Source organism: Trichosurus vulpecula, chromosome 5 (assembly GCF_011100635.1).
Source record: "Trichosurus vulpecula isolate mTriVul1 chromosome 5, mTriVul1.pri, whole genome shotgun sequence".
NCBI lineage: Eukaryota > Metazoa > Chordata > Mammalia > Diprotodontia > Phalangeridae > Trichosurus > Trichosurus vulpecula.
In genome coordinates this window covers 309761619-309830948 of record NC_050577.1, presented here as the reverse complement: position 1 = coordinate 309830948, position 69330 = coordinate 309761619, and the positions used below count along the sequence as shown (strand labels likewise).

The 69330-nt window shown below is 50.6% G+C and overlaps 3 protein-coding genes across 7 annotated transcripts; 1 reads left to right on the top strand and 2 right to left on the bottom strand.

Annotated features, from left to right (window-relative positions):
* Positions 1 to 9351: 9351 nt before the first annotated feature.
* NME6 (NME/NM23 nucleoside diphosphate kinase 6) lies at positions 9352 to 25620 on the bottom strand. Of its 2 annotated transcripts, XM_036759180.1 has the most exons (6): positions 25366 to 25497; positions 24450 to 24552; positions 24318 to 24357; positions 24033 to 24193; positions 23672 to 23794; positions 9352 to 9588 (listed from the first exon to the last, which is right to left on the bottom strand). In XM_036759180.1, the coding sequence occupies exons 1-6, from the start codon at positions 25456 to 25458 to the stop codon at positions 9410 to 9412; spliced, it is 699 nt and encodes a 232-aa protein (XP_036615075.1). In that variant the 5' UTR covers positions 25459 to 25497; the 3' UTR covers positions 9352 to 9409. The 2 variants fall into 2 exon arrangements, with proteins under 2 accessions (XP_036615075.1, XP_036615076.1); XM_036759181.1 differs by lacking the exon at positions 9352 to 9588 and having other exon boundaries at positions 19321 to 23794; positions 25366 to 25620.
* Positions 25621 to 25969: 349 nt separating this feature from the next.
* LOC118850007 (rab-like protein 2A) lies at positions 25970 to 32253 on the top strand. Of its 4 annotated transcripts, none has more exons than XM_036759179.1 (8): positions 25970 to 26158; positions 27230 to 27259; positions 27991 to 28070; positions 28778 to 28857; positions 31118 to 31229; positions 31333 to 31430; positions 31531 to 31614; positions 31742 to 32253. In XM_036759179.1, exons 1-8 carry the CDS (start codon positions 25995 to 25997, stop codon positions 31820 to 31822), a joined length of 729 nt encoding a protein of 242 aa, XP_036615074.1. In that variant the 5' UTR covers positions 25970 to 25994; the 3' UTR covers positions 31823 to 32253. The 4 variants fall into 4 exon arrangements, with proteins under 4 accessions (XP_036615074.1, XP_036615072.1, XP_036615071.1 ...); XM_036759177.1 differs by having other exon boundaries at positions 31730 to 32253; XM_036759176.1 differs by having other exon boundaries at positions 25989 to 26158; positions 27988 to 28070; positions 31730 to 32253.
* Positions 32254 to 34189: 1936 nt separating this feature from the next.
* LOC118851405 (acrosin-like) lies at positions 34190 to 45361 on the bottom strand. Its single transcript, XM_036760843.1, has 5 exons — positions 45294 to 45361; positions 44883 to 45089; positions 44117 to 44403; positions 34989 to 35131; positions 34190 to 34816 (listed from the first exon to the last, which is right to left on the bottom strand). Exons 1-5 carry the CDS (start codon positions 45359 to 45361, stop codon positions 34190 to 34192), a joined length of 1332 nt encoding a protein of 443 aa, XP_036616738.1.
* Between the last annotated feature and the right edge of the window lie 23969 nt (positions 45362 to 69330).

Genomic DNA, 69330 nt, shown 5'->3' with positions numbered 1-69330 from the left:
TGCTGCAGTCTATAAGCCCCTTTCCTTAGGACAATCCCATCTTACACATTGTATCAGAGAAGTGATCCTTACTCTGCATATAGGAAATGGAGGCTGAGCTCACTTGTGACTCATACATCCTCAGACATTGAGAGTGGGTTGCTGAGCTAGCACTGAAAGCAAGCCTTCTTTCCCCAGGTTGGTTTTCTTTCCAACACAACATATATTATCCTCCTCTTCCCCTACCCCTCATATATACCAAAAAATGATTCTTAAGAGAAAGAATGGCTTTCTTTGCATGCCCATTATATTGTCAGTCCTTAAGCATCAGAGAAACAAGAGTTCGTCCTCATCATGGGTTTCTCCTATACATGAGCCCCTCTATACATATATCCTAGCCATGTGTGTTGCTTGTGTATGTGCTTGACATAACTGTTCATGTGTTTCTTATATGTTTTCTTTTTCCAACCATAGTGACATTGATAAGTACAGTGCATGGACTGGCTATGGAAACACATGTGGCATACATGTTATGGAATCTGCCAGAGATTGAGGGGCAGGCAGGATCCAAGTCTGAATGGCTGCATGGGGACAACTAACTTAGGGTAGCATCCAGCATGTGAGCTGGATTGAATACTGAGGGATCAGAATTCAAGGTGAGGTGACTAGAGTATTTGTACCTTCACTGCAGGAGGCTTCCTATCCGTTGCATGTAGTTCTGCCCCCAGGGCCCAGCTGAAACCTCATCATGTAAGTGAAAATCACTTAGAAAGGACTTTTCATGAAAGACACTTGAGGTTTATTGTGTTTGTTGCTCTTGTGAAAGTCACTGGAGAGCTTCAAAAACCAGATCAGGTTCCACTCAAAACTTATGGCAATTTATAGTGAATCTTATTTACTTGTGTATCTGTCATAAACCCTAATCTAGGTTTTAAGACCTGCTGGGAAGGGGCTCTTCGAAGAGCCAGAACCTTGTGATTGGTGCTATTTGAATAAGCAGTCAATGAGTCCTAGTTTGGCTGTTTCCTGAAATAGCCTTTCACATGTCTTTCCATCCTTCTTTATGTACCTCATTTTTTTCATCTTAGTTTCATTGTGGTTTTCAAAGAAATGGACAGATCACAGGTTTGTGGGTTTTTTAAAGTATTCTTATTAGAAACCTTGAATACTAATCACTCAAATACATTTTATGTTGAAATCAGAGGAATAGCAAAGAAATAAAGAGCAGATTTTTCAGTCAAATGGGAATTGGTAAAGAAATATCGAGGTCCAAGAAGATACAGATAAAATGAAAAAGAAGATGAGAAATTCCGGGTCATTGTGAATTTTTATTACAAATTGTTGAATTGTGTCATTAAGGCAATCCAAAAAAACGAAGCCATAATCAGAATCCCATAGTTGGTCACACAGGAGGTTCCAAACTGAGCTTTAAATTTCTTTCTGCATCTTCAAAAATCCTCTTCATGCAGACGATAACAATGTGGCTAGTCTTCAGAGCTCTGCCTGATTTGAGGAAAGAAACAGAAAACCAAAGGATATAATATGCTGCATGGCAACAAACTTATGATGTAGGTAGTCACAGTATTATGGCTATTAGAACTGGGCAGTGGTTTTGAATAATAGGGTTGTGTTGAGTGGTTATTATAAGGTTACTGTGAAGTTGCAAGGAATTGTGGAAAATGACCATTGACAGGCTTTTGACTGCACACCACAGCAAATCCTTGGCTATTGGGTTCACCAAATAATAATCCTGTCTGTAGCCTAAAATCTTTCTGTCTAACCCACTTTCTTGTTGCTTGGTGATTGAGAGAGATAGAACGTGTAAAAAAAACTTACCAAAGGTATCTATTTATAGTGATGAATTGTGTCCTTACAAAATTTTTCATGTTGCTTCTGCTGTTTTGCAAACCATTTGGAGATCTGTACAGAATTAAAAAGAAGCCATTTGAATTCATTTACAAGGCATGTGATTTTATTTGAATGTAAGATGGAATGAAAGATGTGACAGGACATCTGTTGCTAAAGAAATGGCCATCACTTACCTGTTTGTCGACCATTGAGAACTCAAATGAAAGTCTATGGCAATCCCTGCGTCTGAGATGCCTCTGGGTTTTGAACTGTGCCCAGAGAGTCTCCATCAGAGGTTTGCTGACTCGCCTCTTCATCTGCTGTCCTTCCTCTTCCTCAGAATATTCCCACTTCCTCTTTCTCACCCTATGCCTGGTCTCTCTCTCAGTTGCTTGACTTTCATTGCAAGGGTCTGCCTGTCTTTTCATGGAGAGATCTGTTGGGGGAAAACCAAACAAGTGAAGACTTTTCATTTCAGGATTGTGATTTCCAAAGAGACCATGCTTCACATGGAGTCATGAGAAGAGAAGATTGGGGAAAGTGCCCAAGACTTGACCCAGCAGGAGAAAGGTTTGCTGTAAGGTGACCAACCCTGCTCTGTGCCTTAGTACTGTGGTCCCACTTATCCCCCTGGTGATTGCCTCCCAATACTTTTAAGTCAAAATTAAGTTCTTTCAAATGCTGGGTATACTCCACTTCCACTGAAACTTTTATTTGCTCCTGTTATCAGTTGTGCTTTTTCAAAACCTTTGCCTCTCTGAGTATAGGCCAGTGGGTCTGAGGTTAAAAGCTGGATAGGACCTTTGAAGGCAAGGACTACAACCATTTCTTTTTGGTGATGAGGAAAGTGAGATCCATAGAGAAAAAGTATCACACAGGTGGAAGATAGTAGATGGAGTATCTGAAGGCCAGGCACCTTCTGACTTTCAAAGCAATGTTCCTTCCACTAGAATTCGTGGCTGTTTTTTCATAGTCACAGAAATTGAGTATTTAGTGTATGGAAAAGACCTCAGTAGTCATCTAATCCAGTCTCTACTGGAAAGGAGTCCCTTTTCTGACACACATCTAACAAGTCAAGCTCTAACTTCTTCTGGAGGACCTCCAAGAGAAGCTACCCCCTCTTGAGGCATCCTATTCCATTCAGAGACAACTCCAACCATTAGGAACTTTATCTTGATGCCAGGTGTAGATATGCCTTTGCAACCAGTTGCTCCTGGTTGTGCCATCTAGGCTAATGTAGAACAAGTCTAATCCATCCTTATAAACCAGGTCTTCACACACTTGAAGCCATCTGCCATGCTCCCCCCAGGTCTCTTCTTCTCCAGACTAATCAGACCCAGTTCCTTCAACTCATCCTCACATGTCACTGTGACATCCTTGCCGGCCTCCTCTAAACACTCTTCAGCTTGCCAAAGTCCTGACACTGTGGCTTGCAGAACTTAGCACAATATTTCAGGTCAGGTCTTATGAGGGAACAGCAGTCGGGTACTGTTCCTTGAAGTTGTCCCCAGAATTGGTAGAATCCTGATTGCTTGAAAATAGGAAAAATACTTAGGAAAGGAAAATAGAATAGAAAGCATTGGCATTCCCCCAGGTTTTAGACAGGACTGGACAGCTGGCTGAATAGTGTATAGACTCAAGAAGCCTTGAGTTCAAATTTGACTTTAGGTACTTTCTAGTTGTTTTACTCAAGTCACTTAAACTGTATCAGCTTCAGTTATTTCAGTGGTAAAGCAGTGCAATAACACAAATTGCTTCTCTGAATCATCCTGAAGATGATAAAAGTTACTATTTTGTAATGCACTTTGCAAACCCAAAAGCCCCATAGAAATGTCGGCCATTGTCATTAGTATCGCTTTATCATAATATCCTCACCTAAGGGTTGTATGTGATCATCTTCAACATAAATGATGCTCATAGGATGTAACCATGAAGATAGACCTTGTCTGAAACCTTCCATGTCCTGGACATCCTTTACTGGGAACTGGGGAATCAAGCTGAGAGTTGCCTCAGCACTGGCTTTGGAGAAACCATCCTCAATAAGATGACTGGGGCTGCCTCTAGGCACAATCATGAAATTTGGCAAACAAGATGCACCTGAAATGGGTGAAAGAGGGAAGAGAAACGAATAATTAATTCTTTAATCCATCTATCTGCTTTTAGTTTTCTAAATTTAATGTTGCTTTTTCAATGAAAAATCATTTTCTCCCCACTAGCTCTCGACTACCCCCGTATTTGAAAAATGAAAATAAATCAGTTGTAACAATTATCAATAGTCAAGCAAAGGAAATTCACACATTGGTCATGCTTTAAGCTATGTCTCATTTCCCACCTTGAGTCTAGTGTTGTCCAGTCCTTCCTTCTCCAAGAGGATCCACGACACCAGGAGGGCGATGTCTTGACCTTCTTTGAATTGGATTTAAGTGAGGTGGAGCTGGGCAAAGTCATCAGGCTCACTCTTTTCTCCAGAGTCATTGGAGTCCAGTGGCAAGACCAAAACCAAGAAGCCTGGTGATGGCCCCAAAGGATACTTTGGAGATGATCTAATCCAAGCCCCTCATTTTACACAGGAGGAAAGAGAGATTCAGATATTGGCAATGCCTTACCCAAGGTTTCCAGGTCATAATGACATTGTGAACAGCCAGAATCCCCAACCCAGCATTCTGTTAGCTAAGATACAATCAGAAGGTGGTTGCTGATTTTACTGGAAAAATGGAGAGGGAGTGGGTTCCTCAGGTACTGCTTCTAATAGAGAGCTTCCAAAATCTCTTCCAATAGCCAGATTCTCTGATTTTGTCACTCCACGTGTGTAGTTATATCATTCCTACATGTCATTCTCTAGTATTGATTTCATTGTACAGCTCAAGAAATAAAATGATGAGAGCAAAGGTAGGATAACAAAGCAGTACATTTGCAAGTCTCTGAGAATTGTAGGATAGAATTTTACCTATAGACTGAGCATCATCTTCTGTAACTTCTCCCCAGAGGCTCCCAGGAACCACTGAAGGATGAAGTGTTTGGATTTTTTCCTTATCCTGTTCGCCTTTTGCCACGCAACACAGAACAGAATTCTCCATCAGGTTGAATGTCTTCTGCACATTTAAATCCCTCATTTAATCCTAAATTTTTTCCATGTTGTTAAGCTTGGAGTACCTAGGGTGGGGACAGAAAGAATAAGGAATTGGCAATTCATGCCTTGGTTTGAATACATAAGTCCCTGAGTGTAAGGCATGGAGGAAGACAACTGTTCCTGACCCAACTCTTAACACTTCCCAGGTTTCTCTCTTTCTTAGACTGTACATAACAAGGTATAACTCTCTCTTGCTCTTTTCATCTTGTCTCATTGATTGCTATTACTTTGCTTCATGTAACATTCGTGCCTGATTTTCCAATTCTTGACAGTAGGCTCCTTGATTTTTTGTCTTTTTCTACTTTCTTTTGCACTTGCTACAATGCTCTGGAGTGAAACACTGGATAATGTATATCTGAGGGTTTCGTTCTTGAAGTGGAACTGAAAGATAAGGGTTGGCCCTTTGGAGATTTAAAAAGAGTGGGGAAGTTCTGAACACGTAATCAATTTCATTCTTTGACACCAGAGTTCTAATTGAAGATAGAACCAAAACATTTGTCGACATGTTCTCTTTAGCTTGATCTCCCTTTTCCTGGGCCCCGGATGCATTTATGGGAGAATGTACTCCCAGCTGGGAAAGGTGATTCTTTAGACTAAATGTTCTTCCTATATCAACTGAGTAAACACCTGCTTCTAAAGTCTAATAGTCCTTTTGGTTAACTAATAATCAATAGAGAAACACCAACTTTCAGACTCATAAGCTAGCGTTCCAGAAAATCACCAACACACCTAGGAGTAACTAGAATCATAAGGGTAAAGAGCCATTACACACGGGAGCCCCAATCTTGAAGTCTGAATGGGATCTGGGGGAGTGGTCACAATGACTGTATGTTATACTGGAATGCTACCCCAACTCCTGCATTGTTTTGTTCTCCGGTCATCCTGATCTATATCCTGCCACTGGACCCAGATGGTGCCAAAGGAGAAAGTGAGGTTGGTGACTTTGCATAGCCCTCTCTCACTTAAATACAGTTCACTTACAAGTCATGGCATCAGTTTCCTGAGGTCATGGTCCTCTTCAATATACAAAGGACAGAAGACAACAACAACAACAAATCAAATGAAATATTTCTGAAAACAATCAGATGTCTGGATAATTGTTAACTGGTGGGGGGAGGGAATGGTGACATGGGCCAACAAATTGATAACCATTTTGATTTTCCAAGATCTCTATCTGTGTTCCACCTCGGCCACCCAGAATGATTGACCCCATCATTTCATACTCCCCCTACATCCATGCTGCCATTCATTTCTCTAGGCGTAGTCCCCCACCCTTCCATCTCTCCCTGCATATTATTCCTGCTAAACCCAGTGTTTCTCTTCCTCACTTTCACTAACCCTATGCCATCCTCCCTGTCAACCACTCCCTTATTGCCATTGTGGCCCCTCTTCATAATCTGCACCCCAGTGTAACCCAATTCACCTGTACCTTATTCTGCGCCCTCATTTGCCTTGCCCTTGTCCTTCTACAATTCACACCTTGGATCTCGGGAATACATCCCCCTCAATCACCCTTCAGGCTCAGAACATTTCGACATGAACACACCTCCTCCCCAGCTGCATAGACCAGGGATCAACGACTTGTCATCTACACCAGGCCCTCACTGTTGTATTATTCTCCCTTGATTGAACTTCTTGTCTGCTCCTTTCCATGGCCTAGAGGAACGTTTTTGAAACCACCTGTGTCCCATCTTCTGTTTTTCCATTAAAAAATAAATGTCATCAATGCAGAACTCTGTCCTCTCCCTCTGTCCAGACAGCTGATCTCATCAGAAATTTCACTAATTTGTATCTGCTTTCTTCCAGAGTCTGAAGGGCACATGCTCTATCTCTCACCCAGGAAAATCCTTCTACTTGTGTCTGTGTGTGCTCTCCTTTTCTCCTCTTGTAGTACAATTACTACTAACTTAGTCTATGTCCTCCATCTTAAATTCTGTCTGGGTGTGTCACAGAGAAGCAAACTTGAATACAATCTGTAGACCCCAGGCATGACACTGCCATTCACCCAGAAGAAATCTGGGTTCTCCTCAAAGAGCTGAGCTGAAATTAGAAACAGGGAGACATTTTTTGGTATGTTGGTCATTTCTGTTTTCACAGCTCAATCCCTCTGTCAATACAGCAGATTAACACACACAAACACACACAAACACAGACACACACCCACACTTTTTCTCAGCCAGGGCATCTGTTCTTCCCTTCTCAATGTTAACAGCGGTGCTGAGAGTATGTACAGGAAGAGGAGGAACTGAACCTTCTGTTGACCTTTAGCATTTACAAAATGTTTGACCTGCATCATCCCACTTCAGTCTCAAAATAATCTTAGGTAACAGAAAACATTGTATCACCACCAGTTTACAGTGGAGAAAAATATGACCCTAAGAGGGGAAGTGGGGTCTCCATGGGGAGAAAGCTAATATGAGGCAGGTTCAGTTTTCTTTCCAGCAAGAATAGTTTGGATGGTACTTAGTGTGTTCTCTTGGCTCCCCAAATGACCAGTGATTTCTCCCTGCCAAGCGGATCCATGTCTATCCAACACAAATTATTCTGGCTTCAACAAATAAGTGAAACACTTACCTTAGAAGGAACAGAAGCTTTTTTCTGAAGAGCTTCCAAAGGTATTCCTGGAATATTCTTGTACAGAGAGAAAAAGTTGTTCCCTTGATGTAAATGCCTAGAGTTGAATCTAAGTGGGAACCAAGTTTGAGTTCCATTTATAGGAAGACCAAGTTGTAGGTCTGTGGAGTTCACACCTTGGGAACCGTACTTACTCTGGGGAAGATTAGAATGTATGAACTTCTGGGATTTATTATGGAACTCCATTAGGGATTTAAGAAGTGGGCCTGTCCCTTCCCCCAATGCAAATTAAATTACTTTATGTTACTTTAATATGTGCATCATTCTTGGTACACCTCAAGGGAGGCAAAACCCTGAAGCATTTATGAATGCCTTTTGCATTTACCAGACCATTTATGAGAGGTTGTGGTTCCCTTTACACTGAGAGATCTGTGGGGGGAAATGAAACAGCAAATGATGACTCTCCATTTCAGGATGTGTGTGATTTCCAATGAGATCATGCTTCACATGGAGTCTTGAGGGGGAGATTGGGGAAAATGCCCAAGACTTGACCCAGCAGGAAAATAAGGTTTGCTGCAAGGTATCCGACCCTGCCCTCTTCTTGGAATCTTATTCCACTTGCCCCCTGGTGATTGCCTCCCAACGCTTTTAAGACAAAATTGAGTTCCATCAAATGCTGGGTGTACTCCCACTGAAACTTTTTTCTTCCCATTTTGAGTTCTGCGTTTTCAAAAGAATTGCCTCTTTTATTACAGGTCAGGGAGTCTGAGGGGGAAAGCTGGACAGGACCTTTGAAGTTAAGGACCCATTCTTTCTGGAGATGAGCTAAGTGAGATCCACAAAGAGAAAATATCATACAGGTCCTAGAGGGAGTATCTGAAGGACAGGTACCTTCTGACTTTCAAATCAATACTCCTTCTATCACATTTACTGCTGTTTTTCATAGTCACAGAAATTGAATATTTAGAGTCAGGAAGGAGATCTCCATGGTTATCTAATCAAACCTCTATTGGAAAGGAATCCCCATTCTAACACAACAATTCCCATAGCAATCCCCATTCTAGCCTCCGAGCATGTAGAAGCTATCACCACTTGAGACATCCTATTCCGTTCAGGGACAACTCCAAACATTAGGAACTTTGCCTTGATGCCAAGTGTAGATTTGCCTCTACAACCAAGTGCTCATGCTTGTGCCATCTAGGCCAATGTAGAACAAGTCTAATCCATTCTGTACAAACCAGCTCTTCACACACTTGAAGCCATCTGTCATGTTCCTCCAGGTCTCTTCTTCTCTAGACTAATCAGACTCAGTTCCTTTAGCTGATCCTCACATGTCACTGATTGAAGGCCTTTCTCCATCCTTGCTGACCTGCCCTGAACACTCTCCACCTTGCCAAAGTCCTGAAACTGTGGCTTGCAGAACTTAGCACAATATTTCAGGTGAGATCTTATGAGGGAACAGTAGTGGGTACTATCCCTTGAAGCTGTCCCCAGAATTGGTAGAATCCTGATTACTCTTAAATGGAAAAAGCATTCGGGAAGGTAAATGGAGCAGAAAGTATGGACATTCCTGTAGCTTTTGTCCCAGATTCAACAGTTGGCGAAACAGTGTAGAGCGCTGGTCCTCAAGTCAGGAAGTCCTGAGTTCAGATGGGATGTTAAAAACTTACTAGCTGTTTCACCCCTGCTTCAGTTACTTCACCAGTAAAAAGATGGGGAAATTTTTTAAAAGAGTGTAATGAGAACAATTATTTCTTATTTGAATGAGTTAACATTTGTAATGCAATTTGCAGGCTCTAAAGCAATATATTACTGTTTGGTACTATTATTACTGTTGGTATTAATAATAACTTTAGGAGTAGCATGTTGGCATCTTCATCATATAGGATGTGCATCTGATATAACTATGAAGATAGAAATTGCCTGAAATCGTCCATATGCTGCACATTTTAGTGGGTTTGGGAGAATTGAGCTATCAGCTGCCTTAGACTCAGTTTTGGAGATGTCATCCTCACTAGGATCAGGTGCAGTCATCCAATTTGGTAAACAAGGTGCATCTGAATGAGGAGGAAAAGAAATCAGCAATTAATATTAATTCTTGAATTCATGTATATATTTTTAAATTTTCTAAAAATGTATTGTATTTTCCATTAATTAATATATTTTTCTTTCCTGTTTCCTCCACTGTTGAAAAACAAAATTAAATCTCTTCTAACAAATATCAGTAGTCAAGCAAAGTAAATTTGCATACTGACCATGTTTTAAAAATATACGTTAGTATATTACTTGACCCCATTGCCTTTCTTTCTGGAGGTAGGTCACATGTTTCATCATTTTCTCTCTGGAACCATTGTTGGTCATGGTTTGGATCAGGATGCCCAAGGCTATTCAACTTGTCTTTGCAGTGTTACTGTATAAGTTGTTCTGGTTCTGCTCAACTGCATCAGTTCAAAGTCTTTCCAGAATTCCCTGGCACTATCTCTTTCATCACATCTAGCACACTAGTATTCCATCATATTCATAACGCACCATTTGTTCAGGAAATCCCCCCTCATTGGGGAGCCTCTTAGTTTCCAGTTCTTGGACATCACAAAACAGAGAAATCATCAAAATTTTTTAGGTGTATTCTTTTCTTTTTCCTTGGATCTCCTTGATTAAAAACTTCATAGTATTACTGCTTCATCAAATTGTATGCCCACTTTAGTGAGCTGTGAGGCGCAGTTTCAAAGTGATTTCCAGAATGCCTGGAGCAAATCACAGCTCCACTAACAGTGCATTAATGTGCCCATTTTCTTGCTATTTCTCCATTGATTGTTTTCCTTTATTAGCAACTGTGCCCATCTATCGGATGAGAGGTGGGACCTTAGGAGGTGCTTTAATTTGTATTCCTCTGATTATGTCATTTACAGCATTTTCACAAATTTATTAATAGCTTGGATTTCTTCCTCCCCAAACTACTTGTTCATATCCTCTTATCATTTGTCAACTGTCTTATTCATATAAATTTGAATCACATATATCTTAAAATGAGAATTTCCTTAATGAAATTTACTTCAAAGATTTCCCCCAATTATCTCTTCCCTTATGATTTGAAATGCATTGGTTTTGTTTGTACAAAAAATTAATTTAAGAAAGAATTTGAAATGTTTCATGAATTAGGATGTCATTTTGGGGCTCTAATGAAGAGCTAATTAACAACAGCTTTTTTATGGAGTAGTTTCCAAAAATAAAGTCCAGAGGAGGAAAACAGAATCCACTTCGAAATTACATTTCCTTCTCTAGGTATAACCCAGCCTTGGTTCCAACTGTTTTCACATTTCACTCTTTCTATAACTGAAATGTTTGTCTTTACTTTGAAGCACTGACTAGATTATCACTTCCTTGTGGCCAGACTCCTAGCTGAATATTGCATTGTAAGGATAGTGATCAATACTATGGTAACTAGAATTTGTTTAGCACTTTGAGATTTACAAAGTGCTTTTTGTGAAATCATTCTTAACACCATGGACAGGGCCCTAAAAATGTCAAATTCCTTTTCAGAGCTAGAGGAGAACTTGGAGATTATTTAACACAAGTCCCTCGTTTTACACAGGAGGAAAGAGAAGCTGAGAGGACAGAAATGACTTACTCAAGGTTTCCAGGTAGCAATGACATGGTAAGCAGCCAGAATTCCTATCCCAGCATTGTGTTAGGTAAACTTCTATCAGAAAGTGATTACCCACTTTACTGGCACAATGGAGAAGGGGTGGGTTGCTCAGGTACTGCTTGGAATAGCTTCCAAGATCTCTTCCAACAGCCAGATTCTCTGATTTTGCCATTGTAGGTGGGCAATTATCTCATTCCACCATATCCTTCCCTAATAGTAATTTCAATGTGAAGCTCAAGAAATTAAAAGATCAGAGAAAAGTTAGGATAAAAAAACAATCAATTTGAAAATTTTAACTATCTCTCTAGCCCTTTTTATCTTGTCTACTTGATAGGAGTCACTTGGCTTCATTTTGTATCCTCCATGCTTAATTTCCCAGCACCTCATGGTAGGTTTCTTGGTTTTGTTCTGTATTTTTAAGCTCTTTTGCCACCTGCCACAGTGCTCTGGAGTACCACAGAATAATATGTCTTTTGGATTCTAAATAGATTTGAAGGATAAGGTAATCCTTTGGAGATTTCAAAGTGACTTCAATGAAAGCAGCTGTGAACATGTCATCAGTTTCATTCTTTGATAGTACAGCCAATAAGTGAAGACAGAAGTAAAACAGGTGTCAAGGCGTGTTTCCTAAGCCTGAGCCCTGCTTTCCCCAGTACTCTGTATGTATTCATTACTGAATGTATCCTCAGCCAGAAAAGGGAATATTTTGAATTAACCATTCTTCCTCTGCCATCTGAGTAAATACCTGTCTGTTTCTAAAAGCTAATTTCTTCTTAATTAATTGATAATTAATAGGAACACTTACAGGTTGAAATTAATAAACTAACACTGTAGAAAATTCCCACCAGCCCCTCAAAATACCATGGAATCATGAAGGATAGCCATAAAACTTTCAAACTGTAACCTAGAAGTGTGAGCTGGGGACTTAAAAATATAATCGGGGGGCGGAGCCAAGATGGCGGCTGGAAAGCAGGGACTAGCATGAGCTCCCTGCCGAGCCCCTCCAAAAACCTATAAAAATGGCTCTGAACCAATTCTAGACCTGCAGAACCCAGAAAATAGCAGAGGGAAGCAGGGCTCCAGCCCAGGACAGCCTGGATGGTCTCTGGGTGAGGTCTATCCTGCACGGAGCTGGTGGCAGAGGGGAGCGGAGTGGAGCAGAGCCCAGTGTGTGCTGCACGACCAACCAGACCAGGAGCCAGATGGAGCATGCCCTAGCACCCTGAATCAGTGAGCTGCAGTAGTTACCAGACTTCTCAACCCACAAACACCAAAGACAACAGAGAAGGTTAGTGGGAAAAGCTGCTGGGGAGAGAGTTTATAAAGGAGTTCGAGGTTCGGCCACCACCCTGGGGGCAGGAGAAGTGGGGCAGCTACAGAACTACAGCTGCAGTTACTTCCGGCCCCAGGCCCACCTGGTGGGAGGAATTAAGTGGCGGATCAGAGCAGGAGTGAAGAGCCTGCTGAAGATCTAAGTCCAGTCCAGGCTGGGGGTTCTTGGGGAAGGAGGAGTGCTAGTGTGGCAGAGCTGGCACATCCCCCCAGGCGTGAAACATAGTTATCTTAACTCTATAAGCAGTCATACCCCACTGAAAACCTCAGGGGTCAAGTTAGTTGGTTGGGAATATGGCCAGGCAGCGAAAATGCACCCAGATTCAGTCTCAGACTCTGGAATCTTTCTCTGGTGACAAAGAAGACCAAAACATACAGCCAGAAGAAGTCAACAAAGTCATGGAGCCTACAACAAAAGCCTCCAAGAAAAACATGAACTGGTCTCAGGCCATGGAAGAGCTCAAAAAGGATTTGGAAAAGCAAGTTAGAGAAGTAGAGGAAAAATTGGGAAGAGAAATGAGAAGGATGCGAGAAAACCATGAAAAACAAGTCAATGACTTGCTAAAGGAGACCCAAAAAAATACTGAAAAATACACTGAAGGAAACAACACCTTAAAAAATAGACTAACTCAAGTGGCAAAAGAGCTCCAAAAAGCCAATGAGGAGAAGAATGCCTTGAAAGGCAGAATTAGCCAAATGGAAAAGGAGGTCCAAAAGACCACTGAAGAAAATATTACCTTAAAAATTAGACTGGAGCAAGTGGAAGCTAGTGACTTGATGAGAAATCAAGATATTATAAAACAGAACCAAAGGAATGAAAAAATGGAAGACAATGTGAAATATCTCATTGGAAAAACCACTGACCTGGAAAATAGATCCAGGAGAGATAATTTAAAAATTAGTGGGCTACCTGAAAACCATGATCAAAAAAAGAGCCTAGATATCATCTTTCAGGAAATTATCAAGGAGAACTGCCCTGATATTCTAGAGCCACAGGGCAAAATAGAAATTGAAAGAATCCACCGATCGCCTCCTCAAATAAATCCCCAAAAGAAATCTCCTAGGACTATTGTCGCCAAATTCCAGAGCTCCCAGATCAAGGAGAAAATACTGCAAGCAGCCAGAAAGAAACAATTTGATTATTGTGGAAACACAATCAAAATAACCCAAGATCTAGCAGCTTCTACATTAAGAGATCAAAGGGCTTGGAATACGATATTCCGGAGGTCAATGGAGCTAGGATTTAAACCAAGAATCACTTACCCAGCAAAACTGAGTATCATGCTCCAAGGCAAAATATGGATTTTTAATAAAATAGAGGACTTTCAAGCTTTCTCAGTGAAGACACCAGAGCTGAATAGAAAATTTGACTTTCAAACACAAGAATCAAGAGAAGCATGAAAGGGTAATCAAGAAAAAGAACAAGAAAAAGAAATTGCAAGGGACTTACTAAAGTTGAACTGTTTTGTTTACATTCCTACATGGAAAGATGATGTGTATGATTCATGAGACCTCAGTATTAGGGTAGCTGAAGGGAATATGCATATATATATATATATATATATATATATATGTTTATGTATATTTATATATGTGAGTGTGTATGTGTGTATATATATATATATATGGAGAGAGAGAGTGAGAGAGAGAGAGCAGGCACAAGGTGAGTTGAAGATGAAGGGAAGATATCTAAAAGAAATAAAATCAAATTAAGGGATGAGAGAGCAACATACTGAGAGAGGGAGATAGGGAGAGATAGAATGGGGTGGATTATCTCACATAAAGGTGGCAAGAGGAAGCAGTTCTGTGAGAGGAGGGGAGAGGGCAGGTGAGGGGGGAATGAGTGAACCTTGCTCTCATCAGATTTGGCCTGAGGAGGGAATACCATACATACTCAATTGGGTATCTTACCCCACAGGAAAGAAGAGGGAAGAAGATAAAAAAATAAATGAACCTGTAATGCCTTGGCCACTTGCCCATTGAGAAGTAGGGGAAGCATGTGGAAGACAAAGCAGGCTTGTGCTACTGCCACCTGATTGCTAGGGTTGTTCTTCCCAGTCCCCAGCCTAGCATCTAGTGGACTCAAGAAGAACCATGTTTGTGGATGAATTCTCAATGTCAAAGGAATCACAGGATGCCTGTGTTTGTATGACCCTGTCTCTGAGTGGCAGTGTTCAGCAGAGTGCTATCCATCCACCAATCCATCCATTCACCTATCTATCTATCTATCTATCTATCTACCTATCTATCTATCTACCCACCCATCCACCCATCCACCCATCCATCATCTATCCATCCAACCATCCATCCATCCATCCATCCATCCACCCACCCATCCATCCATCCATCCATCTGTCCGTCCGTCCGTCCATCCATCCATCCCTCCTCCTCTTTCCCCGACTTCATCCTCTTCTTTCCCCCTCTCCCCCCTCATCATTCCTCCTCTCTTCTTCTTCTTGTTCCTCCCTCTCTCCGCTTTTCTTTGACTTCATTCACACCCTTAAACATATTCTTTTGACAGATCCTCATCTCCTCCTCTCTCCTACCCCTGAACACCTTTTACAAAATTCTGGCAGGAGTGTCCCCTCCCCCTCTGGGTTGCTATACCCCTGAGATCCCAGGATTGTGCCCCTCCCCGACACGGCTCACCTCTGGGAATGGCCAGAGTGCCCACCTCCAAAGCAAGCCTTGGAATGGAAGGGAAATGGACTAGGAGCTCCTGGGGTCTCCGTGTGCCAGCACAGGCTCCCATGCCCTTGTGCTCTGTGGACAGCATTGCTTGTAAGAGTTATCAATGTGCATTCATGCCATCCTCTCCCAAGAGCTGAGTGCTGCTTTGGCTCCTATGTACCCCCACAGCTCCTGCCCCTCCCTGGCATAGGTCTTCTGGAATCATGGGTGACCTGGGTCACGGCCTAGAGCAGGGTTCCATGGCAGCTCCAGACATTACACCAAGGAGATGTTCCTGGAATCAGTGAGCCCATCTTGATCATGCCAAGGGTGATAGATCAGCAAAGTCTGCAAACTGACCTCAGGGACAGCAATGGCCAGGGAGGCCTGCGGTCAGGTGCATGTGTATTCACCTTCCCTGATGCTCAGCACGGCATAGCTGCATCTGCTGGGTGGCTCTGGGAAGCCGCGGTACCATGCGGTGTAGTTAAATCTGCTCTTATCAGCCCATTACCAGCTCAGGTCCTAGGGAGATCTGACAGCTGAGAGCAGAGCTCAGTGGATTCAGTGGGGCACAGAGAGCACCCATATATTTACTTTGGCCTGGTGGAGCCCAATCCAGAACTCTGGGGTGTCAGTGAAGAGCTTGAGGTAGTTAGCAATTATTTCCAGTTTTTGGTCATCTTGGATGGTAGCCAGAATGGCCTTACTTCTCAGGTTCTGACACTCTTTCTGAAAAGAACAAATTTCACAACCCCTGCGAGTGTCCCCCACCCCAAAGCCTCTCTACACCTGGATTTCTGAAGAAAGCTGAGCACCTGCGGACGTGGATCCGCAGCCCCATCCCTCAAGCTGGCCTGCTGCAGCCCCAGTTCATCTCAGCCCTGGCCCATGCCCCTCTCACCTCGTTCTCAGCCCCTGGGCCCTCACTGGCAGCCAGCCAGCTGAGTGAGTGCCAATCCTTTTGGAGGAAGCTCTGCTGCCTTCTATGTCACCTGATCTGACTCATCCGGTGCAGGGAAGCACACATCACCTTCCCAGTGTGGCCACAGTTGCCCTGCGCTCCCTAGGAGCCTCTCGTGGCTTCTTCCGATGGTCCTCATCGGCTATATCTGGCTGCTAACAAGGGCCTGGGGTACCTGTGTATCTTCATGTGGCTTCCATTCATGCTCCACGGGCAGCCTGGCCTCGCACTGACCAGGTGGTCAGGGCCAAGGACAGAATGGGCCAGAGGGGTCCAGCACCAATGGGGGAAGCAGGGTGTGGCAGCGTCGGGCTCTGAAAAGACTCCGGGAAGCCCCTGGGGGGTCTGGGGGGCTCACATCAAGCACCCCCTGGGAGATGGGACAAAGAGCCTGGATGAACAGGAGAGGGTCCTGGGGAGGGCAGGAAGGATGGGCAGGGGGCCCTAAAGTGGACGCTCTGTGGCTGTCCCTGCTGCCCTCCCCCCACCCCCGCCCAGTCTTTCCCACAAAACCCTCACAGATGCTTTCTTATACCTCAGGCTGTCCTCAAAGTACTGGAGGAAGAAGCCATCCAGAAAGAGGACATCTTGTTCTCCTCTGCAGCTACAGAAGGTACAGGAGGGGAGGCTCAGGACCCACTGCCCTTCCCCCACCATGCCAGCCTGCGGGCAGGGAGCTGAGGCTCAGACACAGGCAGAGAGTGGGGATGGGTCAGGCTCACTGGGCTTTTCCCCATGAACAGAGACAGCCCATCTTGTCATCTCCTTCAGACTGTAAGACTGGCAGGGAAACTACATTTTCAAAGAGGTTGATGGCTTAATTCCAAGCAATTTCTCACAGCTGGGACTTTGAGCCCAGAGGCTAATGTTTTGAGATAGACCCTTCCTGGCACCTGCAGGAGAAGAAAGGAGCCCTCCCCCCCCCCAAACCCTTGGCATCCAGGAGTTTTTAGAAGGGTCTCAGAGCAGTGCCAAGTGCCCCACGCCCCACCTCCATCCTGTCCCCAGATAATCCCTGACGTGTACCGCTGGTGCTAGCTTTGACCCAGGGTCTGGGGCTCCTGGGCTATGACTCATTGGGTCACTAACCAAAACCCCAACCCTAATTTTGATGTTAACCTTAACCCTGAGCTGAGACTAGATATGTTCTCCTGATCAGTTCCTGAAGCCCCTGCAGCCCCTCCTGATCCTGCCTCCCACAGTACCCAGAGCCCCCAAAGCCCCACCCCACCACAATCCCAGCCTTCCTAGCCTCCTCCCCAACTTTAAACCCAAAGGAGTTTGGACCAGGACTCACTCAGCAGCCTTGGGCTCCTCAGAGGCTAAAAGGGGACCCTTGAGCTCTGCCCTGTCCTTTGCCTCCCGGGAATCACCCCCCTCCCCATAAAAGGTCTGCCACCTTCTCTCTCATCCAGCCCTGCTGGTGCCAGTGCCCCCTCACCAAGTGACCTTGTTTTTATTTTGTATAAACTTGCTTTGTCAATCCCTATATGTGTGAAGGGTGTCTTTCCCCAGAGGCTAGTGAGCCCCTCACATCTTGAACCCAAGAGGTGCTGAATAAATGCATCTTACTTGATTGAGGGGAGTGCCCAGTGCTATCCAGGGCCCAAGGGGACCAAGGGTGGGAAGACCCAAGTTCATGCAGGTTCAGAGAACCTGCCTTAATGGAAGCTCAGAGATTCACCTTCCCCAGAGGGGCTGAACTGTTGGCCAGTCAGGAGGGCACAGAGGAGGGTGTAGGCAACAGGCTTCATTCTGCCTGGTCTCTGGAAGGACACAAATCAAATACCATCACAGCTGGGCCTCCCCTGGACCAGCCCTCTGCCCGCTCCTAGGTGGATGGAGAAGCCTTACAGATATGGGGGTGGGGGTGGGGCAGAGAGCAATATTGGCGATATGGGCCCTTAGGGTAACCGCCAGTGGGGGCCTCTTGGTCGAGGTCCCTGTCCCAGCTCAGGGATGCCATGTGTCTGGAGCCGGTTTTTCACATCCAGAGGCTGAGAAGGGTGACCAAAATCCCTTGGGATAATGCTATCAGGCTGCAGACTCACCTGGGTTCTAGGAGGTTGTAGGTCCTGTCTGCTGCTGCTCAGGCTCAGCCCCCAGAATATGTAGCAGGGAAACCCAGGGCAGATGCCAGGGGTGGAGCTGGCTGGAAGCCCAGCCCAGTGGCACAAGGCAAAAGAGTCCACAGAAGCCAAGTCGCTTCTCTGCTCGCTCAGCCAGACTCTTCTGGACCAGAACCTCCTTGGCTTTTTCTTCTTCCATTTCACCCAGGCCCTCCCCCTCTGGGGTCGGTGCAGACTGAAAGCCAGGCAAAAGTGAGGTGAGGTATTGAGCCAGGTGGCCCTGGGTCAGCTCTCTGCACGGCTGGCTCACTGGGTTCTGAGCAGGTGACTGGGCTTGATGAGAGGCTGGGGCCCCCTTCTGGCTCAAAGGGATCTCTGGAGGCCTGAGGCCCCTCCTTCCACAGCCTTCCTTTAGCCTGTGAACTGGATTGAAGATGCTCCACACCAGCCCAGGCCAGGCACTCAACTAAGACATGATTTGGGTACCCCCATAAATGAGGTGGGGTGAGTTGAATGGTCAAGGTTGTTAGACTGGACATCTCCTGGAGATAATTATCCACTTCCTAACAGTGCATCTAATGGGAATGAGGACAGGTAGTGAGCTCCCCATGACAAGGAGGGTCTTGCTGAACAATCCCTTGTGGATGGGGCTGCTCTGGAGGCTGCCATGCCTGTGCTCCTGGGGCTCTTCGGGGCCCTTCCCCGGGCAGAATGTCCCCTTTCTCCAGGACACTTTCCCATCCTTTGATCTGTGATGTGGCTCTCACCAGGCCAAACCCCTGCCCATTGACCTACTCCTCCCGGCCCTAGATGAGGGCTCCCCAGGCTATCTGCATGCTTGGTCATCTTGTCAATGGTCATGGCTTCACCTTCCAGAGAAGGTTCCCGCACCCAGATATCCTGCCCTAAGCCTTCTGACCATGAGTCTCCCATGGAAGATGAAAACAATTATTTTCCTGGCTTTGATTTTTGTGACGAGTGGGATTCACTGCCCCTCCCCACTCCCCAAGGCCTTGGGATCCTATTCTAGATCCTCGGTTCTGTGTTTTCTTGGATTCAAGCCTCTCTGGGCTTCAGTTTGTTCACCTGTAAGATGAAGGGACTGAACTCTAAACCTAGGGAATTGCTTTATTAATGCAGTCTATGTTAGCTTTCTTGAATTCCGCATCACACTCAAGTCATATTGAGCATAGGGTCCACAGGGACCCCCAGGTCCTTTTCAAAGGAGTGATGTCTCCACGATCCCCCTTGCCTACATTCATGCAGTTAGTTTTGTGAACCCAAATATGGGCTTCGTGTTAAATTCCATCTCATTCAATCCCAACCGGTTTTCGATCCTGTCAAGGCAGGGTCTCCCCAAATGTGCCTGCCATCTTGTGTTCCCAGGTTGAGACCTCACCACTCCAAAGAGTGAAGAGCATGTCTGGGCGGCTGTCTCCTCTGGCCATCACTAAGCCCAGTCCTGGCACACACTGCTCATTTCTCCTCAGACCACCAGCAGTGCTCAAGGCCCAGCCTGAGAAGTGCCCATGGGTCCCCATCTCTTCCCAGCGACCAAAAGCATCTCTCCTGGTTTCATGGCAGTTCAGGGACATTCAGTTTCTGATTAAGCACTGTCAGACTTCCTGAAAACCTAAACTAATTAGGACATGCCCACTGATTTCCCCCTTGTCTGCAGACTTATTCGTCCACTTCATGACACTGTGATGGATCTGAATTTATTTAAACAGTGATGAAGCCTTTTCCCTGGGCAAGGATCGTGGTGGGCGCTTGGCATACACAACACTCGCTGCCCTCTGGAGGAGTCCAGACCTCTGGAGCTCAAACGGACCTCAGAGAGCACCTGGCTCCACTGCCCATTCAGTGCAGCATGTTTGTGGCCAGTGTCCATAGCAGGCCGGCATCTAGACTCCTCTTCAACAATACCAACATCAGGAGGCTGGTGGAATCATGGATTTAGAAGTGGCAGGGACTTGGGGCCAGTGAATGAACAAACATTACTGAACTCATGCCATGTGCCCAGTACTGTGCAATGCTCTAACAGGGAACCACCACACAAAGGGATGGTGCCCAGACGTCCAAGGCACTGAGTGGGGCCTCAGAAGATGACACAGACACATCACACTCAGGAACAAGAAAGGGCTGATTTGATTACGGTCCCTTGGGTGGGGAAGGAAGATGAGCCCTGCCTCCGAGCCGGCGGCCTTATAAGAGGGGGGCCAATGAAGCATGGCCGGGGCTTTGCCTTGGGAGGGGCAGTCCCCATTGAGGGGGGACCCTTCATGATGGCAGGGCGGCACCAGGGGGTGGCCTGTAATGAGGCCAATCCGTTCTCTACAAATGTGGAGACTGAGGCGCAGAGTTGCAGTGCCTTGCTCAGGGTCACGTAGCATCTGACAGATGTGAACCAAGGTCTACATGACTCTGAGCTGAGTGCCCTATGCACCACGTTCAGGTCCCCACTTTCAGGGAAGCCCATCCCATTTTGGGACAGTTGGAACTGTTAACCGTCTCTGGAACTGCCGCTGATTCTCCCTTCTGTCCCCTGGAGCATCTCTTCCAGACAATCGCCCCACAAACGCTGGCTTTGCCTTTTCTAGATCAACGTCTGCATCTTTCCACCGCATCCTCTTACCTCCAGAGGTGCCCACCCTGCACAAGCTCGTTGGTCAGCAGCCTCCTCGTCCGCTGGCTTTTTCAGATGCCCCGTTCCACCACAGAACACCCCTAGGACCCTCTCCCATGAGCTGCCATTACACTGTCCTCTGCCGCCACCCCGCCTCACTGAGTTGCCAAGGCCCAGCCCTTCTACAGCATACCCCTTCTCTCTTCTGACTCTGCCACCCCTAGGACAGCCCCTCGGCCACTGGAATAGCTGCTGGGGGTCCGCCCGCCTCCACGCGGGCCCTTCCATTCAGCCACTGGAGGACGGAATTTTTGAGTGTGTCTATAAGGGAAAATAACGTGCGCAACCACAGAGTTCCAAAACAGAAAGAAGCAGCAAGAAAATGGCTGAAAAATTGCAGGATTTGCTCGTCTAGAAGAGCTCTGGACATCGTCCTGGGTAAGAGAAAGAGCTGGTGTCCGCACCCTGTGCACTGGGAAGAAGCGCGGCCAGAACGAAGCCACTCACTCGAGGCGGTGCATGCTGGGGTGACCTGGCCGGCTCTGGCAGACCGCACGATCAACGCAAATGCTTCCTAGAACTTCCATCTGTCCTCCACATTCGCGGTGTCACCTCCTGCTCTGTGAACTCCCAGGGGTCCCTATCAAGCTGTCTGGGCATCCAAGTCCTTACTCACTTGCACCCTTCCCCAGCAAGGCCTCCACTCCGGAGACACCGGCCTTCTGGCCATTCCTAACAAGCCTCTGGACACTCACTCTGTCCGATTATCCTCTGCGCTCTGACCACTGACCTCTAAGACTCCCACCCTCTGCAAGGCTTCCTGGTCTTTAATCTCTATGCCTTCCCTCCGAGATCACCCCCATTTATCCTGCTTATTTGTGCCTTTCTTTGAATCCCCAGCCCAGTAAATACAGCAGGCACTTAATAAATGCATGCCACTTCTACATTTTGCTCTTTTAAACCACATTCAGGACTTAACATTCGTGCTTCGTGAAACTTCATGTAGGATTCAGTCTTGACAACTTCCCAAATCCCCATTCCATCTGAACACAGAAAATCCTTCTCTACTTGCCATCATGCCTCAGCATTCTCACTAAACAGCCAGATAAAAGCTCCCAAGGCAGCCCTAGAAAGCTCAGGGTCTGAGTCCACACCAACTCAGTAACTCTTTCCCAACATAAGGAATTCTCTTAAACTTTTATGTGATGTCATCCAGTCCTCAGGGGGTGAGAGCAGTAAGAAAGCAGTCTTTCGTTTGGGGCCTTCCTGGAACACTGGGTACAGAGCCCAGGCCCATCAGGGCTCAATGCACACCCAGAAAAGCCTGCTCCTTGTTCCTGCACCCGCTCCCCAGAACCAGAACCAGCCAGTGCTGCCCTGCCCAGGCTCACACAGCCCTCCTCTGGGGACAAGGCGAGGTGGACAGCAGCAGGGATGGCCAGTCCCTACCACCCCCAGTTCATTACTGTCTGACTGCTGGGCCCCACAAATGTCCAGTCCCCAAGCTGCTCGGGCACAGCCGCATTCCTTGCCCAAAGGACAAGGGTGATTCACAAAGCCCTTGTCCTAAGCTTCAGGCCACACCTGGGAGGTAGCGAAGAGCAGGGCTGAAAGGAAGCAGAGACCCAAGGCCAGCCAGCTGCCAAGAGGCACAAGCAGGGTTTCAACCACAGCTACTATGAAGCCCCTGCTCAGGTGACAGAACCTGAAAGGCCACACCATGTCCCAGCCTCCCTAGCAAGACTTAGCCCCTTGGGGACAGGTACGACAGGGTGGCTGGGCGAGGGCAGAGGGCACCACTTAAACTGGCATTTGGGGAGCAGAGTGGGGCCAGCACTGGGGGAACAGACTGAAAGGAAACAGCCCCACACAAGTGGGAGTGCACCTGGGGGGTGGGGAGGGAAGTGGAGGCCAGCAATAAAGAGAGGAGACCCCAACCAGGGGGCAGGAGCGTGTAGCAGGGGGTCCTAGGAACCTGCCATCGATGGGGTCTGAGCACAAAGGCTCAGACCACAGGGTCCCCACTGGTAATGGGGGTGGGGGGCTGCTCCACTCTCAGGACAGAACCAAAACGGCCAGAGAAGACCTGGGGGTCTTCTTGGGCTGAGCTCCAAGAAGGGGCATGGGGTCCTTGCTCCACTCTGGGCCCATCTGCAGGAAGGCTGTGGCTCAGCTTGAGGACCCAACCAGGGCAACCAGGCTGGGGGAGACTCCTTCCCAACATGGAAGGGTGGCCTCCAGGGACAGAGCTGGGGTCAGGGAGGGGCAAAGGCCAACAGTGAAGGCTTTCCCCAGAGGGAGGGCCGGCAGAGGCAGCAGCCCAAGGTCCTGGCCAGCTCAAAAGTCCTGTGCTGGACAGCCTGGGGGGAGGTAAGCAGGGCAGGAGATGAGGGTCCAAGAAGGACTCATAGGCATTTAGGATGAAGGGGGAAGGGTCATCTTTGGTGCTAATGAGGTCGAAGCCACAGGAGAGAGAGGGGGCTGATGACCTGGGAGGTCAGTGGGTGGCTGCCCTCCCGGGGCCCAGCAGAGGCAGGCCGCTCCCAATTGGGGACAGTGAGAGAGAAGAGACCCAAGGCCTTTGAGGAAGGGGTGTCTCTGTGGTTCCGAGGCCTCGCCCAGGCCAGGCACCTCAACAACAGACATTCCTCAGCCAAGTGAGGCTGACCTCCAGCTGCACCCCATCTCACTCATCCTGCCCTGGGAGGCAGGACCACATTCCCCATTTCACAGAAGAGTAGTTCCCGTCTCTCATCCCGGGTCGTCATCCATCCTCAGGATGGAGGCTCCAGGTTGGCCGAGGCCACCCCTCCTCCGGCCACACAGTGAATACCTTCCTCCACGTCATAGTACACCGGGCCTGAGCGCAGCTGGGGCTCCTCCTCCTCATACCAGCGGTGCTCATTGAAGTCTGGGAAAAAGGCCGCAATCTCTCTGCTGGCAGAGACCACCGAGTCTGGGGGGAGAGGGAGAGGCAGAGACAGAGAGAAAGGAAGAGAGACAGAGATAGAGAGGGAGAGACAGAAAAAAAAGGAATGAGACAGAGAGAGAGGGAGAGACAGAGACAGAGAAAGAGGGAGTAACAGAGACAGAAAGAGGCAGAGAGAGACAAAGAGAGGGGGTGGGTCAGTCCTCCAGGACCTCCAGGGCTCCCGGGGACCCCCGCCACCCCGCTCACCTGCCCACCCGCTCACCTGAGCCATGGGTGGTGTTCCGTGTGTCCGTGAGTCCAAAGCTGCCCCGGATAGAGTCAGGGGCCAGGTGTCGAGCACGAAACACCTTGGTCGGCCCCATCAGGGTCCTCCAGAGCTGGACAGCATCCTTGTGAGCCAGGATGTAGGCCCGGATTGGGCCACTGGGGATAAGAGAATTAGGTGACACAGGGACAGTGGATGCTGTGTGCTGGAGCTACCCACCAAATCCCACTCCCCACCAGAGGGTCCCTCATGGACGCCCCCACCCAAGAGAAGCAGGGATACCTGGCCATGAACTCCACCAAGCGCTGATAGAAAAAACGCCCTGTTGGAGAGAGACAGACAGGCATGACTCACATCCTGCAGAGAATGTGCCGCTCACTCCCCTGTCCAGGCAGGGCCAGGGGCTGCACCCACCTGCGTGCTCCTGGTAAAAGCGCTGGCAATCCTCCCGTCTCCAAACCAGGTCTCGCATCCGCACAATGAGGAGCTGGTTGCTCAGGATCTGCTGGTGAACGGCCTGGAAGGATCCCCCCCAAAGCTAAGAAGCCAGGTTTGGGGTCCAGGGACCACCGCCGCCCTGCCCACCCCCAGCCTCCTAGAGAGGGCAGCCAGTGTGCACAAGAATCCTCTGCCCAAACAGGCCGACTTTCTGCAGGCTCACAGGCGGAAGAAGCATTTATTAAGCACCTACTGTGTGCTAAGCATTTGCCAAGTATTCTCTGGACCTAACAGTCCCCCATCACTAACTTGCAAGGGCTGTCTTTGGCCTCTCTGTCTATGCCCCGTGCAGTGCCTGGCATACAGTAGGTGCTTAATGTTTGTAGACTCAGAGGGGCTCCTTGAAGGCCGGGCCCGTTTTCCGGAGCCCACAAGCTGCTGGACGTCAGGCTAAGTCTGGAATTTATTAGGCGCCTACGGCACAGAGGCGCACCAAGTCCAAACCGGGCAGCCGCTACGCTCGCTCGGAGGGCTCTGGACTCCTACGGAATACACTTCCAGCTGTGAGGCCCCTTGTGGATTACACCCCCAGGCACCCGAAGTCCGGACCCGGCGCTGCTCCCCTTGTTCTCCCCCTCCCCCCTGCTGGGCTGCGCTGGGCAAGGGGCCTGGTGGGGGCTCCCCGAAATGGTCTCAGAAGCCAGCTCCCCCCCGGTCCTCCCAACCCCACGGACGCTCTCCTCAAGTCTTCAATGGCTCCCCACTGCCTAAGAAGCCACGCTTCTGTTGCCTAGATGGCCTTCAAGGCTCCGCTTCCATCGGGTAGCCCTCCCTGACTGCTCTCCCCGTCCTCCCTGCCTAGCACCCCCAAGGCGACCGCCACCGCCCTAACCTCCAGGATCAGGGGATGGGCTACGGCGTCCGGCTTGATCAGAGCCAGGGTGAGCTGGAGCAGGCCGGGAGACCCGCGCCCTAGCGCCGCCATCGTCCCGGCAGCCCGGAGGGGCGCACGGCTGGGACACGCAACAGGGGGCGGGGGAAGCCGGACGATCGGCGCCCGGGCACCGCCTTAGTGCTCACGCACGGCCTGCGTGCCCCGAGTGCTCGTGCGCCCCTTTGCGTCCCTTTCGCGGCCCGCCCCGTACGTGCTCCTCCCCCTGTGCGTGCTGCTCCGACCCCCGGACGCCCTCCTTCGCACGTCCTCCTCCTCCCTCCCCATGCGTCCCCCTAGGACCCTGGACGCCTCCCATGCGACTTTCATGCGTGCCCGTGCGTCCTGCCGTTCGCCCCGTGCGCCTCCTCCCCTGTGCGTGCTCCTTTGACCCTATACAACCTTTCCCCCTGCCCCCAACCCCGGCCGGGCGCCGCACTGCGCATGCGCGCCAGCTGACTGGGTCCTTCAGGCAATTCCAAAGCCAGCCCCGGGGGGGCCTCCCGGCCTTCCATCGGGCGTGCGGCGCGGGCACCCCTGCGGTTGCATAGCAGCGGGGACGACGCTGCAGAGCCCGAGGCCGGGACGCCATGGCCGGGGAGCCCGCCGCGGCCGGGGCCGGGGCGGGGGCCGGAGCCGTGACTGGGCCTGGGGCCGGGGCCGGCGCGGGGCCGGAGCTGGACCAGGAGAAGTACGACGCGGCCGAGAACGTCAAGATCATCTGCCTCGGGGACAGCGCCGTGGGCAAGTCCAAGTGCGTAGGGGACCCTTGAGCCCAGTGGGGGGAGGGAGGGTCTTGAACGCCGATCCCAGAGGTGGGGGGAGCGCTGAACTCTGACTTTAGTGAGTGAGGGCTTTGAACGCCAGGCACAGAGGTGGGGAGAACCCTTGAACATTGAGAGGGAGCTTGAAGCTGACAGGGGATCCTTGAACGCCGAGCCCAGGATTGGGTGGGGGAGCCCTGAATGCTGGAGCCTCCATTCACTTCCTCCCTGCCCAGAGCATGGCCCTCGGGTGGGGAGTCCCCAGGACAACCCCCACAGCTGCCCAGTGGGAGCAGGACTTGGACCCAGGGCCGTTGTTCCAGGTCCCCGAGCTCCATCACGTTCTCCGATTGGCCATTGGAGCCTCTTCTGTGGGCTTTTCTAGGGTCACACGGAAGGAATTAGGGGTGTTTGGGGGAAGGTCCCAGTGATGGTGGTCAGGGCTCTCATAGACACAGGGCTCGCTGTGGTCTCCATTTAACACATGAGGAAGTTAAGTTACTGCCCCGAGGTGATAGAGCCAGTAAAAGTCGGAGACAGGATTTGAACTTGAGTCTTCATGGCTCAGAGGCAAAGGATTTGGTGACCCCTGACTAAAGCCTAGAGGAGAAGTCTGAGCTGAGGAGTGGGGGTGGGGGCGGGGCATAGACAGAGAGGAAGTGATGGAAAGGGTCCGGACAAGTGAGTTTTGGGATCCAAACAAGGAAAAGTGAATGTGCCTCCTTATCAGCCATCCCTTTCCCAGCCCCAAGCACTACTGTGTGCTTGGCACACAGCAGGTGCTATATAAAAATTTACTGGCTCCCAGGGGCCTCAGGCTCTGTGTGTGCTGGGTTTACTAAAAGAGATCTCTGTGGGCAGAGCACTAAACAGGAAACAGGGGGCTCAGACCTAAGCCAGGATTCCTGCCCTCAAGGGGCTCCCAGCCTAGGAAATAAATAGAAAAGTTCCTCTCTGTGGGGGGAGGGGATGGAGGGAACAAAGGGATGTGCCCAGATCTCCTCAGGAGGGGGCTGCCCTGGCACAGTGTGGGGTCACTGACCACCCTCTCTCACTTGCAGGCTCATGGAAAGATTCCTCATGGATGGATTGTATCCTTCAGGCGTCTCCAGGGTCTTCTCCTGCCCTTGGCACCCCACCCCTGTTCCCTTCCCTCTGCAGGGAATGTTGGTGGGATGGGGGATGGCTTCATTCCCCTCAGAAGAGACCCAGACCTCCTCATCCATCCCCGGCCTCTTCAGACCACTTGAGACTTTCCAGCTGGGTCCCTGTGAGGCCAGTCATCCCCAGGGGGTTCAAGCATTGGGCCCCCAAGAATGCAGGGCAAGCCTGAGCTCTTGGCTCCACCTCATCAGGGTCCCCTCACCTGTCCTTCAGGGGCTACAGGGCCACAGCACCTGGGCATCCCCTTATTCTCTGAGGAGCAGCCCCCTGCAAGCCCCCAAATCCTTATCCGAGTTCATTCCCTTTGGCCTTCTCTCTATCAGCAACTGTCACTGACCCATTCCCCCCCCCCACTTCCCCTCAGGGAACTGACCTCAATGGAAGTGGGCATCGGAGAGCCTGGGCCTGGCCCTGAGGCAGTGGTAACAGCCCTTCTCTCCTCGAGGCGCTCTCTCTCTCTCTCTCTTTCTCTCTTTCTCTCTCTCTCCCCCCTCCCTCTCCCTCCCAAGCTCCCTCCCTCACAGTCACCTCATCAGCTCCCCATTGTCATCTCCTAGACAGGGAGCACCCGATCCCTTTATCTAGCCCCTGTTTCTCTCCCGGGCTCCAGTCCTAGTCCCCACTTCCTGTTAAAGCTGTCCTTAACTCGGGGGAGCAGCCGGCCCCAGCAGCTGTCCACCTACGCCCTGACCCTCTACAAACACACGACCACAGTTGATGGCAAAACTATCCTTGTGGGTGAGCAGCATCCGATAAGTGGGGGTGGTAAAGAGAGGGAGGAAGTGGGGGTGGGGGGGCCTGCCTGCGAAGAAGGAGGGTATTAGGAGCCTCTGGGGCCAGGCGAGGAGAGCTGGGCTGGGGCTGGGATGGGCTGGTGGAGTGGGGCGCACTCCAGTCCACCTGATCCACCCGTCCGGCACCCCTGCCAAGCCATGAGCCCGCCTCCAGCAGAAAGGCCCCATCAGGGCAGCCCGCCCTGGGACAGCTCTGGAGCCCTGGCCCTGGCTCTTGCCCAGGGTGGCCAGAGGCTAAACATGGCTTTTCTGCCCTTTCAGCACAGCCTCTGATGTTGTTCAGCCCTGTTCATGGTCTGAACTCATCCACCTTCTGAGCCTTCCCCACCCGTTTACAGGGCCCCCCATTCTAGCCTCACCTCACCTCACCCCACATCCTGGACAGGATCCTTAACCTGTGTTCCTGTGAGCCCCCCCACCCCCAGTCTATTGGAGTCAGTGAGGAGGGGGTTGGGTCAGGAAGACCCAGGATCCCCAAGGAGTGGGACTGGGACGAGTTGGAGGGCAGAAGAGAAGGCATCTAGAATGAGGCAGGGGTCCCCATGGCAGCCCCCACACAGACAGCCCTCCTGCACATGCTCACTTCCAGTAGGGAGAAAGGGTGGGTTCCTCTGGCTGGGCCACGCCCTGACATCCGTGTTCCTGCCACAGATTTCTGGGACACGGCAGGCCAGGAGAGGTTTCAGAGCATGCATGCCTCCTACTACCACAAGGCACACGCCTGTATCATGGTAGGTGGGGGAGGGGCTCATCAGTGGGTCTCTGGGGACTGGTCTGGGCTGCCTCGGTGGCACCTGTGATGGCTGGTGATCTGCTGTGGCACTGGGGGTGGGGGAGGCTGCCCCGTGGCTCCCCTCTGGGCCCCTGGCTCCTGGGGAGGGGACTCTCTAAGGTCAGGCTCAGGCACCCTGCTGCTGCTCCTCCAAGGATCACCCCCTCCCCCATACTCTAGACACAGCTGACCCTTGGGCCCTGGAATTCAGGCACATCTCAGAATTCTCTAGTTGCTCCCTTGCACCCACATGAGATGGCCTCCAGCACCCTCAGAGCTTTCTCACATTTGGGGCAGGGGCGAGGAACCCCTAGAGGCCAAACAGCCTGAACCTAGGGAGTAGGTCAGGCCAAGCTTGGAGGCAGCCAGGGATGAGAATCTGCTGGGGGCCCACTGCTGCCCCTGAGGGTCTGGGTCACAGCTCGCAAGCTGATGGGTCTGGCTCCATCCGTGGCTCCCCACCGACCTTCTCCAGGACCAGTTCCCCTCTTACCCCATCCTCATTCACTCTGACCAGGATGGGGTCTCCTCAGTTTCCAGCAGTGGAATCCTCCCAGGAAAGCTCTGGCCCGGAGGCTTCCAAGGGGGCAGACAGAAGTCACACGTTCCCACCTTGTAGGTCATCCACCTGTGACCTTTGAGGCCCAGAGAAAAGCCCCCAACTTGGCTCTCTCCCCTTCCATTTTTTCTACATGTGGCCCCCTGGGGTGAGGTGAAGGGCAGTGCTCTCCAAGCATGGCGTCTGCCCATATCCACTGCCTGACTGCACATGGAGGGTTTTCAGGGGGTCTGGTCTTGGATGGGGAAAGGCACCTCCTGATGTCAGCACTCTGTCATACATCCATCTCGTGTGATGCCTTTAACAATGACATTAGAGCCAGAGTCTGAGGAGGGGGATGTCCAGGACAGGTGAGGCCAGGAGCCTGTCTCCACCCTACCTTTAGGGCCCTTCTCTGGGGGTGGCGGTGGGAGAGCAGTGGTCAGACGGACATCTAACATTCTCCAGAGGCAATTCAGGTTTCAGATAGCCTGTTGGCTGGAGCTGGGACCCTGGTGTGGGCCCTGCCCCAGGACGGGCTTGAGAATGATCATCATCTGTCTGGTCAGTCCTTCCATCCTGCAGTGTCCACCAAGGACACACCTGTGCAATGGATTGTCTTAGCTGCCTAGGACTCTGGGAGGTGTTCCTCCTGATTCCCAAGTGTGGCTCTATCCACTGGGCTGCACTGCCTGTCTACATCCCATAAGGCCCTGCAAAACTGCCCATGAGGACCCCATCTAATGGATTCCTGAGGCCCAGAGAAGAGTTTCTTCCATGGGCAAGATGCTTCATGTGACTCGGTGAAGGCACCTTGGGCTCACGTCTGTTAGGAGCTCTCCTCCCCCCAGAGACACAGGGGGTCTCCCCCAGCCCCCTGGGGCTTCCAGGACAGGCAGAGGGTCATCCCAATCCCTTCAGGTCTGGCCTCTGTGGCCCAGCCTAGGCTCACCCTCTGGCCCTAGGCATCGTTCTCTGCCAGTGGTCAGTAGGAAACGTGACCTCTCCCTGTGAGTGCTGACTTTGAGATGATGGACAGATGCCTGTCCTGGTGCCAACTGATACAGCCAGGCCACATTCATCATAAGGGGCAGATGCAGTGTCAGGAAACCAAAAAACTGGGGGTGGGAGGTGGCCAGTCTGTCCTTGAATAATTCTCTGGGATCAGTTGAACCTGGATGTAACCGAGGGCAGCCCCTGGAGTCCCTTTGGGGGATAAAGAGCAAAGCTGAAAGGCAGGATGGGCCTGGAGCGGGTGGGCAGGTACCCTGAGCAGCCCGAGCTTCTGTGGTCCAAGTGGGAGCCAGTGGAAATGGGAAGAAGGGCATTCCCAGTGGCAGCATCCCAAGCTGGCTTGCCCTCCAGCTCCCTTCTGCCCAGGAGGGGGGGAGGAGTAATAAATGTTTAACTGATGGATGAGGATGTGGCCCATCCTCACTGGGCCCTTCCTGCCCACTGCAAATCTGGACCTTGGCCTTCCTTTAGCCAGGGTTCCAGGGCTTGCTGAGGGGAAGGTCCGAGCCTGGCCCAAGTGACCCCTTCCCAAGGGTCTCCGATCTCCCCTCGAGCTCATTTCCCGCCACATCCCTTTGTCCTCCACTTTCTCTTGGCGTCCTGGAAGGCTCTGGGGGTGGGGAAGGGGGACTCCTTGGAGCTGCCCGGCCCCTTCTTCTCGCCCCAGGTGTTCGATGTGCAGAGAAAGGTCACCTACAAGAACTTGAGCACCTGGTACTCCGAGCTTCGAGAGTTCCGCCCTGAGATTCCTTGCGTCGTGGTAGCCAATAAGATCGATGGTGGGAACCCACACTCGTGGTGGAAGGGGAGGTTGGGGGGAGGGGTGGAGGCGGGGCTGGCCCGGTAGCACCACACCACTGACCCTCTCTTCGGACTCTCTAGCCGACGCCAACGTGACCCAGAAAAGCTTCAACTTCGCCAGGAGGTTTTCGCTGCCCCTGTACTTTGTATCCGCCGCAGATGGCACCAATGTGGTCAAGGTAGTTTGTCGCGATGGGCATGATGGGCATGATGAGCGCACCCGGACAGGTGTCTCAGGGAGGCTCACCCCTTCCCTACCCGCCTTCTATTCTCTTCCAGCTCTTCAACGATGCTATCCGTTTGGCGGTTTCTTATAAACAGAATTCCCGAGACTTCATGGACGAGGTTTTAGAAGAGCTGGAGGTGGGTAGTTTGGAGGGGGCTGGATCTGGGGAGCCTCCTTTCTTCCCCCACCTCTTGCACCCCGCCACACCTTCTGACTTTGGACCTGGCTGAGGCGGGTCTGTCTCACCTACAGCTTTTCTCACAGAACTTTGAGCTGGAGAAGAAGGTGGGATCCAAGCCGGACTGGGGACAGAGTGAAGCGGTTGGGAATCATCCATCTCCCTGAGTCACCGTCTGCCCTCTCCTCTCCTCCCAAGCCCAACACCCCATGGAGAGTGGACTTCTCCCAGGCAGCCCGAGCCCGCCACCCCGACCTTGCTGCGCCCCCTATGCAACTCCCTCCTGCTCCTCTCTACCCCGCACTCGTACCCAGCTTTCTCAGCATCCCTCCGTGGCAGGAGCTGCACAGAAACCCCAACCCAAGGGGTGGGGGAGGGTCAATAATAGGACCCATCCTGGAGACAAAGACGTGGAGAGTGTCCCCATCACCCCGCACCCAGCCGAGGCAGGGATAGGAGTCAGTGCGGCACATCAACACCCCCAGGACAAGAAGTGAGGGGTCTACCACCCTGACTTCATTTGGAGTGGGCCGACAAGGGCAGTGAGGTGAAATTCTATGTATCTACCCAAGGAACAGATAATTAAATATTTTTTTCAACATTGACCTTGGGGCCTATTCCTTGCTTAACAGATTTTTGGTGATCAACCCCTCCTCCCCCACCCAAAAAAAAAACCCTGTATCCACACAAAGTCCTGGATCCCCCTGCCTTCTCTCTCTCCTCTCTGTCCCTCACACACACACAAGCACAGCACAGGATCCCTGTTCCCAGGTGCCCCCAAGTCTGTTTACTGATAGCTGGGCTCCATGGGTGGGTCAGACTGACCATTGATGACGAATTCAGGCCCAGCCCGTCCATCCTGGGCAACAGTCAGCCTGGCATCTCATGGTGAGTGTGGCAGCCTTGATTTCATCCCTGCCGGGAGTGCAGAAGACACACGTGGGCCCATAAACAGACAAAAGCACCAAGTGCTTGCTCAAGTGGGCATCGGCCCACCCTGAGTCCTTGGGCTTGGCTTCCTTGCCCTCCCACAGGGTCTAGCCCAGTCTCCAGGACACATAGCGCTCTGTGGTTTGGACTCAGTCTGGAGTGACCTAATGGCCAGTCCTTCCCTTCTGGAATGGGCCCTGACTTTGCCTTCCAAGCAGCATGCTGCACAGTCAACAAGCACTTAGTAGGCATTTTCTTAAGAGGCTTCTCCCCTGAAGGGCACATGCCCTCACAGGGAGACCATGCTTAAAAAGCAGACGTGTCTAAGGTCCATACAGAGTCTGTGGCGGGTCATCTCCAAGGGGAAGGTACTGGCCACTGCCTGGGATGGGGGCTGAGGCTGGGATTGGAGTGATTCTGAGAGGGTGAGTGGAGAGGCCCCGACCTTGCTGCCCCCCCTATGCAACTCCCTCCTGCTCCTCTCTACCCCACACTCATACCCAGCTTTCTCAGCATCCGTCCGTGGCAGGAGCTGCACAGAAACCCCAACCCAAAAGGGGTGGGGGAGGGTCAATAATAGGACCCATCCTGGAGACAAAGACGTGGAAAGTGTCCCCATCACCCCACACCCAGCTGGGGGAGGGATAGGAGTCAGTGCGGCACATCAACACCCCCAGGACAGAGCTCTGGATGCAGAGGACAGTGCAAAGAGCCTGGAAAGGCAGGAAGGGGCCCTTTGGTCACCAAGAGCCACAGATGCCAAGCAGAGGATGAGGACTCGGATGGCTCGTTTCTCCAATGAGCAAATGGAGTCAGGAAACTCTGCCCCCCCAAAAAAAAAACAAGGAAGAAAACCTTAACAAATACACCCAGATAAAAGAAGGACAACCACCAGTCTTCCCTCATCAGAAGGGGAGTCTGCTCCTGCACGAGAAGTGCCAGCCACTTTAATGGGACTTGGGGTCAGTGGGAAGCCAGCCACCATCCCCTTGAGGGGAGAAAAAAAACCCTTTCCCAGTGTCTCCCTGAAGGACCCACAGTGTAGGTGCTGATCAAAGGGAGGGAGGACAGACAAGCAGGGGTATGCCAGAGTGCTTCCTATGGGGCTCTCGAGGCAGGCCCTCTGGCCCTTGTCTGCTGGACATGGACTCCGACCTCCTGTTAAGGGACACGTGTGACCTCAAACTGGTCCCTTGGCCCCCTGGACTGCAGTGGCACTGAAGACTATTGGTGACTGAGGCAGGAAGTGGCCAGAGGGCCTGAAATGCTGCCTAGTCCCCCCTCCCCTGAATCTGACAGAGAAGGGTTTTGGGGGAGGAGAGGCTGATTGCTGAAGGAGGTTTCCTGTGGCCCTGTGTATCGGCTGCATGATAAAGGGAAGCTTGTGCTGCCCGGCCTTGGTCCCTGAGCCCCTCCAAGTGGTTCTGCCCACCCACCAAAGCCATGAAGCATGAGAAGGGGGGCTGGGAGGGGGGGCAGAGCTAGGAGGCAGGCCTAGCTTCACATACAACTTTATTGGCCCATTTCCAGGGGTCAAAGGCAGAAGGCCCAGGCTGCCGCCGGGTGCCTGACCTGCCCGTGGACAACACTCTCCAGACAGAGTTCTATATGGACTTGTTGGTCTTCATGGAGTCCATGAGCAGTCTCAAGCGCTTAGGGAAGGAGAGCGTGAGGGGCAGGGCCTGACTGGGGCCCAGAACTTGGGCCTTGACCATCACTGGATTGGAGATCCAGGGCCGGAGAGCAGTATACATGGGTGAGTAAGTTAAGGCACTGCCTGGGGGCCAGGGCTGATCGGTGTGGGGCCACATCTGCGGGGAAGCACCTTTCCAAGGCCTGTAACCAGTGAACCAGATGCGGGGGGGAGTGGTCCTCATCCACCAGGGTCGATAAGAGGTGTGGGGCTTTGTGACCCAGGGTTTGTAAGTGGGGGGCCAGATCCAGGGTGGAGGAGTTCTCAAAGTTGTGGTGGTACGCCTGGTGGGAGGGGGTGGAGGAGTGGTTGTGGTCGTGGTCGTGGTTGTGGGGGGGGTCGTTGTCCGAGGAGGTAGGTCAGCAATGACAGAGGCCGGCCCAATCTTGGCAGCTATCCAGTCCAGAAAGTGCCAGGTGGATGTGTAGATGCCTGGCCGAAAGGCCCGGGCGCAGCCGACCCCCCAGCTTGTGACGCCGTCTACCACATAGGTGTCGCTATATCTGTCTTTACACATGAGTGGCCCACCGCTGTCCCCCTAGACAGAAGGGGCACTTGGTCAGGATAGCCTGGCCTGGGGGGAGCTGGGGGCTAGGATCTCCCTCCCATATTGGGGGTCTGGGTGAAGGGGATGAAGGGAGTCTGAGCATGAGACCCTGAGGGGAACCCCGGAGGACTTAAGGTCCTCTGGGGTGTGTGGGCCAGGTTACCTGGCAAGTGTCGATCCTTCCCTCCTGATAGCCAGCACAAAGGTTGTTGGGGTGAATGTACCCATAGTACCAGCGGCTTCCGTTGCATGTCCTTGTATCGATCATGTTAACCTGGGCTTCCTGTAGTATTTTGGATGGGGCGCCTGGTGCATCCAGAGGCCTGGGGTCAGCCAGCTGTCTGCCCAGGTCCCTGCCAGCCCATCTCCCCCCAGGGTGAGTCTCTCCCCACCTGATGTAAACTGCTGTGACCCTGGCATATTCTACCAGCCCCTGGGGTCCTCCCCGAATCCTTGGCCATGCCAAGCTCAGGGGGGTTGCTGCTGCTGCTGCTCGACACCAGTCTTAGCTTGCCTCCTCAGGGCTGAGAACAGAGGGCAGTACCTGGGCCTTTGAGCCTGAACGTTGCCCTCATATCTTCCCCTGTCCCCCCAAGAGGCATCCCAGGAACCCAGAGTCAGTGCCTAGAAGTGGGGGAGGGGTCATACCTGGGGAATAGAATGGGGGAAGGGGGCAGGGCCCCAGGTGCAAACTGAAGGTCTACAGAGCCTGAGATACCCCTGACCAAACTATGAGGTGCACCAGGCTTAGATGGCCCAGGAGAACAGAGGGCAGAGTGTGAGCTTACAGAGCCTCTCCCACGAGTGACACGTGGAGCCCAGCAGCACAGAGAGACATGGGCAGAAATGTCCGAGGCTGAGCTGGACGTCTCTAGTAGAGGGCCTCGGGGCTCCGTCCTTAGTTCTGTTCACATCTGCACTTTTATCATGACTAAAGCCTCAGGTGCTAAGTGGTTCAAATGTGTAGGTGGGAAGTTGGGTCCTGGAAGGTACCAGAGATCCCACCGTGCTGTTTGCTGGCTCCAGAAACACATTTCTTTTGACACTGAAATACAACCCATAGAAGGCTCCCAGGCATGAGTGAAAAATCATATAAGATTCCTGGAAAGAGGGACATCTGTGCTTGCTCACCAATGGATTTTTGCCACCTTCGTGGTATGGATAGGACTCTGAATCCATGATAAGGGGAAATGGAGGTCCCCTGCGGCTATTGGGGGTGGGGGCCATTGTGCTGGTCACATCTGAAGTGTGCCAGGCACATCCTCCCCCAGCGAGATCCATCAGCATTCCAAACCATCCATACAGGAAAAACCAAGTGGATGAAGGTCTATTGTCCAATCTCTGGTGTGCCATAAGTGGGACAAGAGCTAGTCCAGAAGTGAAGAGGAAGAGGGGAACGAAGGAGGAGGAGGCAGAGGAGGAGGAGGAGGGGAATGGAGGAGGAAGAGGCAGGTTGCATTTGGGAGATCATGCAATGCTTTTAACAACCTTAAGGTTTTCCATGAAACAAAAGCCCTACTTTCCAACTCCTATGATCTCACAACAATGCCTTACAAAGGCCTCTAGACTGAAGGCTGGAGGCACCCCTGAATGCCTGGGATGATATTAAAGCAGTGGTGCTAGCATGGGTGGCGCAGCAGTAAGAAAGGACAGAGGACAGTACACAGGCTCCACCGGAGACCACAAAGGGTTGGGACACCTTGAGGGTGGTTCTCCACATGTTGGGTATGATGCCCATGGAGGAATTCCTGGAGAGGTGGGCAACAGGTAGAAACCAAAGGTAGATAAGCAGCCTTCACACCAGAGGTGCTGGTCCTCCTGAACACTCCGCATACCCCGACTCCAAGAAGCCGGAGCATACACAGCAGCCACTCTCTAGTAAACCACCTCAGAAGATGTGCTAAACCAGGTTGAGGATAACTGAGGGGTCTCAAACCCATTGGTGAGTTTGGGGGTGTCTGCCCCAAGCATGCGAAGACTTCCCCCAATGGAATGAGTGGATGAGAACAGTTTGTTCCAAAAGCCACGAAGGTGGCTGACATGGGTGCCATGGAGAGCAAAGACACCAAGGTCGTCTGCTGCATCCCAGGCCATTGCTAGTCACCCAGACTTTTGCCTCGCCACTGGACTCCAATGACTCTGGAAGAGGGAGTGAGGCCAATGACCTGTGCGACTCTACCTCACTTAAATCCAATTCATGCACAAGTCAAGACGTCACCCTGTGATATTACTGCTCTTCTTTGAAAATGAAGGATCCACAGCAACATTTTCTGCAGCACGTGGACAGTGAAAGGGTTGCTATCTGTACTGGTGAATAACCTCAGCATTGTGACCATAGAGCCCTCAAAGTATGAAGCTTGGAGGGATATCTCTACTGTGGATGATAGAACTAAATACAAAAATAATAAAAATCCAACATGCTAAAGCCATGGGCTGCCCTTAAGAGATGTAAACAGGATGTGATTTCAGGTCCCTTCTGAGCCCAGTACATCCCAAGGATGCTGGGAAGCCACACAAGTGGGTTAGGTTTTGTATTCTTCCATTGTGCAGAAGCTGTGGAAGGAGCTCTTGATCTTGGCAGAGTAGCAGTAAGAAGTATCCTCCCCACGCTGCCCCCCAAAAAACTCTTTCAAAGAGATCTAGAAAACCGGTCAGACTAAATCCAATCAATCCATCCCGCAGGCCATTTTTCTAGATCTGCACAGGGAGATAGAGAGAGTAGTCTGAAGACACTGAGAACCTGGGCCAGAAATTCACCATGTGGGGGAGGCAAGACACTTCCTCATAACTTGAGTGGGTAAGGGAACAGATGCCAGCCTGATTCAGGATACCAGTCCAGGGCAGACCCAGGAGGGGACCTGTACCCAGGAATGGCACTCCAGTGTGAGAAGCAAGGTCTCAGCTTCAACCTCCAACTCAGTCGGAAGCCTGAAGCAGAACCTACAGGCAGGAATCCCAGACTTAAAGGGAGCCTGAAATTCTGTCCCTCTGAAAGAGCAGGGATTCCCAGCTGGCTGATTTAGACTGAGTCAACAGCAGTCTACTGAAACTCCAAACAGAGATATTGCTCCAACCCAAACCCAGACTTGCAGAGCTCAGACCAGTGGGGCAGTGATTAGACTTTGTCCTGGATCAGACACCTTCGGGATTACTAAAAACTTGCAGACTGCCCTAAAATTCTGAAACAACACAATACTCAATATACATCAAGACTGGAACTCCAAGAACACTCAAGAAAGCAAAAGCAGGTCCAGCCCAGACATTCCCTCCAGAAGTGTACAGAGCCTGACCCCAACAAAGTCTGAAGCTGGGAAACAGGCTGGAATAATTAGCATACAAAAAACAAATCCCACCATACAAAGCTGTTGTGGTGCTGGGGACACTCAAAACACAAACCCAGAAGAAAAAAAAACTGACTTCAAGCAAAGCCTCAGAGAAAAACAGCTGGGGCACAAATTCAGTAGAATTCCTTGAAGAGATGAAACAAGAAATTTTTAAGTATTATCTTCCTTTAAATTTTTTACAAATGTAATTGGAGCATTAGAAGAAAAAAAATGAAAAAGAAATGAGAGCTATGGACAAAAGAACTAACAAGGAAATTAACAGCATGGCACAAGATGTACAAAATCTTGCCCAAACAAAAAGCTCCCTAAAAATTAGAATGGATCAAATCGAATCTAATGATTCTATAGGACAAGAAATATTAAATCAAAGTTAAAAAACTGGAAAAAATAGAAAATGTAAGGTTATCTCATAGCAAAAACAACTTGGAAAACAGATAAGAAAAAATTCAAGAATTATTGGAAAACTTGAAAGCCATGATGAAAAAAGAGTATAGATAGATATATGATTTCAAGAAATCTTAAAAGAAAATCACCCAGATCTCTTAGAACCAGAGGACAAAGTGAAAGAGAAGAAAAATCCATCAGTCACCTTCTGAAAGAAACCCCAAAATGAAAACTGCCAGGAACATCGCAGCCAAAATCCAGAGCTTCCAGACCAAAGAAAAAATACTGCAAGCAACCAAAAAGAAAGAGTTCAAGTACCAAGGTACCACAGCCAAGATCACATACAATTTACCAGCCACCACTATTAAAAAAACAGAGAGCTTGGAATATGTTATTCTAAAAGGCAAAGGATATGAACTCCCAGCCAAGAGTAACTTACCCAGCAAAACTGAGTATAATCCTACAGGGAGAAAAATAGATCTTTAATGAAATAGAGGATTTCCCAGTATTCCTGATGAAAAGACCAGAACTGTGTAGAAACTTTGAAACGCAAACACAGGGGTGAAGAAAAACATAAAAGGGTAAACATGAATGAACAGTCATAACGAGCTAAACAATGATAAACTACTTCACTCTAGCAGGGGAATTGACGCTTGCATTCCCTCTGGACTCTATCATTATCATGGGTCATAGAGGGAGGCTAATTAGACGGAAGGTTAGGAAGCGGTTCTATTATGTCTCTATAACTGTAAAAGAAGACTAGAATGAGAGAGGAAGATGAATACACATGAATTACTTCATGTAATCAGGGTGAGCAAGTAAAAATCTATCCAAACTAGGAGTAGGTGGAGAAAGTGACTGACCCTTGAACTTCACTGTTATGTGAACTGGACAAAGGAGGAAAGAACAAACACACACCCAGTCACACACACACACACACACACACACACACACACACGACATCCAGAAATATATTTCACTCAACATGAAAATAGGAGGGAAAGGGGAGAATGAAGAAGGGTAAATTTTAGTTTAGTCTGCAGCAAAACAAAGAAGTGCAAAATGTCATCTCTTTTTGTGAGGGCAAAGAATTAGGAACTGAGGGGACAGTGTCCATCAACTAGGGACTGACTGAACAAGTTGTGGTCTATGATTGTGATGTAATAAATAATGAAGGGGATGGTTTTAGAGAAACCTAGGAAGATATGTATGAACTGATCAGAGTGAAGTGACCAGAACCAAGAACATAGAGTACATGATGGTAATGATATTGTAAAGACCAACTTAGAAAGACATAGGAACCCTAATGAGCGAAATGACCAAGCATGATTGCAGTGGAATAACAATGAAGTGAGCTAAAGAGGAAACCCTTTATTTTATTTTATGTTATTATGTTATTTTGGATATGGCCAATGTGGAAACTTGCTTTATGTCATTATACATGTTTTCAACAGGTTGTGGAGGGGCACATACTTTTCTTTATCTTTTATTTGAAGAGTGAGGGAGAGAGAGAGGAAGATTTTTGCTGATTGAAAAAAAAAGTTAATTGAAAAAAATTAATTGAGTCATGCCATTCACGGGCCTATTTCCTGATTCCTAACATCACCTGTTTCCAGAACGGAAGCTAGCACTAGACAGCTGTGGGCTGTGTAATGCCATGTGCAAACACTTCTTCTCAGGAAGCCATCAAGTATAGTGTCTACTCAGGGCCTATTGAAAATATAAGTAAGCCAGCCTCTAGAGCTGTTCATTAAGAGTGTCTTAGCTTCTCTTGAAGCCAACAAAGAAGAGGGCTGTGGCCTTCGGGAACAGCATTTGCCAGGCCTGATGAGATGCTTCCCCATTCCTTCTCCACCAAGATTATGGCATCTGAAGAAGGCCTAGGACTAAAGAAAACAGGCTTGCCTGTTTCATCCCTATGGACACTGACCAGCTCTTGAGGACCAGATCTTGAGACCTTGAGTGAAGTCGTTTGAGTGGAGGGGAAAGGTGGAGCTGGGAGATCCTGACTGAACCACAACTCAGCGACTGTCACTGTGTGAAGCTCCAGGATTGGTCATGGGGGCCTGGGGGGTGGGGTGCTAGAGACCCAGAGGTGGAATTCAGCATCTGGAACAGAAGGAAGAGGGAAACCAGGAAGGCTAGCAGTCACTCAGCCAATCAACAGTGATGAAGAATCTACTCTGGACTTCAGAGGACAGTCCCTGACCTCAGGCAACTTCCATTTGTTGAGGGTAGGGGGACAGCGTGGCCACAGAGCAGATGGTCTCAGATGAGAAGCAAACACAAGGCAGTTCTGGGGCCTAGAGCTAGCCGGATCAGGAAACTCATCTTGCTGAGGAAGAAGGGAGCAGCTCTAAGGGTGACGGAGAGGAAAGAGAGCCTTCCAGGCCAGGAGTAAGATGTGAGTCTGGGCAGGTGGGGGGTGGGGTCAGGAGCAGGTAGAAAAGGGCTCTCCAATTGCCCCTCAGCATTCTGGAGGCAGCTGTGTGCCCACCGAGGCCTGGCCTCAGTGCGTGTGGTCATCCTCCTGCCAGGCTGCCCATGGCCATGTCCATTGCCCACCAATCACTGTTCAGAGACCAGAGGGCTTTGTCATTAGGAGGTTCGCTGTCCTGAAGGTGAAGTTCCTGAGGAATTCTCTCAACTACACCTATAGATAGAACCAAATTTCCTTGGAGCACGCCACCGTTCCGATCCACATTGGGGTGAAGGTGGCGACCACCCCACCTTTTCATCTTGCCAAGCTGCCAGGGGGTAAATCCCTTGGCTTCTCCTTGTGCTGTGTTGGCATACAGCCCCTTGGCTAGCTGGCTGTTCATCGCATGCCCAGCCCAGGCCCTTAGCTCCCAGCAGGCATGCTGTGGTTTACATTCCTTCTCACACCCAACGTGGTGTCACTTGGCATTTGGATTCTTCTGAGACTGTCCATTTTTTTCCCCATGACAAAGAGAATAAATGGAGAATATGGGGCTTAGGAAGCCATTTTCTGTGGTTGTGAGAAGCTTGGCATCATTGAAAAGTGCTACAGAATCTCCTAATCTTGATATAGAACAACCAACTCCTCCTGGACTCTGGGTTTGCTTCGGTGTTGCCCTGACACACCTGTCCAACACATGGCTACTGCTGAGCTGTTTGCAGGGGCTGTCCATCCCCCCACAGAGTGTAACCTCGGTGTCATGCACGTATCATCCACTTTGTGTTTCCTACTAAAAGATCAGGCCAATCTCGTTTAAATGACTATGGATTTCTTTCCATGTGAAATGGCAAACCACTCCAGGATCTTTGCTAAGAAAACCCCAAATGGGGTCACAAAGAGTCAGACAAGACTGAAAAATGACCCAACAACAGCAACATTTCATTCCAGAGGCTTTGTAGTGTTACAGGTTAATAACACCTTCTCTAAACAGCAGCATCTGGAGAACCCCGCTACCCCAGAGAATCTCTCTTCTCTTTAGGGTCCATCCAGGATGTCATCAGTAATACTGGTGAATGCCTTCTGTGACCAGACCCTGGGTTAGGCCTCCTTTGATGGTGACCCTCAGTTCCTCATTGACAGAAATCTATCTCCCTGGTTAAAAACAAAAACCACAGGGTAAATCCTTTTTTTTTTTTTTTCATTTTAATACCCTGGGCGCATTTCTTCCTGCCGCTTAATCATCCTTTAATCCACAAACCAGGGATGCAGCAGAATTTTCTGGTCTTTATACCTTGGACAGACCAGGCCCTGTCAACATGTTGATTGTTATACAAAGTCATCTGCAAAAACTTTCCTCCTCTTGACCGACATTTGCACAAATAGTTCTCAGCATGATGTCCTTAGACAAGAAAGGAGGAGGTGCACTTAGGCCAGGAATTGTTGCTGGGTGCAGGGGAGTGGGCTGGACATCGAATTCTTAGAGGAGTCTTGAACATATCATTAAAGGGTTGGCTTATTAGTGTTTCAAAAGAAAAGCAGCGATTGTTGAGCTTGCTTTCATCCAGTAGAAGCCATGACTAAGCAGGATGATTTCAGAAAAACCTGGAAAGACTTATATGAACTGATACAAAGTGAAGAGAACAGACCAGGAGAACATTGTACACAGCAACAGCAGCATTGTAAGATGAACAATTGTGAATGACTTAGCTATTGTTAACAATACAAGGATCCAAGACAATCCCAAAGGTCTTGTGATGAAAGAAGATATCCACCTCCAGAGAGAGAACTTGGGTTGGCTAAATATGGCCTGAAGCAGACAAGATTTCTTTGTTTCTCTTTTTCTTTTTCTTCCTTCCTTCTTCTTTCTTTTTCTCTCCTTCTGTCTCCATCTTTCTGCCTTTCCTTCTTTCCTTCCTACTTTCTTTCTTTCTTCAAGTCTTCTCACACAAAATAAGTAATATGGAAATTTTTACAAGATTGCATGTGAAATCACACTTACATGTATAACCTGTATCAGACTGTTTACTGTCTCAGAAAGGGGGTACATGAGGGAGGGAGGGAGGAAGGGATAGGTTTTGGAATTCAAAACTTTTTTTAAAAAACAATGAATGTTAAAACTTGTTTTTAGATGCAACTGGGGAAAAATAAAATATTATAAAAATAATAAATCGTGACAAATTAGCTTTCCTTCCTTTGTTGACAGGCAGTCAGGAGATTCCATGAGACATTTGCAAAGGACTGTAGACCATCCTGGACAAGCTGGAGAGATATAACCTCACTAGCAGTTCCATTACATGGCTTTAACCTGACTGACTGGCCCTGGGAATGGATTCATGTTCATGTGGAAGGAGGTCTCCTGTGGAGGACCCCAGGGACACATGGTTAGTTGGGTAAAGGTGTGGAAGGCAGGCTTCTCAGATGTGCAGATGCTCCACATTGGGAGAAGAGAACACACCCATCGGATGATGGAATCAGGACTGTCCCAGGCCACCCAGGGAGGCAGAGGCAAACATTTCTGGGATGCCAGTCCATTGAGCTGGCTCTCTCTGGTATGGGAGAGAGCTCTGGAGCCAACTGTGGTTCTATATAGATGGGAATGATAAGGAGTGGTAGAGATAGGGGTGGAGTTGGAACCCACAAGGGATGCCCGTAATCTTCCCCCTTTTGGAGGACAAATGATCCCATGTCTGTTCTGCCCTGGATGACTCAAGCTTTAGGGTTTTCTGGTCACAGGGCGTGCTTTGACATGAGCACTATGGTAAGGGGGTGTGTTGTCCACCCCTTGAGTTTGCAGTGAATGATGTCTCTTGGGAAAGATGGCTCCGTCTTTGGAAGCATTGGGTGTTGGGAAGTGAATAAAAGAGCTGGTGGATGCTGAGTCCACGGGCAAAGTTGGCCAGGAAAGCTGGCCCAGACCCAAAGAGCCAACACAGCTGTGGAATCATGCCACATCCTCATGACCCCAATCTTTGTGACGACCCCCAATGATCCCAGAAGTCCCCTGTGTTTAGCATCACCTTCCATGTCCCCCATGATGCCTTTGATTCCCATCATTCTTGTGACTGCCTTGTGGCCCCTGAAGCCCCCCTCCCTTGTAGCTTCCATGACCCCCTCGACTTTACCAATGCCCTATCCCAGACTTACCCCCTTCCACTTTGTACCCCCAGCCAGCAATATAACACTTCTCCTCTGGCTTGACTGGGGCCTCACCAGGTCGAGGCAGGCAGGCAATACGGGCCAGGTCCCCACACTGTATTGGTCTGTCCAGCTGGATCAGTGCAATGTCATTTTTCTGAAACTGCTTATTGTAATTTTCATGTAATATAATCTTGATGGGCTTTCGCTCCTGCACTTTGGGGTCCATGGGGCCATAGGTCCACCCGATCTGAATCTCCCATGCACCAACCAACATCCGCCACATGTTCAAGTTACTGGGGAAGGAATCAGTGAGGAGCCAGAGTCACCTCAGGTAAGGAAGGGAGGGAGGGAAGGCAAAGAAGACAAGATGAGAGGAGGAGGAAAAGAGGGAAGGAGGAAGAGAGAGAGAGAGAGAGAGAGAGAGAGAGAGAGAGAGAGAGAGAGAGAGAGGAGAAAGAGAGAGGGAGGGAGTGATGGAGGGCAAAGATGACAAGAAGAGAGGAGGAAAGGAGGAAGACAGAGACAAAGACAGAGAAACCACAACCCCTTCACTGCAGGTGTCCTAGGCAGGGCTACCATACATACACACAGAGACAGAAATGGAAGAGGAGAGAGAAGAGAGAGAAACCAGGACCCTTCATCAAGGGTTTGGTTAGGCAGGGTTCCCCCAGAGACAGACAGACAGAAAAAAGAGAAACCCCCCTGGAGAGAGAGCCCCCCTGGGGAGGGAAACCACTCTTGCCCCCTCCACCCCTCGCCTCAGCTCACTCACCTTTCATTTTTACCAAAGCAGTGGGCAGCAGTGAGAACCCAAGTCGGAGCTATGAGTGAGCCCCCACAGACATGGTACCTATACTTGCCATTCCAGTATACGACCTGTATACTGACTATCCAGGGCCAAGCCCCTGGGCGCGCATCCACGCCTCCGACGATCCGAGTGCCAAATGTCTTGGCCAATGGCCTCTGTCCACAAAGGCCCCTAGTGGGAGAAGAGGTCATGAAGTGACCACAGACCTTGGGCTGAACCACCCTTGGCCCCCGCTCTCCCTGGGAGACAGGCTTGCCTTGGTCCCCACTCCCAATAGGAGCCCCTGGGAGGGAAAGGAGGAGGAGGGGTCCATCCATTGCTCCCCTAAGGTGCCTAGGCCCTCCCCACTCCCTCCTTCCCTATGTCTCTGCTTACGAGCATGATGTATCGGCATTAGCCCCCACAGTCCCCAGGAGGGACAGGAGCACTATCTGCCACAACATCCCAGTCCCCACAATCCTCCAGCCTGTGCTGAAAGCCTGGAAGAATTCTCAATGTCTATTCCTCCGGCCAATCCCAGACCTGAGCCTCTGTGATGCCAGAAGAGAATGTGGGGGGAGGGGCCCCTCAAGACCAGAGAGGGTGCGTGTGGCCCCCATTCCTGTGGGACCTCTGAAATCCACAAAGCATTTGCCTCACAAAAACCCCATGAGGCACATGGTACATGTAGAATCCACCCACCTAAATGATAAAGAAGCAGAGGTTCAGAAAGAGTCCTAGCATTGGAAGGGGCTACTGAAATCTGCCCCCCACCCAGACTAAGTGAGGCTGTACAGCCTTGTGGACAAATGTCCTTCCCCCAGGCTGTGTATGTCTGACTCAGAGACCACATGTGAGATCGGCAAATGGGCTGGGGTGGATCGGAGGGAACTTCTGCCAAGGCTGCCTCTCTCTGTGTATTATCCCCCATTAGATCTGAAGCCCTGGTATTTATATCTGTGGTGCTTAGTATAGGACCTGGCACAGTGTGAACATTCACCTTCTCATTGACTCCTATTCATCAGCAGGACTGGCCTCAATAGAGGCCCCTCTACCTGTACCAGGTCTAAACCTATATTATAAAGCAGCAGTCATCAAAACAATCTGGTACTGCTAAAAAATAGAGTGGTGGATCAGAGGAATAGGTTAGATACACAAGACATGATAGCCAATGACTATAGTAATCTACTGTTTGATAAACTCAAAGACTCCAGCTTCTAGAAAACAATTTGGCAGAAAATAGGCATAGACCAACATCTTACACTGTTGACCAAGATAAGGTCAAAATGGGTACATGATTTAGACATGAAGGGTGATTCCATAAGCAAATTGGGAGAGCAAGGGATAGTTTGCCTTTCAGATCTATAGAGAAGGGAAGAATTTATGACCTAACAAGAGAGAGAGAACATTACAAAATGCAAAATGGATAATTTTTATTACATTAAATTTAAAAGTTTTTGCACAAATGAAAACAATGCAACCAAGATTAGAAGGGAAACAGAAAGCTGGGAAACAATTTCTACAGCCAGAATTTTTGATGAAGGCCTCATGTCTCAAATATATCAAAAAATGAATCAAATTTATAAGAATACATGTCATTCCCCAGTTGATAAATGGTCAAAGGATATGAACAGGCAGTTTTCAGAAGAAGAAATTAAAACTATCTATAGTCATATGAAAAAATGCTCTGAATCACCATTGATTACAGAAATGCAAATTAAAACAACTCTGTGGTACTACCTCACTCCTATCAGATTGGCTAATATGACAAAACAGGAAAGTGATAAATGTTGGAGAACATGTGGGAAAAGTGGGACACTAATGCATTGTTGGTAGAGTTGTGAACTGATCCAACCATTCTAGAAAGCAGTTTGGAACTATGCCAAAAAGGCTATAAAATTGTGCATACCCTTTGATTCAGCAATATCACCACTAGGTCTGTCTCCCAAAGAGATCATAAAAAAGGGGAAAAGATCCATATGTACAAAAATATTTATAGCAGCTCTTTTTTGTGGTGGCAAAGAATTGGAAATTGAGGTGATGCCCATCAATTGGGGAATACCTTAACAAGCTGTGGTATGTGAATTAATGGCACACTATCATGCTATAAGAAATGATGAGCAGGTGGATTTCAGACTTGCATGAACTGATGCTGAGTGAAGTGAACAGAACCAGGACAACACTGTACACATTAACAGCAACACTGTGTGACGACTGACTTCACTCTTCTCAGCGATGCAAGGACGTAAAACAATTCCCAAAGACTCATGATGGAAAATGCCATCCACATCCAGAGAAAGAACTGGGGGTCTGAACGGAGATCAAAGCACACTCTCTTCACTTTTTGGTTTTCTTTCCTGTGCTTCTCCCCTTTTGTGCTGATTCTTCTTTCACAACATGACTAATGTGGAAGTATGTTCAATAGACTGTATATGTATAACCTATATCAGATTGCTTGCTGTCTTGGGGAGGGATAGGGAAGGGAGGAAGGAGGAAACTTTGGAACTCAAAACCTTATAAAAATGAATATTGAAAACTGTCTTTACATGTAATTGAAAAATAAAATAAAATACTATTAAGTGCAAAAAAGGCTACCAGAAATAAAATCAGCTACTTTGATAAAACAAGGCCCCTCTCCGTCCTCTTTCCTATCTTCTCCAGCACATCCCTGCCTTAGAAGGGGTGGGAAATCAGATACATGACCACCTTCTTTGGTGTCACCCATCTGCCACTGAGCGGCACACTTTGCCAAGGAAGCCAATTTATGCCCTGAAGAGTATGCCTAGGCAGCTGCGGGATAGGGAATGGAAAACTGGCCTCAGAAAGCCCTGTGTTCAAGTTCCTGGCTGCAGGACCCCTCAAGTCTCCGGCCAACTCTCTAAGATGGCAGATTACAGAGAAAATGCCAACCTGCTCTCATTTGGGAGCTCTGTATTTCACACACAGGTCTAGCTCCTGCCCTGGAGACATTCAAACATTTATAAAGCACTTGTTGTGTGTAGAGGCCCAAGGCTTCCACCTCACCACTCAGTCTTGACATTGGAGGGCCCTCTTCCTAGGGATACTGCACCAATTTGTGGAAGAATGCCCCTTCTTGCTTGACCACCCATTCTTAGTAATTCTCTTTTCAAAAGGCTCCCGGGGTCCACTTGTTCAAGTTCAAGGGATCTCAGCTCCTAGAACCCTGACAGCAAGTCAGCTGCTCTTCCAGGGACCCCAAAACACGGAGGGAGGCAGGTGCCTAGCGTCATCCGGCCATCTCAAGACTGGGTACATCTTCACTCTGATGATGGTCTGAGTGACATCTCCTGGAGACACCCTCTTCTCTGTAAGGGCACTGACCTCCAGGAACCCTCACAGGCAGGAGGGCTCAGACACCCTAGGGGAGCACAAGTAAGCAATCCCACAACCCCCACCTGGCACAACCTGGGCTGAGCTCCCAGGAACACCCTCTTCACCACCTCCCTCCTCCAGAGCCATGGATTGGGATCCCGAGCCTCCATCTGGGGCCAGCAGCTGTGATGCTACATTCATAGATCCAGACCTAGGAGGGAGATCAGACCATCCAGCCTCATGCCTTTATTTTACTGAAGAGGATCTGAGGAATGGGAGCCTGGCAATGGTTTGCTGGTGTTTGTTCATGGGACAGCCTGGGACTGACCCCCTGAGCTGAGGGCTCATTCACCTGCCTGGGAGAGCAAAGGGAGAGCTCTGGACATTGGAAAGCGAGGGGCCCCTAGGAGGGAGCTGGGCAGTAACCAAAGAACTAAGATGTAAATGGGGTGCCCCAGAGACGCGAGCCCAAGCCTGAGGGAGCCTCAAAGGGATGCAGATGGTGAGTGTGCCCTCACTGCCCTGTGCTCCAGAGCTTGGGGCTTGGGGCCAGGATTCTCCTTTGGCAGGGGACACGCCCCTTCCAGCTAGGGCTCTGAGAAAAGCAGAGCGGGCCTTTTGGGGAGGGCAGAAAGCCAGACCAGGCTAGGTGGTCTCTCTCCCATGGAGACCCTAAGGACCCCTGGGCCTCGGCTCAGCAGTGTCCAGCACCTCCCGAAGTGACCCACGCCCCCAAGTGACAGAATGGTTTGGAGTCGCTGCTTTTTAAGCCTAAGGACCCAGGGAGCGTGCAGGGGAGAAGAAAGAGCAGCCCTCTTTTGGGGGGTGATCGTGCTCTGAGCCTGGCTACATCTCGTCTGTGCAAATGCCTCAGTGAGACAGAGCTGGAGTTACAGGGTTTTCATTGCACTGAGGGGGCAGCAGCAGGACAAACCCCACGGCAACAAGGATACTACTACGAATAACCTACATTAACACAGCATCTCAAGGCTTGCAAAGCAAGTTAGGAACTATTATTATCTCCATCTTATAGACGAGAAAACTGAGGCACAGAGAAGCTGAGTGGGAATTGCCCAAGGTCACACAGCTAGTACGTATCCAAGACAGGATTTGAACTCAGGTCTTCCTAACTCCAAGTCTAGCCTTCTAGCCATGAAGCTTTTGTTCAGGGGACAGCCCTCACAAGTCCATTTGGGCCTTTCTTGGCAGAAATCCTGAAGGGGTTTGTCATTTCCTTCTCCAGCTCATTTAACAATGAGGAAATTGAGGTAAACGGTGAAGTGACTTGCCCAGGGTCACACTGCTAGGAAGTGTCTGAATCCAAATTTGGACTCACCGAGAGGAGTCTTCCTCATCTTCAGGCAGCCAGGGAGCAATGAGGAGACATCTGCATACTGGATGGTGCTCCGGTGTCATAGTATTAAAGCAGAGCTTCTGATCCTGGGGTCCACGGATAGACTTCGGAGTCTGTGAATGTGGATGGAAAAAAAATCCCACCTCGATTTTCACTACCCTCCAGCTGAAGCTGCCATGCCCCTGATGGGACTCTGGGGGCCCCTCCCCTCTCCGGGATGTTCCCCCTTCTCAATGACCCCCAGATCCCCAGGGTCCATCAATGCTCCACAGGAAGATCTGCCCCAGAGTGGGCAGAGGCTGGCTCAGAGGGCTGTGTGTCCCAGTAAAAAGGAGAGCATCCTCTTGGGAGAGGGAAGAAGGGCAGGTCCTCAGCCCAGTGCCACCAGTAAAGCTGCTGATGGGCAAAGGAGCTGGCTTGAACTGTGGGGCCCAGGGGAAAGCCCTGGTGCCCTGGCACCTGAGCCGAAGGGCCTGAGATGGAAAGAAAGCAGCCAGTGGGCACAAAGGTCAGTGTGCAGAGGACCATGCTGGATGGGCAGGAGCCAGGACTGTAGGAAAGTGTCCACTGGGCCCAGGCCTGGAAAGTGTGGGAGAGCCTAGAGTCCAAGGCCGCCACTTGAGGGCAGGACAGTGAGATCCCGGCTGGGCTGCAGACTGGTTGCTTGTGGCAGTGGAGGGTCTGGACTCCGCTCTCTGGGTGGCCTAGAGTTCTTTCTACCATCCCAACCCACCCTGGGCCCCTGCCCAGTTACAGGGCCCAGGGTAGGAAGGGGGCCCTTGGGGTCCAAAGTCAGCTTCCCAGATCTGCCATTCATTGTGAACTTCCTCCCTCCCAGTTTTTGTCTCTCTCCAACTCCACTGCTTGCTGCTCCTTTCCCACCCCTGGCTGGAGGAAAGGTGGGCTGGTGAAAGGCAGTGCCTGGGGGGCCTTGTGCTTGACAGGCTCTTTGTGAATGCGATCAGCAGGTGGCGGTGAAGAGCTAGGCTGGCTGAGCCCGCTGGACTGCTCGGTCCTCTTCAGGCGTCTGGGAGTCTGTTAAAGGGCAGGCAGCTACAGCCTTGGGGTTCAAGACAATGGTGGAGCAATCAGGTGGGCTGGAGCAATCAGAGGCTTCCCGGAGGAGGCAGTATGTGAGCTGAGGCTCGAGAACTTAAGGAGATGGGAGGATGGGCATTAGATGAACCAGGCACAGGGTGCACCCCCTGTCAGCAGGACTCAGGGGGATGGGGCCTGCCTGGACCAGAGGAAGGGATGGGTGAGCAAGGGTGAGGAAAGGAAGGCTGGAGCCAGGCCTCAAATGCTAGGACCACACACTGGTCTTTTCTCCTGGGAGATTTTCTGGAAGGGAAATTTTCTGTAAACAGGCTTAGGAGTGGACTTTCTCTCACTGGCTCCTTCTCAGGACTATTGTTAGGAAAAGCCTTTGGAGCCCTGAAAGAGGTTGAGGTGCTCTGGTTCTTATCCTCAGCTAGGGAACTCTAATGATCACCTGGGTGTCCTGGACTAGAGAGAGAGAGAGACAGAGACAGAGAGACAGAGAGAGACAGAGACACAGAGAGAGAGAGAGAGACAGAGACACAGAGACACAGAGACAGAGACAGAAATAAAGACAGAGACAGAGAGACACAGAGACAGAGACAGAGGAGAGGTAAAGAAAGAAGGAGAGAGAGACAGAGAGAGAGAGAGAGAGCACTGAGCAAAGCTGTAACTAGGTGGAATGCTTGGGTCCTTCTTCTAGGGTACTGATGTCCAGAGATAAACCTGTTTTAGAAATATTGATTTAGCAGCAATGTGGAGAATTGATTGATGAGGAGGGAGCAGAAAGAAGGAAGGAGGGAGGGAGGGAAGGAAGGAAGGAAGGATCGAGGGAAGGAAGGAAGGAAGGAAGGAAGGAGGGAAGGAAGGAAGGAAGAAAGGAAGGAGGGAGGGAAGGAAGGAAGGAAAGAAGGAAGGAAAGAAGGAAGGAAGGAAGGAAGGAAGGAGGAAGGAAGGAAGGAAGGAAGGAAGGAAGGAAGGAAGGAAGGAAGGAAGGAAGGAAGGAAGGAAGGAAGGAAGGAAGGAAGGAAGGAGGGAGGGAGGAAACAAGCATTTATATAATACCTACTTTGAATTAATAAACATTAAGCACCTACTAAGTGCTGCACTTTTACAAACATATCATTTGACCCTCACAAAAACCCTTCCAGGTGGGTGCTATTAATATCCCTATTTTACAGAAAACTGAGGCAGACAGAAACTAAGGACTTGCCCCCGGTCTCATGGCTAGTCAATGTCTGTGGCCACATTTGAACCTGGGTCTTCCTGACTCCAGGCCCAGCTCTCTACTGAGGCACAGAGACTTGTTAGTTGTTTAGAACATAGTCAAGACCAGGTGCGTAGAGTTTATTCTACTGCTGTAAGTCTGTGAGTGGAGAAGAGCGGGAGAGTGTGGGAAAGGTGAGATGGGGTCAAATGGTCTCTGATTGGCTGAGGATGGGGCTGGGACAAAGAAGAAGGAGAGGCCAGAGTCAGGGACCGCAGGGTCAAGCAAGATGGCCGTGGCCTCTCAGAGCAGGCTTGGGAGTCTGTTGGGGACAGAGCAGGAGCTGCCACCTCCGGCCAGGACTTGCCTGGTCCTGGCCCTGTGGGCAGTGGTGAGCATCTGAGGCCAGGCCTCAGGGGAAGGGAGGTTGTGTCCTGTAGTCTTATCCTCAGAAACTGGGCCCCATAGCTCAGCCCTCTCTGCAGCCTCTGCTCAGACCACAGATGATGAGCCCCAATGGGTCGAGTTAAGAACAGCCCCTCCCAGTGCATAATCCCTTAATCTTTTCAAAGGGGCCCTGGCAGCCCCCACCCCTCCCATTGCTTCAGGGCAGCCATGGCTTCCCCAAATGTCTAGGTGGTCAGGCTGTCACTGATGGTCTGGGGCTACAGGTGACTTCTGTAGGCAGAGCTGAGATCACGCTTGTCCTATTCACTAGAACCTACATCACTCACCAGAGGCAGGCTGAGGCTGACTGCACAAAGAGCTGGGGGTGGCAGCGGGGCACTGAGCCCCTCCCATGGCAGAACCCCTGGATATGGTGGGGGGGGGAACCTGCTGCAGGCTTCTCTGGGCCAGTCCCACCTGAAAGAATAAGGAAGCCTCATCTCATTCTCAATGAGGGGAAGGGTCTGTCCTAAGGCCACAGGACACAGGAGAGGGTGCAGGCTTGATGGAACAACCCGCAAGGATGGAAAGGAAGGAGCAACAAGGAAGAAGTGGAAAGTGATGGCAAGAGAAGGGGGAGGGGTGGGCATCAGTGTGCAGACTTATCTCTGGGCCTCAGTCTCCTTTTGTGACATGGCAGGAAGTTGGACTAAGCAATCTCTGGGCCCTTCCAGCTCTGATTTATTTTCAAGTCTAATTCTGTTCTTTTAGCTATCTCTGTCCCCTCCCTTGGCTACTGAAGGTCTTTGGGGAGCAGCAGGGAGAAGAGAGGGATATTTGTGGGCACTGACTCCCCTGAACACAGCTAGAAGCTTTCTTGTCTTCCTTCCTCCCTCCCCTCCACTGCCCAAGCACCCAACATGGTTGTGAGCCTACACATTCCAAAAGCCCCTGGATGAAGCAGTGAGACACAGTGGAGGGTGCCCTGGCTCTGGAGTCTAAAAACCTCCCATCTGGGTGACCTCTTGGAGCTTCAGTCCCCTGGTCTGAAGCACCTCCCAACTTCCCCATTTATGAGCCCTAGAGACCAATCCATTAACCTTATGACTGAACTCACCCCTTCCCTCAGCCTCTTCAGTCTTCTGGGGGGCGGGGCAGGGATCCTGGCATCTCCTCATTTTCTGGGACTGCTGTGACAGGGCTCTGATGAGAAATTGGAGGACCCACATGTGACTCCTTCTCTGGCCCTTGGTCCACTCATCTGAAAAACTAATGGGTTGGACCAGATAATTCATCTCTAAAAATGAAAGCACTGTTATAGACAGATAGGTTTCAAAGTTGTCACCAGACAGGGTTTAGGGTATCAGGCAGTTCTGTCTCTGTCTTGGCTGGATGTCTCAGAGACCCCTTCAGGCCAGTGTGAGACTGAAGACCTCCGGGAGAAGGGGGCATGTGCCCTTGGACCAGGCCAGTAGAGGGAGCTGAATTTTGACAAGTGACTGATGAAAGCAACAGAGTCAGACCCCAGGCCTGCCTGCCTACCAGAGATTCCTCATTTGTCGAGGAGATCCCAGAGGGCCAGACCCACCTACCTCTTCCTTTTGCCTGCCCCAAAGGGAACAGCTCCCCAATTCCATCCCACTGGTTCTGCTGCCCCAAGGAGAACATTGGTGGAATACTAGAAGAAAGCCTTTCTTCTGCACCTCTGGCTGATTGTGGGCTCCAAGCTCACAACGTCATAGACCCTCAGGGCGGAAGGGAGCAAAGAGATGCCCCAAACCTCCTACTCTTCTAAGACCAAGGATCCTAGAGACAGGACCCCAGGACCAGACTGACAACCTGGCATTTTTGTACCTGGAGAGCATTGCCCAGGGCATGGAGCAAGAAACACAGCCTCAAATCACATCCTTAAGTTTAGACATAGTGGGTGGAGTTGGCTGTTGGTGATGGGGGTGAGGAGCACAAGCCAAAAGTGGTCACTGGGGAGATGAAGCAGGCCACCCCAGAGCTTCCTGTTTAACTCATTCTTCTTGGTGGGTATGTGAACCAGATCCACCTCTGACTCACCATTCCCGGGAGCCACTCCACCTGAGATCTTGGAGGCTGCCAAGACTCTACCCAACCCACCACCCTCCCCACCTTCCCTTCAGTTGTGATCCATTAGAAAGTCAGGAAAATGGGGGAGGGTTGGAGTAAAGATAATGAGTCACCTTGGGACATACCGAGCTTAAGGTAGCTATGGGAGGTCCAACTCAAGACATCCAGTGGGTAGTTAGAGATGTGATTGAAGTAAGGAGATCTGAGAATCATCCACAGAAAGAAGGTCATTAAAGCCATGGGAGCTGATGAGATCACCCAGTGAAGGGGTCTAGGGGTAGAAGAGCAGAGGGCCCAGGCCCTATGGCTAGATGACATGACCTGGGTGAGGATCCAGCAAAGGAGACAGAGAAAGAGCAGTCAGAGAGGGAGCAGGAGAACCAGGAGGGGGAGAGGGGTCTCCAAAAACTAAAGAGAAGAAGATATCCAGGAGGAGAGAGTGGCCAGCAAAGTCAGAGGCTGCAGAGAAGTCTAGAAGGGTGAGCATGGAGAAGAGACCATTGATAACTCTGGAGAGAGCAGCTTCAGTGCAATGATGAGGTTGGAAGCCAAACATCAGGGACCGAAGAAAAGGAAAGTGATCATAGGTGCCTCTTGTAGGCATCCTTGCCAAGGTGTGTAGCCAGGAAAGGGAAGAGAGACAAAAGAGATGGACTGATTATGGATAGGTTTTTTTGAGGGCAGAGGAGACATGGGCATGTTTGTAGGCTGTAGAGAAGCAGAAAAGATTCAAAGACAGACCGAAGATAAGTGAGGGGATGACGGAGGAGGTGGTCTGTGGAGAAGTTGGGATGGAACGGGATTCTTTGTGCATGGAGAGGGCTTTGTGCCAGAGCTGAGGGTTGGTGGACAAAACCAGCAGTAAAATAAGGGGGCCACCGTCTCAAGAGAGGGGGGCAATGTAGATTTGAACTGGTTCATCCATGGGTCAAGTAAGGAAGGGAGGAGGGCGTAGTTAGTGCACAAGGTGAGAAAAGGAAAAGGAATAAGCGTTTAATGTGCAGGCACCTGGATCCGCACAAAAACCCGAAGAGGGAGGTGCTGTTATCTCCACGTTACAGACAAGGAAACTGAGGCAGGTGGAGGGGCAATGACTTGCCTAGGTAACACAGCTATTAAGTGTCTGAGGTCGGATTTGAACTCAGGCCTTCTTTAGTCCGGGTCCGGACCTCTATCCACTGGACAGCCTAGCTTCAAGGGCAAAGGTCTGGGAAAAAACCGAAGGGTTGGGAGGGTATAAGTCCTGGCGTGGTGTGGATTAAGTCAGGGGTGCAGTGAGAACAGAATGTGCCCAGAGAAGGGAATCCAGAGTTCATCCGCACGGAGGTGGCATCAAGATCAGGCATGACCGTCTCTGGGTGTGCCTGAAGAGGTCGTTAGGGCTCACTAAGGGTGCAGTGGTATGTGCTCTGTGGCCCCCAAGATGGGTCAGGAGCTGGAGAGGAGAAGGACTGTGAGCTAGGCACCACGGCCATGGAGGAAAGAGGGGGAGAGACCTGGGAATCGCAGGACCATGATTCCCGGCATCTCGATGGAGCGAGCGAACCCCAAAGGACAAGGGAGGGAATGGAGGCAGCAGCAGGGGGGCGAGGCTAGAACTATCCCACCTCCCTGGCCAGGCAGTCAGGAGGAATGAGGGAAGGATCCAGAGCTCATCGAGAGCCAGAAGGGGCAGGCAGACCTGAGGTGGAACATTGGGGGAGGAAAGAGGTTTGAGGGGGAAAGACGGGACAGAGGGGGCGGGGGGGTGAGATGAGAACGGGAAACCTCCTTGGGTTCAGGATCACTGAGATGGGCTGGGATAAAGGAGCGCAAATGCGCTAACCACTGTGCAGCCAATAGCAGACAATCATAGGTGAGTGGCTCTCATCTCAGACACTCTCCCCTTCGTGGATTTGCATACCTGGCTTCTAGTTCCCCTCTCTCTACCTGTCTACCTGCTCCTCAGTCTGCTTTGCAGGCCTAGAGTCAGAAAGACCTGAGTTACAATCCCTGCTCAAACCACTTAGCCCCTAATCCCTCCCCTCCCCAGGATTGTTGGGAGGATCAAATGAAACCATATTTATAAAACTCCAGGTCCACTGCTCTAACCACTGCACCATCTGGCTGCCTATATGTGAAAACCATGAAAGCTGGATTCTTTACCTGTCTACCTACGAGCTGTCCTCAAAGGAAAAGGAAGGACTTCTGAGGCACCCCAGAGGCCAGAAGGGGCCAGTGGAACCCAAACCTGCTTTGCCTTCATGGGACAAATGGTGATGAGTCATTCATCTGGAGGCTGGAGGCTCATGTCCCCACTGCCAGTGATGCCAGTCATTAGCTGGGGGACCCTGGCTTAGTGGTTTGGAAGCCCTCAGCTTTGGAGCCTCTTCTTTGGGTCTGTCCAGGCCCTCCCCTGGATTCTTGCCCATCTGGAATCTTGGAGGATTGATGCTTCCCTGACTGGGACTCAGGACTGGCTGTAGTCAGTCAGCCACCTGAGAAGGTGCCCTGTCCTTCCCCCCCCCTCCCCTCCCTCCCTAATTCCACCCTATGCCCTCCGCTCCCCACCCTGGGAGGAGAGTTGGGGCCCTGGCCTTGGCACTGCCTGAGACGACTCTGGAGCCCCTGTTTGGCAAGCCCTCTCCTAAGGCCATGATGGGCTCCTGGTGCCAAGGCCAGGGCTGTCGTGCCCTCCTTTCCCCAGTCTTACTTTGGATACTCCAGCCCTGCTGCCAGGTGGGGAATGAGCTGGCTGCTCCCCTTGGAGCTAGGGCTGGGGCTGTTCTAGTAAGGTCACAGCTCTAGAGAGGGTGTGTGGGACAGAGGAGGAAATTGAAGCCCAGGAGATCCTCACTCTGCCAACAAGGCTTCAGTTTTCTCATCTCTAAGATGGGTACAATGGTCCTTGATATTGGGAGAGGGTTCAGCCTCCGGGTCTTTGCTGAATCTGGGAGTCTGGAGGGGGATGCTGCAGCCATGGCAGTCAGCCACACAAGAGCAGATGCCATTCCTGGCACCAACAACTCAAAGCAGATGCTTCTCTGTGGGCACCCTTGGGCCCAGCTGCCCTGGCAGCTGGGCAGCCAGCAGGGACCCTGACTGTAGATTGGCAGCCCTGGTGTGCTGAGTCATACCTCACATCAAGCCAGACGAGGCCTGTCACAACACAGGCGTTGGGTGGCAGATGGCTGGCCCAGACTGCACAGACTGGCCCTTTCTGTCCCACACCCCGCATCCCTTCCCCTAGCCCTCCTCCCTCCTGCAGAGCTCGGGACACTCACATCCTATAACTCAGGGTCACTGTGGTACCTGCTGGATCTCTGATCCCTGCCCAGCTAGAAGGCCAGCTTCGTCAGGCCCTGGGTCTGGGTCACCTCTGTCTTTAGGAGAGCCCAGCCTGGAGCCAGGCAGGCATGTAGATGCCTTATGCATGTTAGCAGAACTGAATTGAAATGAATCCTGTTGACTGTACACACAAATGCCCTGAAGGACCCTGACCCAGGGAATGCTGGTAAATGTTTAACAATTAGCTCTCTGGGAAAGACAAATGTATACATTTTTGGTTCGATGAACTTAACATGAACATTTTCCTCATTGCTTTCATAAGTCTGGACAATTAGCCAAAGAATTCATCAGGCTCCGATTTGTAGCTTTTGCTCATTTCCAAGGTGTAGATGCTCCCACCAAACATTTAACAATCTGCTCTCTGGAGTCAGTCCAAGCTGGGCCCAGCACCCACTACATGAGCTCCTGAGCACCCTCCTGGATGAACAGGTGTCAGGGCTGTGCACACCAGAGAGGGAAGCATGCCTAAGGACCGTGGGGCACCGAGGTTTGCAGACCCTCTGCCCCTCCATGATACTTTGGCATCTGCCAAAGGTGGGCCTCTGAACTGGAAGGTGTGAGAACAGCTGTCTGGTCCAGCACCTACCAGGACAGCATCCTTGAGAAGGGACTTGTCCCTTCTGTCTGAAGACCTCCATCAAGGGCTGGGGGTGGTGGCAGAGCAGGGAACAGCTGAGATGTTAACTGGAGGAAAAAGCCACACCAGCAGGGTCTTATTCTAACTGCCAAAGGGATAGAGTCCCTGAAGTGAGCTGGCCCTGGGGGTGGCCATCCATCCCCAAACCTGCTGCTGACACAGACGTGGCTTGGAATGATGGGAAAGGCATGAGATTTAGGGGACCTGAGTTCAAATCCCTGCTGTGCTGGTCTTTCAGAAGCCCTAGGGCCCCCTCCCTGCCCACCCATTAGTAGGAACAACACTATTAGCTTGGCTCTTTCCCCTCCTCGCTGAAGGTTTCTTTTTATGACCAGGAGCCTGGTGGAATGAGCCCTGGGCCTCAGTTTCCCAGTCCTTCCAGTTCTAGATCCCATTATGCCAAGAGGCAGTGCCTTGGAGCTCCAGCCCCAGGGAGTGCCAGCAGCCCAAGACAGTGGGGAAGCAAGGAGGCACTGAGACACAGAGTCTGCAACGAGGAACCAGCGACATGTATTCACTCAGGGGGAGCCACTGATGGCGTTTCTGAGGTGTACCCCTGCAAGAATGCAGGGCCATGGCCCAATGCCAGATGCACAGAGGGTGTGGTGACCTAGGGGCCACTCAGCACTGGGAGTTCACTCGCAGGAGTGAAAGAAGGGGCTTGAGAAAGGGGGGTGAGAAATGAGGGAGAATATAGGAAGCCTCCATTCATTTGGCTATGGTGCAGGGAGCAGGGCAGCCAGGGGCACTAGCAAACCTCAGAGAGCTTGGCTCCAGTGTCCAAGGGGAAGCCCAGGCTAGAATTCTGCTTGTACAGTTCACCCACTTCTCCTGTCACTCTGCAGGGGGAGGGAGCCTTTGGTTTATCTCAGCTCCTTCCCACCAAATGCTGGCCATGTTAAAAAAAAAAAACAATAGTAAAGCCATTTATTGCAACAGACAGCAGATGGGAGTTATAGAAATTTAAATATACTGGAAAATAATGTACAAGGGGGACTGAGCTCTCCAGCTCAGAGCAAGATGAGATCTCAGCTCCAATCAGGAGAGAGGCACAGAGACATCAGACAGAAAGAAAGGAGAGAAACAGAGAGACAGAGACAGAAAGATAGAAATAGAGAGAGACACAGAGACAAAGACAGAGACAAAGAGACAGAAACAGACACAGAGAGACAAAGACAGGAAGAGACATAGAAAGAGAGACAGAGACATCAGAGAAAGAGAGAAGTTCAGACAGAAAAAGACAGAAAGACAGAGACAGAAACAGAAACAGAGAAAAAGACAGAGACACACAGAGACAGAGACAGACACAGATAGAGACACAGAAAGACAGAAACAGAGAGACAGAGAGACAGCGATAGAGACATAGAGAGAACCACTCAGCCCAGGGTGGGTCCTGGACACCCAGCACATTGGGTTGCTGGCTGCTCCTACATGTCTGCAGCTCTGGGGAGATGGGAGTTGATGATGCTTGCTTGTCTCCACCGTCTCTTGTGAAATTCTCTGACAATAGCCACTCAGTGCCTTCCCACCTGGCCTGACGGCAGCACAGAGAATGGTGCTTTGCTCCTCTCCCCTAATGAGGAGTTTAGTCTCCTCTGTATAGGCCACACTCAGGGCATCCTGGCAAACCCAGCCCAGGACTGGACAGAAGTAGGTTTACATATGGTTGGGGAAAATGGAGACAGAGGAGAAGGTCAGACAGTTACATCAGAAGGAACCTCAAACATTATCTGGTCTGTCACATCACATTTTTTTCTATTATTATAAAACACAATTTATTGAAGTCTTTTGTTTTAACATTACAGTCATCACACACACTTGCACAAACATGCACACTCAAAATACATTCACACACACACACACACACACACACTCACACACACACATATACACACTGAATTGTCTTCGCCTATGACCCCATTTCTCAGAGCAGAAATCTAAAACTCTGGGAAGGCTTGCCCAGCTAGCAAGAGCCAGAGCCCTCATTGGAACCCATGCAGCCTGACTCCTGGTCTGAGGCTCTTTGAGTACTTTTTTCCAGTGACTGGGTGCCTTTGTGCTAGTCCTGGTTCCTCTCATGGTCACCTTACCTAGTAACTCCAGGATGCAAAAAAGCCAACTGACTGAACCGTGATCAGAAATCCCAGAACTCCAAAGCCAGGGATAAGGCTCCTGAGGCAGCTTGTCTAAGCCACACCTGAACAGGAATGCCCTCTATGATATCCCTGACAAGTAGTCATCCAGCTTCTGCTTAAAGATCTCCAGTGATGATGGGGAGTTCACTACTTCCCAGGGCAGCTCCTTCCACTCTGGACAATCAATCAGGCAATAAGCATTTACTGAGCACCTAGTATACTCTAGACAGCCAGGTGGTGCAGTGGATAGAGTCAGGAAGATTCATCTTCCTGAGCTCAAATCTAGCCTCAGACACTTACTAACCATGTGACCCTGCGCAAGTCACTTAATGCTGTTGGCTTCAATTCCCTCATCTATAAAATGAGCTGGAGAAGGACATGGCAAACCACTCCAGTATCTTTGCCAAGAAAACCCCAGATGGGGTCACAGAGAGTCAGACACAACTGAAAAAGAATGGAACAACATTAACGAAAACTGTTATAGGCACTGTATTAATGCTGGGGATAAAAATAAGAAAAAGAAAGACAGAACTTGCCTCTTCTCTAGAAGGCTGAGGCTCAGCAGGAAAGTCAGTTGTTCAAGATCGCATGACCAAACTAGGGCCGAGAATTAGTTGTGAACTTGGGGGAGGGGGAGGGGGAGAGGGAGAGGATGAATAACTCCACAGTGACCAGCTCCAGGGAGTCTTCCTCTCCATCCGTCTTTACAAGGCTGAAAAGACCCTTGACTGACAGGTGTGTGGGCTCCCACAAAACATCTGAGACCAGTGAGCCAAGCAAGGGCATGGGAAATCAGCCCACAGGGCCAGGAGAAGGATCTGCTCTGAGGCTGCCTGGCCTGTCATTTCCTTGAAAAAAACAAAAATAGGGAGGCAGAGGGTCCAGGATGAGGGAAGCAGGGTGGGGAGGGAGGGGAATACATTTAGAATCTTATGTCCAGGTGTGGGGCTTCAGTGATGAGCTGGAGGACGGTCAGAGAAGGGCAGTCACTGGAGGAGTTGAAGAAGTGAGGCGTGGGAGCTGTCCCAGGTATCTGAGGGGCTGCTCAGGAACAAGGGACTGACCTTGTCCTCAGCCCCAAACCAGAACTGAGGAGAGAAGTCGATGAGAGGCAGATTTAGACTTCATCATCATCAGAGCTACACCCAAGTCCTCCTCCTAGCCTTACTGGTTTCGTCCACATCCCAGCTAAAAGCCCACCTTGTCCAGGAAGCCGACCTAATCCCTCGGCATCTCCATACTTTTCTCTATGGACACTCTCCAGCTGGTCTTGTTTGCCTTTGTCTCTCCCACAAGGTTGGGAGGTCCTTGAGGACAGGGACTGTTCCCACCCACCCCCATTTTCTGCTACTCTTGGTACTGTTCTCTTTCCCATGCTTGTCCTGAGGGTGATGATCTCGGTTCATCTACAGTACAGGGGCCATGAATTGAGCCCTTAAGAGGGGATGAACGTCTTTCCCCTGCTCTCCCTCTCTTTTGTTCCAGCTCTAAGGAATGGGTCTGGAGTCTCTGTTTTGTGCTGTCTGTCCTCCTCACTTTCAGGTGCTGGAAGTGATCCCCCTTGAGAGTTCCAGCCACGACAACCTTGGAGCCAGGATTGCAGGGAGGATGTTACAGCCAGCTCCAAGAAGCCAGGCGACTCTCCTTGGTTTAGACTGCATGGACCCCCTCCAGGAAAAGCTGTCCCAGATCTGCTGCACCTTTGCTCCCCCCACCCTCAGCTTCCTCTCCCCTCTGATGGAAGGGCTGCAGGGTGCTGCAGGAAACTCCTGCCAAAGCCTCCCTTCATGGAGGGCTCAGAACTTTCCAGGGAACTCTTCATGCGATCTTGAACAACTGACTTTCCTGCTGAGCCTCAGCCTTCTAGAGAAGAGGCATCCAAACCCCTGGGCCAGGATAAGGCCCTGGGAGGAAGTCAGCCAGATGTCATCAAGTCCAATGTCTCCCCCTCCCCATTCTAATTACGAAAAATATGAATGATGATAAGAATAAGCAGCAAGAGCTGTCTCCAAGAGCATGTCCTAAGTCAGGGCCCTCATCGGCCAAAGGTGGAATGATTGCTGTGAACGTGGACAATGAGTGGGCCAGTTTGCCCAAAGTGTAGAGACCCTGAGGCTGCTGACTCAGCCTGGAAAGCTGGGCAGAACCCAGGTGGGAATGGGCTAAAAGGCCAAATGGAGGAGGCTTTGTTATTCTGGGGACACCAGGAGCCACCAAAGCTTTTGAAATTGGGTAAAGATGTGGACAGGTCTGTGTCTCTGTCTGTTTATTTGTGTGTGTGTGTGTGTCTGTCTGTCTGTCTGTCTGTCTGTCTCTGTCTCTCTCTGTGTCTCTGTGTGTCTCTGTGTGTCTCTCTCTCTCTCCCTCTCTCCGTCTCTCCCTCTGTGTGTCTCTCTCTCCTGTCTCTGTCTTTCTCTGTCTCTTTCTCTGTGGTGTCTCTGTCTATCTGTCTCACACACACATGCATATAAGCCATCAATCAGTCAAATAGTATTCATTAAGCATTTACTATATGCCAGGTCAGGTGCTAGGAAGACAAAGACAAAAGCAATGGTCTCTGCCCTCAAGGGGCTTACAGTCTATCTAGGGAAACTAAAGTTGCTTCTCTCAGTAAACACAAAGCAGATGCAAAATAAAAACAAGGCAATTTGGGGACAGGGCACTGGCAGCTGAGGACAGAAAGAAAGGCTTCCTTTGGAAGGTGCTGCATGAGCTGAGTTTTGGAAGGAGGCGGCTGTGAGAAAGGAGGGCATTTCAGACATGGGGCACAGCCTAGACACAGGCAGGGAGGCCAGAGATGGAGAGTTCTATTTGTGAAGAACAGTAAGTATTCCATTTTGACTGAGCTATGGAGGACATAAAGGAGTGATATATAATAACCCTAGTCCCATAGGACAGAACCACAGAAGGGGACAAGGAATGGGGAGAAGTCAGGCAACCCATGTGCTCTGCCTGTAGAGGAGATAAGGCATAGTCTTGGGGAAAGTTAATTGAGGATACCCAGCATTCTCTCTCTAAGTGTCAGGCTATATCGGACTGTATCATGGGCTCCACAGTAGATTGTGGGGGAGGGGGAAGTGCTGGTCAGGTGCAGCAATCTAGGGAGACTTCCTGGAAGACATAGTAGGTGAGCTGGGTTTAAAAGTAAGATGTGGCATGTTCTTGTAGGCACTCTTTGTGCCCTGTTGCCCTGACATTCTACAAAACTGGGGAGCCTTTGTTAAGCATGACAGCATGCCCAAAGTGAAAAGGGTTGGTTATCTTAGGGTGCGGTGAGCTCCCCCTCCTTGGATGTGCACCTGCCAGGGATGCTTGGGCAGCTACAGGTTAGACTAGATGTCTCTGGTGTCTGTCCAGCAGCAAATCTGTGAAACACTTTCTCAGGAAGGGCCAGAGAAGGTTTGGTATCTTAAGGGCTGGACTTGAAGGAAGACTCCAACTGACTGAGATTAGTGGAGGGGCTGGGGCAGGGGAGGGTGCATCCCTTTCAGGTACTGGGAACTGTGAGGAAAGCACAAAGAGGTGAGAATGGGGTGGAAAGTTGGACTAAAGGATAGGCTAGGAGGAGAACAGCATGAGATCAGTCTCAAAATGGGCTAGGGTTGTGGAGAGCCTCAGATGCCATCCAGGATCTCATCCTTCGTTCCTCAGCCCATTGGGAGCCACAGATGGCTCTTGAGTAGAACAGTATCATGGCCATAGTGAATTCCTGATGAACTGCCCCCCCCAATCCAATGTCTCCTTCTAGAAAGATGAGCAGTGTCATTGGAAGTCCTTGGACCTGGGCCCCCAGCAGGGACTGTTTCCAAAGCCTCACCTTGGACTTTCATTCCTAAGGAGGCAACACCTGATTCTGATGAAGTCATTGGCCAATGTTTTTCCTAATAACAAAACAGTCACCTGAGCAGAGACCAGGCTAATCAAGGTAGCAGATCAGGGAGAACTATTTTGGGAACACAGCAAGGTGGCTAGGGAAGCCACCTTCCTTACCCCCTTCCAGGTCTGGTGCTTGCACCCCTGTAGGACGCTCCTCAGGAGGGATTTCTTGGCTCCTGTAAGAACAAAAGAAAATGGCCAGCTGCCTGTCCCCTCTGTCCGTGCTGCACGCCCGACTGCTCAAGCCATCCTCCCAGGGAATGGCCTGCTGTGACTACTTCCCCCAAAGTCCACTCACTCAGTGCAAGAGAATGGGCACAGGGCTGGGAGCCAGCAAAGGGAGAGGGAGCCTTGGCTCAAAGCCAGTCATACACTTGAACACTATAAGAAAAATGCTTTGTAAACCATAACATGCTAGAGAAAAGTCCATTGGCATTTTTACTGGATGAAATTCAGTGTCCTCAGCTGAGCATCGACATCCTCCATAATTTCACATCCATTGTTAACCTTTGAGGACTTCTCTCCCATGATCCAGGAAAAGTGGTCATTTCTCCAACATGTCCCGTGCTTGCTGCCCTCAGTGCCTTTGCCCAAACAGCTGCCTAACATCTGGAATACCCACCCATCCATATCAACCTTCTGAAATTCTCCTCATCCTTCGAGGTCCAGCTTAGGTGCCACCTTGAGGAAGCCTCCACACCCTTTCCTTGGCAGCATGTGCTCCATCTTTTGCAGTCCTTGGAATCAGGCAATCCATAGGCATTTACTAAGCACTGTGTCCTAAGGGTTGTGCTAAGCACCAGGGATGCAGAAAGGGCAGTGGTGTAGGGAGGGGATGGTTCCTGCCTTCAGGGAGTTCCCATTCTAATCTGGAGGACCACCTATTCATAACTAGACATAGACAAGGAGCCAATAGGCATCACGTTAATCTGGGGTTTCCTAAGTCAATATGGGAGCCCTTTCTATTTGGGTTTGACACCACTGGCCTCTCCCAGCTGGATTTGCTCAGCCTGTCACCCCAGAGCCTTTGCTTCTCCAGTTTAAACCTCTCCCTGGTCCTTTGTCATTTTACACGGTCATAGCAACCTTGCAGAAAGATCAGCTGTGAATGACAGCTTTTCTCAGCAATACAATGATCCAAGACAATCCAGAAGGACTCATGATGAAAAGTTCGATCTGCCTCCAGAGAAAGACCTGATGGCATCTAAGAAGCAGACTTTTTCTTACTTTATTTTTGTGTGTGTGTGTGTGTGTGTGTTTTTGTTTGGGGTCTGTGTTTTCTTCCACAACATGACTAATATGGAAATATGCTTTGTATGACTGCACATGTAAAACCTACATCAAATTGTTTACCATCTCAGGAAGGAGAGAGGGGAGGGAGGAGAGAATTTAGAATTCAGAATTTTTGAAAATGAATGTTAAGGGGCAGCTAGGTGGTGCAGTGAGTAGAGCACTGGCCCTGAAGTCAGGAGGACCTGAGTTCAGACCTGGCCTCAGACGCATGACACACTTACTAGCTGTGTGACCTTGGGCAAGTCACTTAACCCCAATTGCCCTGCCTTACCCCCTGCAAAAAAAATGAATGTTAAAATGTTTTTTACATGTAATTGGAAAAAATTAAATGTCAGAATATTTAAAATATGTGTTTGTGAAAGAATTGAAGGGAGTGAATCAATCAGACGTTTGTTAAGCTCTCCCTGTGCTCCAGGCCCCTAGGGTTCAAGGACAAGAGCCAAGCCAGTCCCCGCCTCCCCTCACTTCCATTCTAAAGGGGAAGACAATCCCCTGAAGAGGGAGTGCAGCTCTCTGGGTACATGTGTCCTGGGATCCTAGAGCCGCAGCTGGAAAGGCCCTCAGAGGGCAGCCAGGGCAACCCCTCATTTTTCAGAAAGGGAAACTGAGGCCCACTTTGCAGAGGGACTCTGCCAGTGCTGAACCCAGCTGGAATTGAAACCCAAGTTGAGTCTCCATCTGTCTGCCTCGATGTGTCTGTAGGCCTGCAGAGTGTGTGTGTGTGTGTGTGTGTGTGCGCTTGCACTCCTGTATGTGTAGGGGGGCGGGGAGCTGCGGTGGCCTGGGTCCCCCTGGGAGGTCCAGGGGCGGGTTCTGGAAGACAAGGCCCCGCCCCCGCCGCGCCCCGCTGGGCCTCGCTCCCTGCGCCCGTCCTACCCCCGACTTTGCTGCTGAGGCTGCGTCTGCTGCGGCTGCTGCTACTGCTGCCGCCGCCGCCTCCGCGGTCGCAGCTGCTGCTCCTGCTGCTCCCGCGACCCCCACCTCATCCTCCAGTCCCGAGGCTCGGCCTCCCCTGGCGCCAGGGCTGCGAGGACAGAGGGACAGAGGTAAGAAGCTGGGGTTGGTGGGAAGGAGACTGCGGGGTCAGAGAAGGGCCCCTAGGCGCCCAGAGGCCAGCTGCGATGGCCGCTTTCCGGGCGCCGGCCGGGTCTGCGGCTGCTGGTCTTGGGTGGGGGTCTCTGGTTGGCTCCGGCTCCGACTCTTTCCTCTCACTCCCCCAGACTCTCCCCACCATCCCCCCATCTCCCCAAGTCTGTCTCTATTTCCGGCTCTCGGTCTCGGTCTCTTGGCATCTTGTCTCTTTCTTTCCCCCTCTCTCTGCTCATCTTTGCGTGTGTGTGTGTGTGTGTCTGTGTCTGTGTGTCTGCGAGTCTGTCAGTCTGTCTGAGTATGGATCTCCCGATTAGCGCATAGCAATATGTGTATGTTGCATGTCTCTGCCTCTCTCAGTTGTAGGTCTCTGAATCTGCCCACGGCTGTGTGTGTGTGTGTGTGTGTGTGCGTGCCGGTGTCTGTGTCTGTGTCTGTGTCTGTGTCTGTGTCTGTGTGTCTTCCTCTCCCCGTCTTTGTCTCTCCCACCCTGAGTAATCCCCTCCTTTCCTGGAGCTCGCAGCGGGAGATGGGGCTAACTGACTGATCCCCGCATCAGCTTCGAGGTGGGGGTAGGAAGGAGGGACGCCCCATCCCGTCCCCCCTTCGCTGGCGCACCCCCTCTGCCAGCAGGCAAAGCCCCACCTTTTCAGGTCTCGGGCCCAGCAAGTCTCCCTGGCCTCGCCTCTGGGCCGGAGGAGGAGTGTGAGCCTTAAGGACTGTGTGTCTGCGCGCTCGTGATCACGTTCTCAGATCGCATCAGTGACTTGGTGTCTCTGCCTGTTTGTCCCTGGGTGCCCCCCGCCTAGAAGCCGGCAAGAGGGAGGTGTAGGGAGAGGTGGGGACAGCGGTGAAGGGGCCCAGGTGGCATCTCAGGGGAGGGAAGTGACGCTCTGTTTGGAAGATACACCTGCAGGGGAGCTGGGCTTCCTGGCCCAAAGGGTGTGCGTGTATGCGTGTGTAGCTTGTATGGCTAGGCGTGTATAACCATATGACTGCGTATGTATCTCGTATGGCTGTGTGTGTGTGCCTGCGCACGCGTGTGTAGCTTGTGTGTGTGCGTGCTCGCATGTAGCCGAGTGCCTGTGTGCCTGCCTGCCTGTGGCTGTGCGCCTGCCTCTGTGTGCCTGTTGGAGGGCTGGGGGAGGCATGTGAACCCCTGCGCCTGTGGCTGCCCGGCCTTCCTCGTCTTCTCTCCCTCTATCTTCACAAGGAGGATTTCCCCGTTGCCAGGTTAACGTTCGCAGCCCCAAGAGGTACAGTTCTCTGGTCGGAGTGGCTCTATTGTTAGACCTTGAAAGGGGCCGGTGGGGCACCACACTGGGAACAGGAAGAAAGTGGAAGGGGAGGGGGAGGGTCTTAGCAAGTCCAAAATGAAGTCTGGCCTTTGAAGCATTTCTTTCTTCTTTCCTTGCATAGTGAGACTTTATTATGCACCTACTGTGTGTGGAGCCCACAGCTGGGGTTGGAGATGGGTTGCTGTTTGTGTAGGTGTGTGGGAAGAGCCCTGAATTTGGGGAGATCCCTGTACACAATTACATTCCGGGCTGCACCAGTGAGGGGCTGTGTTCCCTGAGGACAGTCCCTTTCCCTGAGTGCCCTCTGTGAAAGGAGGGACACCATACTGTGAGAGTGGTTCTCTGAGGCTGTGTGACCATCCTCCTGCTGGGCTGTGAAGATGTGGATGGGGCTGAGCTTCCTTGACTCTGAGCCTGGGGGCTCTGAGTGAGTCACTTTCTCTCCTCCTCTGTAAACCAGGATAGTAGCATTTCTGACTGTTCCTGGCCAGGATTGAGGTGAGGACAGGATTGTTATGTAAGCCACCAAGCTGTGGAGTTAGGAGCATTATTAGGTTGTAGGGGCCCAGATTCTTGCTTCAGAGTCCAATGGTCCCATTAAAGCTCAGCCTCTGAGTGAGGCCCCTTCAGGCTCACATAGTCCCTGACTCAGAGATCTTCCTGTCTCTGACACTGTCTCTGAGATGTGGAGAGTGCTCAGGGATGCCGACCATTGGGCCATGCCTCTGGATGGGTTTCAACCCCTGCCTTCTTCTCAGTTACTGGCTGGATTTGGCATTTGGGCCAATGGGCAAACCTCCACCTCTCCTTCTTCTGGCAGCCTGTTGTCTCATTGGATACAAGTGGGGTTTCTGGATCCCAGCTGGGACCGTTAGAAGCTGGTGACCTTGCTAGATGCACGATGGAGTTGAACAGAGGTCCCCCCGCCCCGCCCCAAACACACACACACACACACACACACACACACACACACACACCTAGCTAGGGTGGTGGACAGTGGGCTGAGGGGAGGAACAAACAGACCAATGAGTTGGCTGTGAGGTAGAATGAGCCCATGGACAGGTCCAGATCAGGGCCCAAAAGGAGACTTGGAGAGGAAATAGCTTCCTCTTGAAACTTGGGAGGGTGGGGGGCAGGTCAAAGAAGGTCCTCTGAGCTGGACCTTGAAGGAGGAGAAGGGAGCTAACTCTCCCGCCTCCCCACTCTGGGTTCTTTCGCTGCCCTCTGGGAGCTTCCATTCTCAAGGTTTATCTCAATGTGAATTTCTGAGGTGATGGACTTGAAAACCAAAGAAAGTTAATTCCTCCCCTCCTCCCATCATTACCTAGTGCTCATTAATCCATTTGTGCTCTGTAGGGAGAA

Coding starts and splice junctions, on each gene's coding strand:
- LOC118850007 (XM_036759176.1), top strand. CDS start 25,995: ATGGCCGGGGAGCCCGCCGCGGCCGGGGCCGGGGCGGGGGCCGGAGCC. Junction 28,858..31,117: donor AGGCACACGCCTGTATCATG/GTAGGTGGGGGA, acceptor TTCTCGCCCCAG/GTGTTCGATGTGCAGAGAAA. Junction 31,431..31,530: donor ATGGCACCAATGTGGTCAAG/GTAGTTTGTCGC, acceptor ATTCTCTTCCAG/CTCTTCAACGATGCTATCCG.
- NME6 (XM_036759180.1), bottom strand. CDS start 25,458: ATGGCGGCGCTAGGGCGCGGGTCTCCCGGCCTGCTCCAGCTCACCCTG. Junction 24,553..25,365: donor CCCATCCCCTGATCCTGGAG/GTTAGGGCGGTG, acceptor GGATCCTTCCAG/GCCGTTCACCAGCAGATCCT. Junction 9,589..23,671: donor GTACTATGACGTGGAGGAAG/GTATTCACTGTG, acceptor CTCCTCATTCAG/ATGCACCTTGTTTACCAAAT.
- LOC118851405 (XM_036760843.1), bottom strand. CDS start 45,361: ATGTTGTGGCAGATAGTGCTCCTGTCCCTCCTGGGGACTGTGGGGGCT. Junction 45,090..45,293: donor AATGCCGATACATCATGCTC/GTAAGCAGAGAC, acceptor TTCTCCCACTAG/GGGCCTTTGTGGACAGAGGC. Junction 35,132..44,116: donor GGGGTACAAAGTGGAAGGGG/GTAAGTCTGGGA, acceptor TGGATGCACCAG/GCGCCCCATCCAAAATACTA.